At 40.5% G+C, this 72089-nt stretch overlaps 2 protein-coding genes across 2 annotated transcripts; both read right to left on the reverse strand.

The window, feature by feature from the left end:
• Positions 1–1040: 1040 nt before the first annotated feature.
• Positions 1041–50613, reverse strand: ACE2 (angiotensin converting enzyme 2). Its single transcript, XM_039339869.1, has 18 exons — positions 50317–50613; positions 45647–45796; positions 45250–45343; positions 40290–40433; positions 26572–26684; positions 25191–25299; positions 24395–24492; positions 23399–23568; positions 22584–22810; positions 19701–19845; positions 8807–8905; positions 8341–8463; positions 7562–7734; positions 7292–7350; positions 4339–4439; positions 2937–3053; positions 1578–1772; positions 1041–1273 (listed from the first exon to the last, which is right to left on the reverse strand). The coding sequence occupies exons 1-18, from the start codon at positions 50572–50574 to the stop codon at positions 1165–1167; spliced, it is 2484 nt and encodes an 827-aa protein (XP_039195803.1). The 5' UTR covers positions 50575–50613; the 3' UTR covers positions 1041–1164.
• Positions 50614–53370: 2757 nt separating this feature from the next.
• CLTRN (collectrin, amino acid transport regulator) lies at positions 53371–67841 on the reverse strand. The gene is given in 6 exon segments (XM_039339808.1): positions 53371–53892; positions 60107–60301; positions 64066–64075; positions 64437–64521; positions 64523–64544; positions 67831–67841. Coding segments are annotated over 6 exon segments (480 nt in total). The 3' UTR covers positions 53371–53735.
• Positions 67842–72089: the final 4248 nt, after the last annotated feature.

Here is a 72089-nt window from a genome sequence, read left to right on the forward strand (position 1 = left end):
AGAGCCGATTTTACTAGATACATGGGAGGCAATTTGGGTTGGGAATGTGAAGTTTACTCAGGCTCAAAATTTATGAGAAAATTTTTATAAAATGTTTTATAGGTGGCATTTGGATCCACAAAAATTGTCTCGCATGTATCCCAATCTACAGCCTAAGTGTTGGAGATGTGGTTGCTTAGATGCAACCTATTATCATATTTGGTGGACATGTAGAAATATAAAAGCTTTTTGGATTAAGATTTGGTGGAACATTCAGAAGATTTTTAATAGAAAGATAAAGTTTACACCACAATTATTTTTGTTAAGTATTATTGAAGATTGTGATGTTAAAGAAACTATTTTAATGTTGAATCTTATTATGGCAGCAAGGTTATTGGTTGGGCAATATTGGAGGAAAGATTCTTTGCTTACCATAGAAGAATGGTCGATTAAAGTTTCTAATTTCTGCCTATTTGAAGGATCATTCACAAGAAAGATACATCTCGGTATGGAGAAGATGGATAAATTTTGTACAGAATAAATATGGGATTAGAAAGTATCATTTAGTTTTTGATTAACTTATAGTTTAAATTGGGAGTTGTTTGTATTTGAGTTAAAGTATTTTAGGGATTTGGTTATTGGTATAGTTGGATAAGCTTAGTTAGAATTTGTTTGCTTATTTTTAATCCTGTAATCAGCTCTGGGAAGTGAGGGGGGGAGGGTTGGGGTGGGGGGGAGGGAGGGAGGGTTATTGTATTGTAATAATAAAGTTGTATAAAACTTTTCAATAAAAAAAAAGAGTGGCACAAAGAGCCATGGAAAGATATATGCCCAGCATTACAAGAAAAGATAGAAAGACCTGCACATGGATTAGAGAACAAACAAAAGTATACAATATCATCAAGAGAGTAAAAGAATTGAAATGGAAATGGTCACATAGCAAGGAGAACTGATGGCAGGTGGACCAAGGCAGTCATAGAATGGATCCTACTTGATCAAAAGCATCCAAATGGGGGAGAAAATTAACTGAGTTACATGAATTCATCTGTGCTCCACAAATCCATTTCTGGTTTACTGAGCCTTTATTTTTAGCATTATCTATATTAAAATGTCCCTTTGTATGTTAGTGTGTTGGCCACAAACATGTAAAGATACGTAGGGCAAGTCCATTTACTTGGTTGGCTTTTAGAAAGTTGTGGCAGCTTCATCAAGTTGAAAGGCTGAATTGCTTTGTCCACATTCTTCATGAATGGCAGCAGTTTCAATGGCATCAGTTTTTGCTGCCTGTTTTCTCCTGCACATAAAAATAATACATTGACTAGTATTTAATTATTTAAAAAAACTATCAGCATGTGTACAGAAAACACAGTGTTTTTCTAGTAAAATTCTGCTTAATATCAATCTTGAGAAACAATTAAGAGATGGTAAGTATTGGTTAAAAGTACCAGTGAGATACATGAACTGAGAAAGGAGCTAGCTGCGGAATTCTGGCAGTTGAAGTCCACCTATCTTAAAATTCACAAGATTGAGAAACACGATCTTGTATAGTACAAAATGAACCTTGACTTAAGACTACAACATCCATAAATAGCACTTACTTTCTTCGATCTTTCTGTCCAATAATGATCAAGGTAATAATTCCAATCACTACAAGACCAATCACGACTCCAAATACTACAAGCCACACAGTTATGGGTGATTCATACGGTGGCACCAATGTTGGTAAGAGGCCAACAAATTCCAAAGTTTGATCAGTCAGTTTGAAAGCTTCATTGATACGTTCCCGAGATAGACTGTAAATGGAGTGGGAAAATTTCTTTAAACATTTCCAGGCATTCTACTAAAGTGTTTATTGCAATTGTAAAGTGACCCTGCTGTGATAAACGTTACAAGTATTAGGTGCTTGCCTTTCCTTCCTTCCTCCTTCCTTCCTTCCTTCCTTCCTTCCTTCCTCCCTCCCTCTCTCATTTATTTATTTATTTATTTATTTATTTATTTATTTATTTATTTATTTCTTCTCAGAATTTCCGCTATTTAGTTTGGCCTTTTCCATTTTATCAATAAATAAAAAGTTATACATTCAATTAATGGAGGCCTCATTGACAATTCTCATCTTTCCTGACATTATAGTATATTTAAATGCTTTTAGACTTTTAAACTACTCTGAAGTGATAAAAGACATATTCTTATTTTATTTGCCTTGTACTTCAGTTTTTATTTTTCAGTCTTATGTTACATTTGTTATAATTTATTTACCTAAATATATACGTGATTGCAGTCTAACAGTTCAATACATTGTGAACATACTTTGATCTATCTATTTACTCTATTGAATTTGGAGGTGGATGTTGATATATAGTAAGTATATTGTTACCAAATTTCAATATTTAATGAATTACAAGAAGAAAATTGTTAGATCTGATCTTAGTATTAAATTTTAATGTCATTAGACTGAATTGTTCTATGATCACAATAAAGATTTAAGATGATAATTATTACTGTATATACATGATTCAACACTGGAAATGGGCTATTTTTGTTGACTTTCTCATTCTTATTTCATTCTGAAAAAAATGTTGTATATGAACTGATTATCCATACTGCAACGATGTCGCTCAACTTATTAACATCAATATTACATGCTTTTCTCATGTCTAAACTAGATTATACATACAAAACAAGATAATTTAATGTTGCTTGTATGCCATTTTTTTTCAAATTACTCATACAATCTTTACTCTATTTTCCTGCATTAAAAAAGTTGTTTTTTATGACTTCATGAATACATCCATAAGTTTCTTCAAAAACAACACAGAAATAGTTAACTACCATGATTCTTCTGGGATGTTTTTTGACTTATCAATCTTAAATTCATAGCCCTGATATTCCCTAAGGATCTTTTGTCCAAGTACAAATCACTCTGACCCTATTGATTTGTTTACAGTCCAAAGTTTCACCTGATTGCTTCTTCCACTTCAGATTTAGGAACCAATTCTGAAATATTTTTTGGCATGCTGACTGTAAAATAAAAGGAGATCCTCCGTGTCACATCACTCACATAGACATTATCTGTTCTGATGGAGAGAAAATTGTACTGATTAGAAATATTTAGGCTTAGAACCATCTGTGTTAATATTTGATCCAAATTATAGGCCAACAAAGGGATCCCTCCTATTATCATTGGAATATATGCATTGCAAACATTGACTACATAATAGATGTTTATATATACAAAAAAGTGGAAAATGAGCTCAAATCATCCAAAAAATAAATATTTGATCTTTTATGAAATATCCAGTTTGACTCAAAATAAATAGACACCAATAACTAAAATTAGCTTAATATGCTTTACATAGTAAATAAGATTTTTTTTCTTCAGGATCAAATTATTTGAGTCTATACTTCTGGCAGCCTTATACAAATGATTAGAAAGAGTAGAGCAACATCCTGTCCCACTCACACATATTTTTATATTAGATATTTCTCTCTATTATCTTCTGGCCATCTCTATACTTCAGTTTTCTTGACAATATTTTCCATTTTTCTCCTTTTCCTTTTCTCCTTTCTCCTTTCCTCTTTTTCCATTGCTCAAGTGAGCCATATAAAAGATTCTAGGAGTATGGAAAATAAAGCTGAACTGGTATTATGGGCAAAGAAAATTCACTTTTTTCTTTCCTGTTTTCAAAAGGAAATAGAATTTTTATAAATAATAATGTATTTAATTAATTAAGCCTTTATCTTTAAAGCTAATCCTATCTATTACACTATTCCAGAAATTGCTTAAGATAGCACTCTTCTGGAGAGAGAGGGCTCTTCCTATGGTTAATATCACCCTTGTGAGGTATCACCCTTGTGAGGAATGAAGAAATGAACCATTGCCTGGAAGTGGCCAGCACATGGCCCTCGCCTACTTCACATATCCATCTTTATTATTACTAGTTGTTATTATTAGTATTATTGGTAATGGATAATAACTGCTATATCTGTTCTTACAGATATCTGTTAATTTTTACCATGGATATTTTTATTATTAAATATATGTTATGGATGTTTTAATTACTGACTTTTATCATAAACTATTATGTTTCTGCCCTGGATTAATGTAGTCTGGCATGTGTGAGGGTATATACTTATATAGTCACATAAAAAAACATACACACAAATCTAGATGTAATCCAAAATCAATGGTCTCTTCAAGGGAAGAAAGGCAAAATGAAAGTCATGACATTGCAACTGAACGACGCCCAATCATAAATGGAATGTTATTTTTCCTTGTTTGATCCCCACTTGCAGACACGAGTGTCATGAATATAGTATAAAAGCAATCCCTTTTGAAGATAGAAGAAGGAATATACTTACTGAAACAGTACAGTTTTATTCTTGACCTCTAAAAAGTATTTCTGCATGGCATAGGCGATGGTTGATTTGAATAAATACATTTCACTCTCATCCCAGTTGTACTGTAAATTCAAGGTGACAATTACTTGATAGTTGCATCTTTAGATATGACCCCTTGAAAGTACTTTTCAAATTACCTTCACCTTACTGGGACATCTTTGTATACATGATTTCATCTATGTAAATCAGACATGTCAAACACAAGGCCCGCGGGCCAGATGCAGCCTGTGAAGTGGTTTCATGTGGCCCGTGAAGCCATCCTGGAAACAGTGAGGGAATGGCCCCCACTGCCTTGACCCTGGACCAAGCTGGCCGGGAGCCAATGCACAATTTTGTGGTGGCCGTCTATGTTGAAACGCATTCAGTCTTAGCTCCACAAGACCATTTGGAAACAGCAAGGAACCAGACCCTGCTGTGTCGCCCCCACCCCCTGAGTGCATGCTGGAGAGGTATCACCCTTGTGAGGAATGAAGAAATGCACCATCGCCTGGAAGTGGCCAGCACATGGCCCTCACCTACTTCACATATTGAGCTTGATGGGCTCTGGGGGAGGGGTTTCGGCAGGCAGTGGGGCGCTTTCCTCACAGCACTGAGAGGCTGAGGAAGGCAGCACAAATCCAGAAAGAAGTGTGGCGACGTCCAGCCCCCAGTCTGCCTGGTTTCAGCAGGCAGCGGGACACTCTCCTCACAGTGCCAAGAGGCTGAGCCGGACGGTGCAAATCCAAAAACAAGCGTGAAGCCACCCAGCTCCCAGCCTGCCTGGTTTCAGCAGACAGTGGGACGGTCTCCTCATAGCACCAAGAGATGAGCCAGGTGGTGCAAATCTGATGAGAAGTGCAATGCTGCCTAGCCCCCAGCCTGCCCAGTTTGAGCAGGCAGCAAGGTACAAAGCTGGTGAGCTTCGCACCACCTGGCTCAACCTCTCAACACTATGAGGAGAGTGCACCGCTGCCTGCCAAGACCGGGCAGGTAGGGGGCTGAGTGGCATCACACTTCTTTTCAGATTCGCGCTGCCTGGCTATGCCTCTCAGCGCTGTGAGGAGAGCACCTCACTGCCTGCTGAAACTGGGCAGGTTGGGGGCTGGGCGGCATTGTGCAGGTAACGTTGACTCTCACACTGCTCATGGCATCCTCTCCCCCAGAGCCCACCAAGCCAGATATGTGAAGTAGGTGAGGGCCATGTGCTGGCCACTTCCAGGCGATGCTGCATTTCTTCATTCCTCACAAAGGGTGACACCTCCCCAGCTGCATTTCTTGCCTGTTTTTCTCCCTCCCTCATCTCAAATATTTCCCACCACTCTATACTTAGGAAGGAAGGAAAGAAGGAGAGGGAGGGTCTGAGGGAAGTCCTGCCAAATATAGTCAGCCTTCAAACTATTCTCTGGTTACAGGGATTCTCAATTCCCCCCCCCCATGCAAGTGAATGAAGTTTTCAGTGTTAGAGAAAAACTTTTGTCAAAAATTAACAGAAGGAAGACAAAATACATGTCTCAAATAACAGAAAGACTGTGTTGTAAGAAGAACAGAAAGGCCCTGCTGCCCTTTCACCATCCCCTTGCCTTTTCCTCCTGGCCTATCCTGGGGGTCTCCCATCCTATTGATAAGGAAGCTTTGGATACAAAGCCAGGTCTCCTCCCATGGAGAGGGAATGGGCCTCCCTCTGACTTTGCCCTCGTACCCATCATGAGCAACCTGGGTAAGGAGAGCAAGCACAGCAGCAGCAACCTCAAGTGCAGCTGGGCACCCCCTTGGTGAAGTGGGACTGGGCTTGGTGCCGCAGGTGCTCAAGGGCCAGGTTGGGCATTTGACCTCTGCTGTCTAGGGCTCCGGGCAGCCTGCACCACCATCCAGGCCCCCCCATGGCCTGAGAGGAACAGTGAGGCTCCTCCAGCGGACCATGCCTTGGCACTTGCTCTGGTCCCACCCCCTTCTGCCAGAGACCCTCAGATCTGTCCCACTCCTGCCCACATGGACCCTTGATGCGAACGATGTAGAGCTGGCCCTGCCCACCCAGTAGGCCACACCCACTCCATCCACGCCCACCCAGTAGGCCACACCCACCCTGGCCACATCCACCCGGCCCCCCGAGGGCAACCGCAATGCTGATGCGGCCCTCAATGAAATTGGGTTTGACACCCCTGATGTAAATGAATACACAACTGAATTCAAATATAATGTTAGGATCTCTACAAATATAGAGTCAGCCTTCAAACTATTCTCTGGTTACAGGGATTCTCAGTTTCCCTTCTGTCCCCCCATGCAAGTGAATGAAGTTTTCACCATTAGAGAAAAACTTTTGTCAAAAATTAACAGAAGGAAGACAAAATACATGTCTCAAATAACTGAAAGACTGTATTGTAAAAAGAACAGAATTGTTCAGAATTATTCTTTATTGTTTCTGAGAATAGGACCAAAATAATATATCAATGGATGGGTTATTTTTAAGATGGAAACCTACTGTAAGTTGAATGAAGGAGGAATTTCCTGACTGTAAGAACTATTAAACAGTAAAACAGCCTGCCTCTTGGGGCCATGGCTGACTGGAATTTGAATTAAAAACATTTTTTTTTAAAAAAAAGTGATGTTGTCCAGAGCATCAATTTAGATGCCTTTGCCATATTGGCTAGAAAAAGAAAGAATGTCTAAAACATCAGAAAAATAGTGTGTTATATGAAAGGTCAAAATATGGCAAAGGGATTTCCAAATGCATTGATCTTTTACACAATGTTCACTGATATTCAAGATACTCAACACTTTTTCTATTTTCCATGACTCCTCCATTTTTCCCCATCATACCTTTATCGCTTGCCTAAAGATAAGAATTACTTTCTATCTTCCAAGGATTGCATTATGATCTATTTTCATTTTACTTAAAAAAATCCCAAATAATGAAATCGTGACACCATCTACTCACTGCATCATCACCCAGTGCTGTTTTCAAACTGATCCTCACTTTGATGGCATCCTTAGAATCTACATTTAAAAAGAGAGAAAAATAAATAACTTAAAATTAATAATGTATACTTCAAAATATTATTATTTACAATTCAAATTGCTACTGAAATTTTTTGGGTTTTTTTTTAGTTCTTTCTCTGGAATGGTCAAAGAACAGCATCCATAGACCAGGATGCTCCCCCTGCGAAAAAGAGAGAGACATATATTACATTATACAGAAAAATCCTACATGGAGTCCAGTTTACATTCCAAGTAACATTTTCATTGCTGTTGTTTTTCGCCAGCCACTTGAGTAAGGGATCAAAGTAGTGAAGAAACGGTCTTGCATCCATCTTTTGGCTTCCCGTAATACTTTCTAAAGCTTTTGTCCAAGGCTGAGAACTACCCAAAGCAAGCATCTCCCTGTATTAAAAAAGATATAGGAAATTTTGATCACTTATCAGACACACTGTTTTAAGGGAAGATAAGGCGTACTAAATTCAAGGAGAGTTACTCTGTGTGAGTTGTAATCAGCACCAGCAAAGATTGTGGCAAATGTCTCAAATGACTAGGATAACAGAATTCAGCCGTTATTGTTAAACAGGGCCCAGATTTTCAATTGTGCATGCTAGAATGAAGAGCAATCTCCTTGACACCCAGAAAACTAGAACTTCCTCTTGCAATTGCTGTTATAATATCAATTTCCAGGTAATATAACATATCTCTAAAATCAATAAGAACTGTATAAAGTCAGTTGGATTATTGAGAGATTCCTTTAGATTTTGGGTTCATGTGGATATTAGCGTTTGCTTTTCTTCCATCCAGAATCTAAACCTACAATAGCGTGTTTGGAACTTGAACAACTTACAGGAGAAATTGACAGGGAAAAAAGAGAGGCTTGATTTTCATCTTATCATGTTTCTTCTTTTAAAGCAAGTGTAGACTTGCAGTGATATCTGGAGTCCACAGTAAGAATTTATTTCACTACAAATATTCAAATAATACACTGTGAAGCAAGTTTTTGCCTACCTCAAAATGCGTCCAGCAGCTGTAGAGTTAGAAATGTCACATTTATAAAGTTCCCCTGTGTGACCAGCAGCTTTGCAAAGTGCCTCTTGAAATTGGAACTGGTAAATGGTCCTTGTATAATACCTAGAAAAGAGAAGGGGAGAAGATAAAACCAATTTACTGATTACAGTAAGATTATCAACATTTTGTATGAAATTGAGCAGCTATAGAAATTAAATAAATAAAACATTTTATAAAGTTAGTTTTATAGAAGTAATTTTATTATATTAAAATGCTGATCATATTTAGTTATTTCGTTCAGGTTACCACATGTCACCATTATTCTTACCACTGTTTTGTCGAAAGAGATTAGAGGTGTGCAAAGTTTTAAAATGGTGCATCAATTTGAGGAATTCAAAAAGAAATTGAAATTATTTTTAACAAAAATAGTAAAAATAAAAAGGCAAATAAGAGTTAGAAGTTACACCTTATGAAAGAGTAGTCATTGGCAACATGAAATAGAGCAGCAGGGTCACAATATTCCTCGTTGTGAGGCAATGGCTCCACAACCCCAACTATCTCTCGCCTGCACAAAAGAGAAATGGTTCCATTAGAATTTGAGAAGGAAACAAGATTTAAAGTCAGACACTTTGTTGCATTAAGAATTCAACCGCTAAAAAAAAGTCTTAATGTATTTTAGAACATTTGTCCCAGTTTTACACATATATTGACTAAATCCCTCATATGAAAGACCATTCTGCCTTGTTTTGTATAAGCCTCACAAGGGACAAAGGCACGGAACTTGAATTAAGCTTAAATATTGAGGGACTTAGAACAAAGGGCTTTTTCAGTGTTCCTAACTCTGCTTTCCATTCTTTACTTTCACCCTTCTATAAGTTAAAAGTTATTGTGTCTTGGAAGTAGAGTGGAGTAGATAAGGTGATGGCTACCTGTGATGGGAAAATAACTGAGGATGGCATATCCTTGAGTTTTCAAATTGTTGCAGTAATCCTTCTTTCGGAAAGGATACAGCCTCTCATCTAGTAGGGTGGGCTCAGCCACCTATTTGTTGCTAGATGATCCTTCTTTTTAACTCTCCAAGCACAGGAGGAGATATGTCAACATGCCATCACCAAAAACCACAGAATGGTCCTTTTTATATAATACATTATTAAGTAAAGTATTAATAAATACATTTCTATGACTGCACATCTCACTAAATGTGACTCTTGGATGGTGTACCACCAAAAGTTAAAACAATATCACAACAATTAAAACTCTTTAAAAATAAATAAAAATGAAATCAGTACGATAAATAAAAAGATTGTGGGAGAACAACTGTTGTGTCCTGAGCCTGCTGAAGCATTCAGCAGGCTCAGAAATGTTGCAAATGGTCCCAGGCAGACCAAAAGCTGCCAGGGACCAGACTGGCTGTTGCCAGCCTTGCGCGCATGCGCAAGGTGCAAAAACAGCAAGATTCCTATTGGCTGACGCTGTCCGGGTTCAGGACAGTATAAAAGGCCTGCGTGCCTTTTTGGTTGCTGCTGGTTGTAAGAAGAGATCAATAAAGAAGCTTGTTTGTTCACCATGTGCCTCTGTTCAATGCCTCAACTCTGCAAATGTAAAACTGGCAACGAAAGTGGGATCGCTGCAGGCAAGAGGAAGATCTACAACTGAATTTAGGACTCACAGAAAGTCCTGAAGGTTGAGAAGTTGGTGTCCAGTTCTGTGAATCAGCTTGCCAGTACAGCATCGCTGGAGGTGAGCTTGGCAAACGGACTCCTTCCCCAACAAGACAAGCCTTGCAGCGAAAGGCATTAACGAGGGCTGCAAAGACTTAAAATGTCTAAGATTGGCTGCTTATCTGACTTTGATGTTTCCCACCCGGAGCGCTGGAATTCATATGTGGTGCGGGTAGAGAACTATTTTAGGGTCAATCAGATAAAGGAAGATGGCCTTAAAGCGGCAACCCTGCTGTGTGTCTGCGGGCAGGAAATGTTCGACATAGCAGAGAATCTGGTGGCCCCTGCACTTTTAGAGTCAGTAACTTATGTTGACTTGAAGAAAATGCTTAAAGAACATTTCCAGCCTAAACTGTCTGTAATTGCTTGGAGGCACGTGTTCGAGCAGAGGGACCGGAGGCTGGGTGAGTCTGCTGCAGACTTTATTGCTGCCTTAAGACAAGCAGCCAGGCCTTGTGAATTCAAGGACTTGGAAAAGAGGCTGTGAAATTGTTTTGTTTGTGGCCTAAGGAGTAGGGAACTGCAACAGAAGATCTTCGCCAAGGAAGAAGTTTCATTCCAAGATGCACTGAGAGAGGTTGCAGCTGAAGAAGCAGTGGGTGGCTCTGTGAAGGCTTTGCGGCTTGCTAGAAATCCTCCAGCCACTGTGACCGTCCATCAAGAGGTCACTCGAGAAGATCCAGAAATGGATCCTGAAGAGGAGGTGGATAGGCTACACCAGCCAGCTGAGAGAAGACCGAAGGAGAATCCAGACAAGGCTCCAGCATCTCCTCAGTGCTTTGGGTGTGGAGGACGCCACAAGTGCGTGGACTGCAGATTCCGCTCCTCCATTTGCTGGGCATGTGGAAGACAAGGCCACACTGCCTCCATCTGTTTGGGTCGCCAGAAGGTCCAACCTTGGGAAGAATTGCTTTGGAAAGGTACCAGAGTCCCCAGCCAACACAGGGTGGGTTTCTGTGCGTTGCGCAGGAGTATTCTGAGGACAGGGACACACAAGCCCCTTAAGAAAAAGCTTCGCATTGATGTGAAGTTGCAAGGGGTTCCCTTATCAATGGAGTTGGACACAGGATCCGCTCTATCGATCATTTCACATGATACCTTCAAAAGGATTTGCAGCAGTAGTGGCCTTTGAGTCAAACTCAGGTCATCAAACTTAATCCTCACTGACTTCCAGAATTCCAGAGTCAGTGTGAAGGGGGAGGCTATGCTCAAAGTGCAGCATAAGGCTTTTGAAGGCCTACTAGATGTGGTGGTAGTTGGGGGTGATCGTACGAGTCTCATTGGAGTTGATTGGTTCGAGGCCCTTGGAATCCAAGTGACTGGGCTGCACAACCTGCAAACACCCGGCCTTGAAGAAGTCTGCAGGGAGTTTGCTGATGTGTTTAGCTCAGAGCTTGGCTCTTACAAGGGGCCTCCCATGCCCTATGTTTAGACCTAACTATCATGCCCATCAAGATCAAGCCTAGAAGGGTGCTGTTTGCTCTCAAGAGCAAAATTGATGCAGAGCTGGACAAGCTGCTCCAGCAAGGCATCTTAGAACCTGTGAACTCTAGTCCATGGGAAACCCCCATCGTTACACCTTTAAAGGCTAATGGAGAAGTCCGCATATGCGCAGACTATAAGTGTACACTGAATAAAGTGTTGCAACAGCACGCATATCCAGTGCCTGTGGTAAACCACATTCTGGCCTCCCTCAAGGGGGGGGGGCACATTTTTGCAAAACTTGATTTGGCACAGGCCTATCAACAGTTACCTGTTGATGAGGCAACTGCAGAGGCCCAAACAATTGTAACACATAGAGGGGCTTTAAGTTTAAAAGACTGCAGTTTGGGGTGAATGTAGCCCCTGGCATATTTCAAAGTGTTATGGAACGTACACTTCATGGTATTCCTGGGGTCTGTCCCTACTTCGATGATGTTCTCATTGCTGGGGAGTCATCTCAAAATCTAGCAGAAAGATTAAGGGCTGTCTTGTTGCATTTCCGCCAAGCAGGCCTTAAATTAAAACAGGATAAATGCAAAATAGGAGTCGTTTCCACTGACTTCTTAGGCTTCAGGATTGATGCTCAAGGCATCCACCCTGCTGAATCTAAGCTTCAAGTGATTCATCAGGCCCCAAGGCCCACATCCAAGAGTGAGCTGCAAGCCTTCTTGGGGCTCATACATTTTTACCATGCATTTCTCCCACACAAGGCTGCTGTGGCAGAGCCGTTACATCGGCTCTTAGACAAGCAGGCTCCATGGCAGTGGACTAAAGTCCATGACAGGAGTTTCAATGAGGTTAAGGCCTTGCTCTCTTCAAATGCTGTATTAGCGCATTTCAGTGAGCAACTGCTTATGTGCATTACATGCGATGCATCTCCTTATGGGGTGGGATCAGTACTTAGCCACCTGAAGGCTGATGGGACACAAGTCCATGTAGCCTAGTATTCAAGGACTCTGTCATCTGCAGAGTGGAATTACGCTCAGATTGACAGAGAACCCTTGGCCATAGTGGCTGGCATAAAGAAATTCCATGATTTTATATATGGCCACCATTTCACAGTCTACACAGACCATAAACCTCTGCTGGGTTTGTTTACTACCAACAAACAGGCGCTACACATTATTTCTCCACGTATGCTGAGATGGTCAATTTTCCTGTCAGCATATGATTATACCCAAACTGGGAAAAGAGATGGGTCACACAATGGCCTCAGCAGAGTACCTCTCAAACAAATAGAGGCAGATCCTGCTCCTGCTCTTAATATTCTGTCCATTCAGGAGTTGCCTGAATCTCTCCTCAGTGCTAGGGACGTAGCTGCAGAAATTGCCACAGATCACACGCTTTCACGCATGCTGACATGGGTCTTGTCAGGATGGCCTGACACATGTTCAGATTCTGCGTTTCAAGGCTTATGGCAAAGAAGGCATAAACTGTCTACATTTAAGGGGTGCCTGTTGCTGTTATCCCAGCCGCAGTGAGGTCTAGAGTCTTGTCCTCTCTGCATGAGGGACATCCAGGCATTGTGCGCATGAAAGCGTTTGCACGCAGCCATCTTTGGTGGCTAGGGCTTGATAAAGCTATTGAGGCCCAGGTGCACAGGTGTCAGGTGTGCCAACAATCCCGGCCTGAAATGCCTCAGGGTACAGGTCAAGGGTACATTTAGATTACACTGGGCCCTTTCAGGGGCAATTCTTCTTTATCCTGGTTGATAGCCATTCCAAGTGGCTAGAGGTTGTACCTGTCTCTTCCACCACTACTGCTAGGACTATCCAGGTGTTGAAGGAATCTTCGCTACCCATGGCCTTCTGGATGTCCTCGTTTCTGACAATGGTCCTCAATTTACTTCTTTTGAGTTCCAGGCTTTCCTTCAGGCCAACTTGATCCGGCATGCCATGTCAGCTCCTTTCCACCCTTCCACCAACAGGCAAGCTGAATGGATGGTGCGCATCACCAAAGACTCACTCAAAAGAATCATGCACGGTAGCTGGAATCACAGGTTAGCAGATTTTCTTCTTGCACACCTCACTACACCATGCACTGCGACTGGAAAGAGCCCAGCTGAACTCCGCTGGGGTCGCTGCCTCATCACGAAGTTGGACAGACTGCACCCAGACCGGGTGGCTTCACAAGTGTCACAGCCGCAGGCACCTAGGAGACTTCAGGTGGGCGATCCAGTCTGGGCAAAGAACTATGGTCCTGGACATCTCTGGGTCCCTGCTGTCATCTGCAAGATCTTGGTGCCGCTATCATACAAAGTGACCTTGGGAGATGGCCGCATCCTTCGGCGTCCCATCGACCAACTGCACTGGTGGCTGTCCCCCTATTTTTCTGCTCCGGACTCTGCTCTTGGAGGGGAGGGGACCCAGGAACATAGTCACACTTCAGGTCAAAATCCTGGGAACCAGTCTTACTGTTCTTGGCGATTGCCACAAGTTGCTATTGATTCCCCAGTGGAGGAGCAAGGGCATCCTCACGATTCAGCTATTGCTCCAAACAGGGAGTCCTGCGCATCAGCAAGTTCTCCGAAAGGAAGTCATCCCGGGGGATGGCCTGCGCATCCGCAAGAGCGCCAAACAGGAATTCTCCTGAGAGGGGGTTTGCCATAGAGGCAGCTCCTGACTCTGGCACCTCGGCCACCTACACGGGGGACTGGAACTATTGGGGCACAGCTGCAATGCAGGTCATGTCCGAGATTGGTTGCGGGCTCGAGGGACTAAGTTCCCAGGAGCAGTCTATGGTGGATGGGGAGACCTCTGCTCCACCATTGGGCTTGGGGATTTTCTCCTCTCCAAGGGAACCTGGATGGAGTCCAGAAGACTCAGCCAGCCCAGCACAACGGGGGTCACCTGTACATTATGAGCATCAAAGTCCTGGTCTATCAAGCCCAACAGATGGGCTGGTAGGCCAGGCACCATTAAATAAAAGTCCTGGTCTGCCTAGCCAGGCAGATGAGCTGACAGGCCAGGCACCCTCCCTGACCTTGCGTAGGTCGCAAAGGACTAAGGCCCCTCCCAAGCATCTGGGAGACTATGTGAGGTTTCTGTCATCACAAAAGAACCTTGCTGGTCTATAACTGGGTGATGGGAATCTACACTTGGTCTAGCATAACACACTAATTACAATTTGGGAGAGCGGTTTGTTTAAGTTAACTTATTATTATATAAAGATATTCTGCAGTGAACAATTGTGTGTGTGTCATCTAGGGGGGAGGGGTGTTGTGTCCTGGACCTGATGAGGCAGCTCAGAAGGCCCAGAAATGTTGCAAATAGTCCCGGGAAACCCAAAAGCTGCCCGGGACCAGACTGGTTGGTGCCGGCGCACATGTGCACATGCGCAAGGCACGAACAAAGGAGATTTATGATAGGCTATTTGGAAAACTATAAATGATCAGCGAGCCTGTTGGGTTAATGAGTAGTAACATGGAATAAATAAAGAAGAACTTGGTTACAATGTGAGTCTGTGTTGCTTCAATGCTACAAACCCCAAGATATAAAAGCAGCCATCTCTGGTGACCTGGGCTCAATAAAACCATCGAGGCCCAGGTGCACAGGTGCCAAGTATGCCAGCAGTCAAGGCCTGAAATGCCTCAGGCCCCAGTACATAGGTGGGAGGAAACACAAACCTCATGATCACGGGTACATATAGATTACGCTGGGCCCTTTCAGGGGCAATTCTTCCTTATCCTCATTGACAGCCATTCCAAATGGCTAGAGGTTGTTCCTGTTTCTTTCACTACTACTGCCAGGACCATCCAGGTGTTGAGAGGGATCTTCACCTCACATGGACTTCCAGATGTCCTGGTTTCAGGCAATGGCCCCCAATGTACCTCTTTTGAGTTCCAGGATTTTCTTCAGGCCAACTTGATCCGGCATGCGACTTCTGCTCTCTTCCACCCATCTTCCAACGGCCAGGCAGAGAGGATGGTGCGCACTACCAAAGATGCTCTAAAGAGACTCCCTTATGGCAGCTGGCATCACAGGTTACATGATTTCCTTCTTGCACATCGCACCACACCTTGCACAGCCACAGGGAAGAGCCCAGCAGAACACTGCTGGGGTCGCTGCCTCATCATGAAGCCAGATCGGGTGGCTTCACAGGTATCACAGCCGCGGGCACCTAGGAAACTACAGGTGGGCGATCCAGTCTGGGCAAGGAACTATGGACCTGGACATCTCTGGGTCACAGCAGTGGTATGCAAGGTCTCTGGGCTGCTGTCATACGAAGTGGCCTTGGACAATGGGCGCGTCATCAGATGACACATTGACCAACTGCGTTGGAGGCTCTCCAGCAATGTTTCCGCACATGGTTCTGCTCTCAGGGGGGGGAGGAGGACCATAATTTGCATTCTGGGCCACAGTCTCCCAGCTCCAGTGGGTTCTCATATGCTAATGCATATGTTCCAGTGACAGAATGGGGGCATTCTCATAATTCAGCTATTGCTCCAAACAGGGAAACTCTGGAAAGGGGGTCATCCTGCACATCAGTTATTACTCCAAACAGGGAGTATCAAGAAAGGGGGTTTGCCACGGAGGCAGCTCCTGACTCTGGCACTTCCGACTCATACATGGGGCCATGGGTTAATGGGGCACATCAGCCACTCAGGCCACTCAGCTGTTGGTCTTGGACTCGAGGGACAGTGCTTCCATGAGGAGTCCATTGTGGACTTGGGGAATACCACCCCACCATGGGACTTGGGGAATTCCACCCCCCTAAGGAACTCTAGCTTGGGCTTAGAGGGTCCAGCCAGTCAGTAGGTGGGTGGGTCACCTGGGTCTTTGGGGAATCAAAGTCCTGGTCTGCCTAACCTGGCAGGTGAGCTGGCAGGCCAGGCACACTCACTGGCCATCAGAAGGTCGCAACGGGCTAAGGGCTCACTCAAACATCTTGAGGACTATGTGAGCTTTCTGTCAAGTCAAGGGAACCTTACTAGTCCTTAAACAAGATGCAGAGCAAACACTCAGTGAAGCGGTGTTATCTTCAGCTTGTTATTTGTTCTATTTTCTTTCTGAATGATTGTATGTGTAAGAGTGCTTGCCTGTGTGCAGGCAATTGTGATTTCCATTAACCCCCAGTCCCTTGAACACATGTACCTGTGCTATTACATCATAAGGTATATTGTTTTATCTAGGGGGGAGGGGTGTTGTTTTCCTGAGCCTGCTGAAGCATTCAGCAGGCTCAGAAATGTTGCAAATGGTCCCGGGCAGACCAAAAGCTGTCGCCAGTCTTGTGCACATGCGCAAGGCGCAAAAAACAGCCAGATTCCTATTGACTGACGCTGTCCAGGTTCAGACAGTATAAAAGGCCTGTGTGCCTTTTTGGTTGCTGCTGATTGTAAGAAGAGATCAATAAAGAAGCTTGTTTGTTCACTATGTGCCTCCGTTCAATGCCTCAACCCTGCAAACATAAAAACAACCATCTAAACCAGGGGTGTCAAACTAAATTTCACTGAGGGCCGCATCAGCATTGTGGTTGCCCTCAGGGGGCCAGGTGGGTATGGCCAGGGTGGGTGTGGCCTACTGGGTGGGTGTGGATGGAGTGGGTGTGGCCTACTGGGTGGGTGTGGCCAGCTCTACATCCTTCGTGTCAAGGGTGCCTGTGGGGGGCTGGGCAGAAGTGTGATCTGAGGATCACTGGCAGAAGGGGATGGGACCACGACAAGAACCAAAGCATGGTCCATTGGAGGAGCCTCGCTGTTCCTCTCAGGCCATGCAGGGGGGGGGGCTTATGAAGCTAAGATTGAATGTGTTTCAGCATAGATAGCCACCACAAAATTGTAAATTGGCTCCCAGCTGGCCTGGGCCAGGGCCAAGGCAGAGTGGGCTGTTCCCTCACTGTTTCCAGGATGGCTTCACTGGCCACATGAAACCACTTCGAGGGCTGCATCCAGCCCCAGGGCCTTGTGTTTGACATGTCTGATCTAAACATAATACAACTATTGCACAGGCTCCCTGTGAGATCCCCAATGTGCTAGAAGAACCAGATTTTCAGGCCTTTCAAAATGCTAACAGAGATGGAGTTAACCTAACATGGGGAGGGGGGAGGGGAATATGTTCCAGAGGGTGGGAGTCACAACAGAAAAGGCACAATATTTGGGCCTTGCCAGATGGAACTGTTTAGCAGATGGAACCTGTAGCATATACCTCCTCCTGGCCTCGACGGGATGGATAGATATGATCAGATGAGGCAGTCCATCAAATAACTATGTCATGCAGAACTTTAAAGGTCAAAACTAGCATACAGGCTGGCAGCTAGTACAACTTATGAAACAGAAGTATAACATGTGTCAACCAATAGGCACATATAACTGTCCATACTGTCACATTCTGCACCAGTTGAAATTTTCAGATAATCCTCAAGGGCAGCTCCATGTAGGGTGTATTGCAATTGTGGGAAGTCAGCCCCCATGCAGAGAAAGAAATATTTTTGGGAATATTAAAAGGCAGAATATTATATTTCCCCAAAGGATCTTAAAGGCAGAACCCTCCCCCAAGTCTTTCTGTCCCAAACCAGGTCTGCAGAAATGCAGCTATGATAATCTTGTCAGAAAGGTTGGAGTCAGGAAGCTGGGATTAAAAAGATAAAGATCCCTAGAATCAACAATCCCCCTCACCAAAAAAATCCAACACTCATCAGCCACAGCCCCAGGGAACCAGGATATGAACCTTGGGACATAATAGGATTAGCCCACCACTATCAGAATACCAGAAAGGCAGAGTCAGGTCAAAGTTCATGCCACAGGAACAACTCCAGACAAAAGCCCAAGAAGGTATAAAAAATCCACTTGCTACTACATGTGGTCAGTTTTTCCCCCAGAGCCATCTTTCTGTCTGGCTCTCCTCTTCAATAAACTGCAACTCTCTTTCTAAAGCTGTCTCCATCTTGTTTATTCTCAGCTTGGACTGGACCCTGATGAAGATTTTTCTTTCAACACAATAATTCATTCTGGAAGTGATCAGGGCATGAATGACTTTAAGTAGAGCCTCCTGGTCCAGAAAAGGGCACAACTGGTTCAGAACACGAAGTTGTAGAAAGGCCTCTGTATGAGCAACTAGAAAGCTGAGCAGGAATCATGAGTCTAGAATGACCCCGATTGTGCACAAGGCCTGTCTGATGTCTTGTCCCCACCTGGAGTAAGACCCCCATATCCAGAGTGAAAGATGCTAAAATCCCAGTTCCAGAAAACCCCCAAACCCAGACCACTTTCATTCTTGCCAGGGTTCAGTTAAAGTCTGTTGTTTCCCATTCAGACCCCTACAGTTTCCAAACTTTGGGAATGGCATGGGTTTTTTGGAGTGGAGATGTATATTTTAATATTATCAACATAATGATGATAATGATGACCCCCCCACCCAATGGTGACAGCTTATGTTAAATGAGAGTAGAAAGAGTACCAAGCCTTGTGACATAGTAGAGTTTCTGACTCTTAATTAACATTAACATTCGTTGGCACCATCCTCATAGAAAGGAAAACAACCACTTGTTATATGGTATCAAAGGCAGCCAAGAAGTTGAGAGCAAGGACAGATGAATTACCCAAGTCCCACTCCTGCCAGAAATCATCCAAAAGCATGACCAATGCTGTTTTCACTCCATTTCTAGGCCTGAATCCTGACTGAAATGGGTTCAAATAATCCAATTCATCCAGGGTCTCTTGAAGCTGCTATGCAACCACCTTCTCCACAATCTTCCCTAAGAAAGGGAAGTTAAATACTGGATGAAAATTGTTCACTGTTGTGGGATCAGCAATAGCTTCTTGAGGAGGCAGTAGACCAAAGCCTCAAGGAGTGCCAGAACAACCAGAATTTCTTTCTGGTTGCCAGAATTAACAGAGTCAAACAAAGACCCAGTATATCTACTTTATACCTAAAACAGTGCTAAATTTCAGAGCTATCCTCATAAAATATTTGAGACTTCAAGTCATATCTTATTGGTTTTCTATCTCCTTTTTTATTGTTCCCTATAATAAGAGCATTCTATCAGGAAAACATGTTTTGGCAAATGTACCATAAACCTGATAATGAAATAGAGAATAAATGAACTTTCAATAAACTCTCTTTTCATCACTCTTTACTAATAATAAATATTTACCGAGCTAAAACATTTCAGCATTCCAGATATTTTTCATACTTTCCTCTAGTTGTGTCTTTTACTTACTTCATTTCCCACCATTTCTTCATCCATTGTTCTTTGGGGATTTGTCCAGCAAATACCATCCATCGCCATTTCTCTAACATGTAAGTGAAAGGCATTGTTCCAACAATAGTGAGGGCCTGTTTGAACAGAAAATTGATATCCGTTTCTGGAAAAGAACAAAATTGATTGTAAGGTTTAAATAGAAATTCTGTGTTGTTGAAATTACAATCCTAAAAATAAAAATTGGCATCATACAAATAATTGTTCACAAAGTTCATACCGTCTCTTATAATTACAAATAGGAGTTTTACGTGTAAAGCAATCTTTAATATATTCTTAAAATCCTACATTAAAAAGGTTTTGTTAAAGACGACCCAAAAAAGTAATAATTTGGTAGAAACTAGCTATTTTTTTTCAAATAACTTCCCAAAAAAATAAGGTGACCAACCGTCCTCCTTTAGGGAGGACAGTCCTCCTTTTGTAGATTCTGTCCTCCCTCGAAAAGTGTCTTCCTACATGTCCTCCTTTTTGATATTTGAAGACTAATCTGCAGGGCTTTTTTTTTTCTCATAGAACGCTCAGAACAACATTCTGGCACCTTTTTTTGATGGTTTGTTTTCAACTTTTGCATGAGCTGTGCTACTCCCCCTATTGGCTTTCAAAAGCCAATAGGAATTGCTGCTGAGCACGCCAAAATACCCGGCCGGCAAACTTTGCACATGCAAGTTGTCTGCAGCGAAAGCAAATTGGCAGGAACTTTGCACCCCTCTCTGCTACCCAACTACACTATCTCCTAGTTAGTCCCAAAGATACCTGGAGGAGACTAACTTCCATTTAGGAATGGAAAAATAAAAAAAGAGGAAATGCCATTTCAACAATAAATTGAATAAGGAATTTCCATTAATCACATCAAAGAAGGATAACATTGTTTTCTGCAATATTTGCAGCGGAGAATTTTGTATTGCAGTTTGGGGCAGAGCAACTATTACGAAACACTTGACCACCAAGAAACATAAGCAATCATCAGATGCATCTGCTTCCAGTTGTAAAGTAACAAGTTTTTTTAAAACTTCAAAGTATTCTGAAGATGAAAAACAGTTAGCTGCAATGGAGGGAACATTTGCATTCCTTACCATACCATACCATAATTCACAAAAGTATGGATTGTACAACTAAATTATTGAAAAAGTTTCATGATGCTAAATTTTCATGCGCCAGGACAAAATGTGAGGCTATTATTAAATCAGTATTTAAAAATTACTGTAACAAAATACTTACAGAAGACTTGGAAACTGCAGCATTTGTAATGGTTTTATCTGATGCATCCAATCATAATGAAACTAAATTGTATTCAATACTAATAAGATATTTTAATGTTACCAAGGGCATTCAAGTAAAAATTTTAAATTTAGAATCCATTGAGGGTGAAACTGCTGAAATACTAGGAATAGGTTGTAATGCACATATTTTGTCAAATGCAATCAACATGGCATCATGTGCCATGCCAATTGATGTAGAAGTAATAATAACTACAATGTATTTGTATTTTAGTCGTTTTACCGTTCGTGTGGCTACTTTAAAACAATTTTGTGAAGAAGCGAATGTTCAATACAAAAAACTTTAGGATATTCAAAAGTTAGATGGCTTGCTCTAACACCTGCTACAGAGCGTGTTCTACAATTATTTGAGCCTCTCCGTTCATATTTTTTAAGTTTAGACAAATGTCCTAAAATCCTGGAATCGTTTTTCAATAATGAAATATCTGAGATATTAATGTATTTTGTACATAATCAAGCATCTATTTTTCACAAAATGATTCAAAAGATTGAAGGTGAACACATTTCAGCTACAAAAGTTAGTCTTATTTTGAATGACTTTATCCTTCAATATAAAACTCAATTTAAAGAAAAATTTATTCCTTTAGTTATAAAAAGAAAATTGTCAGACTTAGAAGAATCAAATCCAGGCATAACGGAAAAGTTTATCAAAGAAGTGCAGAATTTTTACCAAACATGTTTTCAATATATCGAAGAATGGTCTGAAACAAACATCACAGGAAATAACAGTTTTCAATGGTGTTTTTTGACTTCATCGCAAGTATATTGGACAGATATTGAATCTTGTGTTGAGTTTTTATCTAAAGAAATGCCAGACATTAAAATAGATGACAATTGTCTCTTTGAAGAAATTAGAAGACTGAATGTATTTTTAAATTCTGAAAAATTAATACAATGGGAAAATAAACACGTTGAAATTGATAAAAGATGGGTGGAAATATTCAGCCATTTCAAAAATGAACATATTCCATGTGAAAATTTATTTATTCTTGTTCAATTTACGTTGTGCTGTCCTGGAACTAATGCAGCAGCTGAAAGGGTTTTTTCAATTGCTAATGATTTTTGGAAAAGCGAGAAATCGAGATGGAATGTTGATACTCCAGCTGCAGCACTTGCTGTAAAATTCAATATGAAGGATATTTCTTGTTCAGATATTTCCAATATATTATTAGAAGATGATACATTGACAAAAAATATTCATTCAATAGAAAAGTACTCATTTAAATAATAATTAATAGGCATGTAAGCATAATTACAATATAAAATGTTATTGTTACAAATGTTTTTATTATGCATTTATCATATTGTAGTGTATTCTATATTATTGTTGCAATGAATAAAATGATTCTTTTATTTACGATATTTTTTTCTTCAATTTATTTGTGTCCTCCTTTTCATTGTAAAAAAGTTGGTCACCTTAAAAAAAAGGATTGCTAACTACATAATTTCTCTAGGAACCTACTGTCAAATCTTCACCAATTTCTATCAGTGCTCTGTACAATAATAACATTTTTACAATGATAGTTCTTAAGCTGGTAATACCTGGCAGAATGCTTTGCCATCTCACCTGTATCTCCTTGAAAGGTAGGTTCTAGTAAGCCAAGGGATTTCAGATACTTTGGAGTAGCTGCAGAAAGTGACATGATCTCCCCAACAGCTTCATGGAATCCTTCATTGGCCCCATTTCTTAGCAGAAAAGGTTGATCAGAATAGGCCATGTCATATTCAATATGGCCCATCTCATGGTGTGCTGTCAGGAAGTCTTCCATGTTTATTTTTGTGCACATCTTAATCCTGCCAATGAATACAATTCAGGTAGAGATTATAACACGATAGATTGAATGGCACTTTGACATGGTTGCTAAAAATAGTATGGTCTTTCATGCACTTAGCTTACATTTCTAAATTGACCCTATACCCAACTTATGAGGAAGGTGGAGTTCTGGTTTAACAGAGGTAGTATCCTATCATGTTAATTCCCGTGATAAAGGTAAAAGATCATTCCTTCAGTCTTATTATAATAGCAACCCAGAAAAGATAACAGAGAGCCAATCATTAATTATAGGGATTCACCCTCTTATTTGCAACTTTATTGAGTTCAGATCATCATTCAAATGTAATTAGATATATAAATTTACAAACTGGAGTGAACATATTGTAGATTATAAAATATTTACCTCATCCATACTCCCAGTAGTGTTCTGGTATATATGGCTCTGATACATTGATTTTATCATGCAATAGATTTTATTGCTAAATATATCCAGATTATGAAATTGGACAACTTTGCTGCTTGCTGTTATATCTGGAATTACCACTTTGTTCTTTTACTTACAGAATGGATGTAAACTCTGTGACTGAGCAGAAATAAGCTTTTGGTACCTGTAGTCTTTTTTCCCCATATCCCAAGCTGTGGGGTGGCAAACAACTTTCCTTCCATCTTTAGGTTCCTCAAGCATTGAATTTTTCCAGAAATTCTCAGTCATATTGAAGAGACCGATTGAGATGAAAAAATGTTCAGCAGCTTTAAATATTGAGTTTACAGTCCATTTCTGAAACGATTGATTTTTACATGAACTAACAGTTGTTGCCCAACAAACCCCACACCCAAGTTACTGTGGGTCCCTTATGTTTAGCTATAGAGGTAGTCATGAAGGAAGTAAGACACCAAGATGACTTCTGCCATTGTTGGGTGATCCAGGAGGTCAATCAACTTCCAAAGAAACTTGGATTAGACATAGGCAAGCCTCAACTCAGCAGCCTGTCCTGTAGTCTGTTCTTAAAAATATATAATTCATTCAATCGATACTGTACTTCTCTATCCATCTGTTCTTTATCATTCATTTAGATTTCTTAGTTCACATTAAGATAGAACAAAGTCCAACAATTTCCCCTTTTCCCTCCCAGAAAATGACAGGGAAGGGTTATTCAATTAAATAACCCTTCTGGAAATAACAATCTGGAAATACTGATACTTATTTGGGAAATCCATGTCTTTTCTAGAAATCAGTCAAAGTGGTAAGCCCACAATTGCAGAGCATAAAGAAACCAAAATATAAGGAAACGGAGATTCAGAGGCCCTCAATAATATCTTATTCTATCAGTTCTTAAAATGTAAAGGTCTATTACTCTTCTATAAATCTTGAAGTCCTCCAAGCCTGCTGATACTGCTATCTTAAGTGGTGATATTTTGGTGGTATGTGCAATAGTACAGCATTAAGAGATTTAAGTGTTAGATTTATTTAGTCTTGTCTGGTTTTTATAATTAAACAGTTTGGAGAGGACAGGGTTAAAAAACTCAGTATAAAATAATGTGTACAAATTATACCAAAAGAGTTATTGCTCATTTAGTCAACTGACTATATTTGTGTGCCTTACCTTCTCCTCCATAGCAGAAGACACTTCAATGCTTGTTTTATTTGGATAGGGCACCATTAAAGGATATAAATTTGTCCAAAATCTTCCCCACATGTCACCTTTAACAGAAAAAAAAATTAGAATTACATATAAAAGCAAAATGCAGTAGTTTCTGAAAGCAAAACATGCTAGATTTTGTTATTTTAATGCACCAAGTGCAGATTCTTTTACTGTACTGAATTTTCACACTAAAAAAAATTGTAGACAATGCAGATCAGGATTAAAGAACTAAAACCTTTCTATTCTTAATACTAAAATACTAATCTGGATCAGATCCTTATTTAAGAGAAGAACTCTATATGGCATTTATTAACATTTGGTTTGATGATCAGGAACATCAAACAAATAGACCAAAAGCTGAAGATGTACACTGGTTAAGGAACTAAGCTATGACTGTTTTTCATACTTACGACCACTGCAGCATCCCTATGGTCATGTGATTAAAATTCAGACGCTTGGCAACTGACTCATATTTATGACAGTTGCAGTGTCCTGGGATTAAATGATCATCTTTTGTGACCTTTGCACAAAGAAGTCAATGAGGAAACCAAATTCACTTAACAATTGTGTTCCTAACTTAATATTTGCAATGATTCAATTAACAACTGTTGCAAGAAAGGTCGTAAAGTGGGGCAAAGCTCACTTAACAACTTAGCAACTGAAATTTTGGGCTCAATTGTCATTGTAAGTCGAGGACTACTTGTATATAAAGTATCTTGGTCCAATAAATGTAGTTATTAAAGTGGTATTTTCATACCAAGTAAATGAGCAGGAATAGCTCCTTTGGGATTAATGAGCTCTGGGCCGTAGCGTTTGTACAGATGGCGCCGTACATAAGCATGTAGATGCTTATACAAAGGCTTTATCTGGAAAAGAAAAACAGAAAGTCATTTAATTAAGGGAAAACCATGATTGTTTTATTAATTCTTCCATTCTGATAATCTTGAAAAAAATATTTTGCTCCTGAATAAATAAAGAAGTTTCTTATTGGGAAATATGGTGACTCGCTCACAATCTTTCAGTACGCGAACTTGTCCCTCTTTGAACTAAATTCTGCTATTATTGTTATTCCTACTGGTATTATCAGTTACAAACTCTATTATACTGTTAATAAAACCATGGGAAATATGTACTGTAAAAAAAAAACAAACTCTGGTATATCTACAATCTACAAAGGTAATGATAATGGATTTTTTTCCCCAATGGGTGACACCAATGTTAAAATGTCATTTCAGAGTAGTCTGCATCTGTCAGGTTGCCTCATTTTCTTATCTCAGCCCATGCTAAAGAGAGTGATAAGTACCGTGTTTCTGTGAAAATAAGACCAGGTCTTTTTTTTTTTTTTTTTTTGCCTCCAAAAGAAGCACCAGATCTTATTTTGGGGGGAATGTCTTTTATACTCACCTCTGGCACTGACAGCCCCACCAAGCTGGTCCACTTCTTCTGAAGGAGCAGCTTCATTCTGCAGCTGCATTCCGGCTTGCATTTTACAGTCAGTCAATTCATAGTTCAGTTCTCAGCATGATGAGGTCTTGCAGAACTGAGCTCGGTTCTCAGCTGCAGTGGTCTTCCGGAAAGGCCCGTGACTGAAGATGTGGCAGAAGAAGTGGGCCAGCAAGGAGAGGCCTGGCTGCAAGGTAAGTGGGTGTGGGGCATGTGGGGCAGCTCCACCCTCCCACCCCCACCCTAGCTTGATTTTTAGGTATGTGCCTCACTTCAAAACTAGGGCTTATTTTTGGGGTAGGGCTTATATTTGGGCCACCTCCAAAAATCAAGCTAGGGCTTATTTTCAGGGTAGACCTTACTTTCGGGAAAACACGGTAGATGTTTTGTTGCTGGCTGGTAAGATGTTATGAAAAGTGATTCAAACAAAGGCTGGGAAATCTACAATCTATGCTCTTAATGTATTGTGGACATTTTAAATAAGGACTGCACCAATAGCCAATTGTTACCATTTTGACAATCACAGCAAATTTTATGCTGGTAGTCTGTTTTCCCAGCTCAAGGACTGGTGAATTTATTTATCAATTATTTATTTATTCATCAACTATCACACCCATATGAGCAGTTTTGTGTATTGCCATAAAAATTGTTTTGCCTCAGTACAGTAAAACAAAACATTTGAAGTCAAATCTTACTTGCTTAAATGTGTTTTCCACATCAGTAATCAACTTTGCACGTTGATATTGATACTCTTGTGGAAAGTCTACTTCATAATTTGCTCTCCAATAATCTCCATAGTCAGCATAGCCTGAAAAACAAATATGTGTCACTCATCATGACATTAAATTTACATCTCACAGATTCTAGAACAATGCAGTTTCAAATTAACATTAGCCATGCTAAAGTCCTCTGATGAATAATGGTAACTGGCTTTTGTAGAACTTCTAGTCCAATTTCTAGTCCAACATCTGAAAGGGGAAGGCTGACGTCATAAAGAATAATCTACTTTAATATGGATCCTGACTAGACATCCTTAAAATTCTCCAGCTACTATGCCCAATGCTGACAATTCTAGGAGTTTAAATCCACACAACTGCATCCAGGTTGGGCAATTGAATAATGATTATTTTACCATTTCATTTTTTAATATTATGGGCAGGGGGAACAAATACAGAGAATGAAGCTTTGTTGCTACTAATAATTCATACTTAATGTTATACATCAGTGAAGAATTAAAGAGTAATGGTGGATGGTTAATACCATTATCTTAGAAGCATTTTACCACGTACAAATTCAACAAGCTACAAAAAGGAAAGATTTTCTTCTTCTCTATCAACCTCAGAAAGGGAATATTTTGAATCCTTTGGACTTCTAGAGACAGTTTCAGAAAACTCAGTGGCAGACTATGAATTTGTCAGAATAATGAAATGTGTAAAACTGTATTCTTTATGTATTTGCATGTAACTTCACACATATATAATGTCATAGTTCTGGAAGATTAGAATAGAATAGAATAGAATAGAATAGAATAGAATAGAATAGAATAGAATAGAATAGAATAGAAGTTGGAAGGGAACTTGGAGGTCTTCTAGTCCAGCCCCCTGCTCGAGCAGGAGATCCTATACCATTTCAGACAAGTGACTGTCAAGTCTCTTCTTAAAAACCTCCAGTGACAGAGCGCCCATGATTTCTGAAGGCAAGCTGTTCCACTGGTTAATTGTCTTCATTGTCCAGGTTGCTTCTCTCTTTGGTCACTTTTCAACCATTGTTTCTTGTCCTGCCCTCTGGTGCTTTGGAGAATAATTGACCCCCTCTTCTTTGTGTCAGTCCCTCAAATACTGGAAATTTGCTATCATGTTGCCCCTATTTCTTCTTTTCGTTAGATTAGCCAAACCCAAGTCCTGCAGCCATTCTTCATATGTTTTAGTCTCCAGGCCTTTGATCATTTTAGTTGCTCTTCTCTGAACTTTTTCCAAAGTCTCAACATCTTTTCCATAGTATGGTGACCAAAATTGGTTGCAGCATTCCAGGTATGGTATTACTAGGGTTTTATAAAGTGGTACTAATAGTTCACATAATCTTGATTCTATGCCTCTGTTTATACAACCCAGGATTGTATTAGCTTTTTTGGCTGCTGCTGCACACTTCTGGCTTATAGTCAAATGATTATCCACTAGGAATCCAAGGTCCCTCTCAAAATTCATTTTGTTGGGTAGGCCCATTGTTCAGGTTTGTCAAGATCTTTTTGGATCCTGAGCTTATCTTCTGAAGTGTTGGCAATTCCTGCCATTTTAGTGTCATCTGCAAATTTGATGAGTTCTTCTATTCCCTCATCTAAGTCATTTATAAAGATATTAAAGAGTACTGGGCCTAAGACGGAGCCTTGTGGTACCCCACTGCTTACTTCTCTGCATGTTGATGTAGTACCATTGAGGACTACTCGCTGAGTACGGTTTGTCAGCCAGCTACAGATCCATCTGGTGGTGATGTTGTCTATCCCACCTTTTTTTAGCTTACTAAGCAGCAGGTTGTGGTCTACTTTGTCAAATGCCTTACTGAAATCTAAGTATACTACAGATAGAACCAAATAAATCAGAACTTTGAGGCTAGAGGCTTCCTCAAAGAACATGTTTATTGGATACAAAATATTGGCACAGTCAAAAGTGAAACCAAGTCTAAAAGTCCCTCCAAAGAGTTACACTATTACAAAGTTAAACTTCCCACCCCAGTGCTATGCAATCAGATATGTTCCCAATAGAATAGTTTGACGGGCTCTCTACACACCACCCAACCCCCTAGCATAACCGATAGAATGACCTTGGCTCCCATGGGACACAGAATTGTTTAGACTAGCAAAGATCCTCCACACCCCCTGTCATGCCTCTGTCGGAGCCTGAATCTGCGGAGGAAAATGAGCTGGAATGGGACCCTATGGAGGTTGAGAGAGAGAGGTGTCTGTGGCTTCAGAGGAATGTGGGGAAGAGCAGGCAGAGGCAGGCCAGGGCCCTTCAGGAGTGGGACAGGAGGAACAGGAGAGACAGAGTTCAGATGATGAGCAAGGGCCACCCCCCCACCTAATTCTAGAGCACGGAGAGTGGAGAGAAGGAGAGAACAATGCAGACAGGCTCAACTACTCGGGAGGAGAGCATCCCGCCCCTCTCCACAAGGCACACCTGGAGAATGAGATTTAAGGAGACGCTGTGGGGAGAGGCTTTTGTCGGGAACAAACGCTTATTCCTTGGAGTTTTGTGTGTGTTGTTGCTGATCTTTTGTTCTGTAACTTCTGCTTGGAAACCCAGAAACTCTGACCCTTGGACTGGCTGACAACATTACTTGGATGTTTATAGATTTCGGACTGTATTTTGGCTTCCTTTTTGAAACTGTTCAGGCAAGTGTGTATTCCCACAGATCTTTTAGGTTTATGCTCAATGTGTCATTCTTTCTTATCTCCATGACCTTGAGTAAATTCCTCTCCTAAATCAGACTGTATGTGAAACTACTTCCAGCCAGAGGTGTGTGTTTGAGGCTTGCCAGAAACGAGGGAGCATTTGGGGAAAATTTGGAGCAATTAAAGGCGGTTTGAATTGCCAGCTGACTGCATTGCCTCTGTGCTGTGCCCTGCGTCATCACACCCCCTTCCCATTCACATGCAACCTAGAGTGAGAAATATGGCTGAGCCAGGTTCATTGTAGAGTTGACAGTTGGACCCCCCTAAGGAGAAAGGTTAAGGAACCATTGTTCTCCAATGCTTGTCTAAACTTGGCCCTGATTCGCTGCCCAGGGGTGTTTTTTCTTAGGGTTTTCTTTTGTGGTGGTCGGGGCCTCCACATTACTGCTTGCCAGCATTAGTTTCTTCACCTGAGCTCTCGTGATTACAGGGGCCACTAATTGTTTTGGAGTCATCAAGAGTTTGATCATGTCAGATTTTATGCTATTATATTGCGGCATATTTGACAAGGCATCAGCCAAAAAGTCACACACACACACACCCGGGATGTATTTAATTGAAAAATCAAACTGATGGAAATGCTGGGAACACCAAGCTTGTTTGGGGGATAATTTTCTTGGAGTTTTTAGCGCTTCAAGATTCTTGTGTTCGGTCCACACCTGAAAGGGGATTTTACTCCCCTCCAGGAAATGTCTCCAAGTGAGCAGAGCCCATTGTACCACATATGCCTCCTTTTCCCACACTGCCCACCTCTCTTCAGTTTCAGTGAACTATTTGGATGTGTACGCGCAGGGTTGCAATTTCCCCTCCTGATTCTCTTGGAGCAGCACTGCCCCCACTGCCACATCACTAGCGTCTGCCTGAATGACAAATGGTTCCCCCAGGTCCATGTGTTTTAACACTGGCTCGGCAGAAAAAAGTCTTTTTAATTTCTCAAAAGCTGCTTGACACTCCATAGTCCATTTCAATGGCTGGCTGGGTTTCGGTTGACTCACCCCTTTTGTTTTTAGTAGTTTTGTGATGGAGAGAACAATTTACATGAAAAAGGGAATAAACTGTCTATAAAAGTTCACGAATCCAAGGAAGTCTTGCAGCTGTTTCCTTTTGCGAGGTGATGACCATTCCAGCACCGCCCGTACCTTCTCTGGATCCATTTCTATTCTCTGGTGGGAAATCCTGTAACTCAAATAGTCAATTTTTTCTTTATGGAACTTGCACTTTGAGAGTTTAGCATAGAGGTGTGCTGCACGTAGCTTGTTGAAAACTGCCCTGACTAATTTGACATGCTCCTCCTTCCTCTCTGTGAATATTAGGATGTCATCCAAATACACCAAAAACTCCTTGTACAAGTGCTCTTGGAGAACCTCATTTATCAGCTGCATGAACACTGTGGGCACCCCTTGTAGCCTGAAAGGCAGGACTTGGAACTGGAAACACCCTAAGGGGCAATTAAACACCGTTTCCCACTCATCCCCTTCCTTTATCCTAATTTGGTAGTAGTTTTCTCTTAAATTCAGTTTGGAGAATATTTTCCCCTTGGAAAGATGGGCCATCATGTCCTTCATTAATGGTAGGGGATAGACATTGTTCTTGAAAACAGCATTTAGAGACCTATAATCCACACACAGGTGTAGAGACCCATCTTTCTTTTCCCAGAATAACATAGGGGTGGCCATTTTCAGCCATGCCGGCTAAATAAACCCCCACATTAAACTCTTTTCAATGAACTTCTGCAGCGCCTTGAGCTCTCCAGGAGTCATCAAATAAAGCTTGGGTTTGGATAGTTTAGCTCCCAGCAGGATTTCAATGGCACAGTCAGTGGGACGGTAGAGGTGGGGTAGTTCATCGGACCTTTCCTCACTGAAAAACTCAGCCAGATCTCAGTACTCTTTAAGTATGCCTTTTGATGGCCTGTCACCTGCCACCACCTGGACTGTTCTCTCCTCTCTCCTTTTCAGTACCCTGTCCTGTGTCACAGCCTTCCTTTTCGAGAACCTAAATTCTCCTGTTCTCCAATTTACTATCGTATTCCAAGTTTTCAGCACATCACCCCCAAAATCAGAGTCCATTCCATGCCAGGGGCTACAATAAATGTTATAGTCTCTGTGTGATCCCCCATTGTGAGTTCAATCGGCCGGGTGGCTAAGATAATTGGAACTCCCCAAGATGGACCCATCTAATTGACCAAAGGAAATGGGTTTCTTCAGCCTCCTCACCAGAATTCCCAAATTTTCTACTAGGGTTGGGCTGATTAGGCAGCAGATGCAACCCAAGTCTATTAATGCTTTTAGGGCTACTTTCTCTTCCATCTCTGGGCTGAACAGTTCAATGGGTCTGGTGAGGGGCACGAGGGTCCACTTACCAGGGGCTTGTCATCTGAATCACTGTCAGAGGTTTCTGGCAATTGCTCCGGTGAGGTCAGAGTTCCCCCTCCCTGTGGTTTGGAGGACTGGACCTCTATGACTTCAGCACCTCTCATGGAGGTCTCTTGGGTTAAAGGTGGTGGCTTTTGAGTTTTCCCCCCACAACCTGGTCTGCCCTTAAAATTGGCACTTTTGAATGGCACTCGGCTACTCAGTGGCCTTCTTTGCCACATCTGAAACAGGCAGTTGAACACAAGTTTGCGGTCAGGGTCTTTGCTGTCTCCCTTTTCCCTTCTGAGCGGGAGTGTCTCCAGGTTCACCCCAGACACTGCTGGCTGTGTGCCAGGTCGATTTCTGCCTCTTCCCCTGGGCGATGGAAGCCTGGTAGAGGTCATCGTTCAACCTGTCCTTGAATAGGCCAATCAAGATTTCCTCTGGCCAGTTAAGGAGGCCCACCAAGTCTTTAAACTCCTCGGTGTACTCTGCTACTTGTTGCCTGCCCTGCTTTATAGTCTTGATGTGCTCCCTGGCTTTCTGATCATCTAGGGATCCTCGAACCTCTGTCTCAGGGCTGCCATGAACAGGTTAAAATTCCAGAGCTCGGGTACATTAATGTTATGCAGGGACACCATCCACCAGGCAGCTGCACCTTCCAGGGCAAGGGTCATGATCCTGACATGCCTGTGGTCACCAGAGATGTCTCGACCATATTTGTGCATGTAGCTCAGGAAGTGGGCTAGGAAAAAAACCAATTGCTGGGGTGATCCATCATACTTTACCCTCAAGACTAGTACTTTGCAGTCACTTGGGTGAGTTCCCCCTCCTTCTGACTCAGCATACATCTCCTCCAGCTGGGGTGGTATGGGCTGGGGTGGTGGCCTCAGCTGTCACTCCAGCGGCCTCTGAGGTGCTCATAGAAGAGCCAGGATTTACGAACACACTCTCCCAGATCTCTTCATCCTCATCCTGACTCATGGCTACCAAACCCCGGCAGGGATCTGTCTCTTTTTCCTGGAGGTTTTTGAATGCCTCCACTTAAGGAAGCAGTAATACCATGCTGGCCTCTCACCCTCCTCTTTACTGACATTGAGCGATCTCTCCATCTCACTCTTCCAGGCAGGTTGATGACTGCCACACTTGAGGGTCACTTTTCTGGCTTTCGTATCCCAGTTGTCCTTCTTCCCCACTCCGATCGACCATCTTGGTTTCTCGCAAATGTCCACCTCATTAGACGAGCTGGCAGAGTCTGAGCTGCTGCTGCTTGGGCAAGCCTTCGGGGGGGGGCCTCCAAATGCTCACTTTCTCTCTTCTCACCTCCATGGTTAGATATTATTTTGTTGACCATTTTGCAAATCCTGCCTAATGTAAGGACCTGCCTCCCTTTCTCTACCAAGAAAGCAGAACTCTTGAAACTGGCATAATTTCAAAAGAAACTTTTATTGGCAGGTACAGAAAGCAGGAAAGCTAGGCAGGATCTAAGGGCTTCCTATCCAAATGAATAGATTAAACCCGTAAAGTTATAACCGCACCCCAACAGTCCATCCGGTCGGTTCAAACAGGCTAATCCACAGGTCATATCGAGCTATGGGAAACAACCCAATAAAGTGCCTCTGTCAAGGTTTTTAGGTCTTTCCCGGTTCCTCCCTTCACACTGAGATAAGGCAGATGGCCCTGAGGCATTCTATTCACACCCCATAGAGAATAAATCAAAGCAAATAGAGGAAATGTTCTATGTGCACTACAAGCCCCTTACCTCCCCCATAGGAAAATGGCAGAACCCAAATAACCTAAACCCAGAGAATATGTATGATTAATAATTGAGGGTTCTGACAAGCTATTTTAAATGGAGTAAATCCAGAGCTACTGTGTACTGTATGTTGTATGCCACTTTGGCGAAAGGTAGGAGATCTGTCCAGTTAGTCTGTTGGTAATTAACATAACATCTGAGGTATTGTTGTATCATTGCATTCATACATTCTGCCAATTTATTTGTACTTGGATGAAAAGTAGATGAAAGTCCCTGGGTAGACCCAATCAGTTTTACAAACTCCCTCTGGAATTTTGCAGTAAATTGAACCTCCCTGCCTGATATAATTCTTTTCAGGGCTCCATGGAGTCAATAGATGTGCTTCAAAAATAGCCTGGCTAGTTTTTGGGCAGACCTAAGCCACGAACAAGCAATGAAATGGGCTTGCTTTGAAAAAGGGTCAACGACAGTCCAGTTTACTGTGTTTTCCCTGCTCTCAGGCAATTCCACAATAAAATCCATGGCTATCTCCTCCCAGGGTTGGGAAAGATCTGCTTGCTACCTGCTGCACAGACCAGGAGGTTTACCAGGGCATTTTTTCATAGCTGCATAGGTAGCACAGATTTTTACTTTTAACTTTCAATGTCTTTTTTCATTCCTGGACACCAAAACTGCCACGCACCAAATGCAAAGTTTTTAGAAAACCAAAATGACTTGCTTATTTGGCATTATGACTACATCAAAGGGCTTGAATTCTGAGGGAAATTGGAAGGTACAGCTTAGCTCCCTTCCAGGCTAGCCCATCTTGATAGGTTAATAGTGATCTATTGTCCCTGAACCAGGGGTCTGTTTTTAGTTCTTCCTTGAGCTTCTGCATTAAATGACTATCAGGCGTATCGGATTTCCTCTGTGTTTCACCTCTTGTGGTTACATGAGAGGCTGACTGTGGTACAGGAATGATGGAATTAATAACTTCCTCCCAGTGATTCTTATATTGGGACATTCTAGATAAGGCATCTAGCAGAAAGTTTTTTCCCACCAGGGAAAAATTCCACCAGTAAAATTAAAATGATTGAAATACTGCGCCCACCAAACTTGGTTAGGGGATAACTTTTGAGGGGTGTTTAGTGTCTCTAAATTCTTATGATCAGTCCATACTTCGAAAGACACCTTGCTCCCCTCCAGGAAATGGCACCAAGTTAGTATTGCCTATCTGTCTGCAAAAGCCTCCTTCTCCCAAACAGCCTACCTCCTTTCCATGTCTGTGAGCTTTCTTGAAGTATAGCTGCAAGGTTGTAGGTCCCCCCTATTATCCCTTTGTAGAAGGACAGTGCCCACTGTGACATCACTTGCATCAGCTTGGATGATGAATTGTTCCTCAGGATCAGGGTGTTTTAGAATTGGTTCTGTGGTGAATAGTCATTTTAATTGCTCAAATGCCACCTGGCTTTCCATGGTCCATTGTAAAGGTTGGCAAGGTCATTGCTTCACCCCCCCCTTTTCCAGTTTTCAATAGCTCAGTAATTGGCATAGCTATTTTCATGAAGTAGGTGATGAACTGCCGGTAAAAGTTTGCGAACCCCCCCCAAAAAAATTTTGAAGCTGCTTATGGGTCCATGGAGGCTGCCATTCTAGTGCTGCCTTGACTTTGACAGGGTCCATTTCCACCCCCTCACTAGACATTTGGTATCTCAGGTAGTCAAAGCACATCTGATGGAATTCACATTTAGAAAACTTAACATAGAGTTTAGCATGTTGCAGCTTTTTGAGCATTTTGTGAACTAACTTAACATGCTCATCCATGGTCTCAGTGTAGATGAGGATATCATCAAGGTAAACCAAAACTCCCTTATATAGGTGATCATGCAGCAGTAATAGTTTCATGAAGATCTTCCCTTTAGCTAGATGGACTAGCATGTCTTTCTTCAGAGGAAGGGGGTACATGTTTTCTACACTGACAGCATTTAACTCTTTAAAGTCCATGCACAATCTCCAAGACCCATCTTTCTTTTCTCTGAATAACACTGGGGTAGCCATGCATGACTTAGCGGGCTGGATGAACCCTCAGGCCAGGTTCTTGTCGATGTATTATCTCAGTTCATTCATCTCCCTGGATATCATAGAGGACATTTTGGGCTTTGGGAGTTTGGCATCTGGTAGGATCACAATTGTGCATTCGGTGGTTTGGTGAGGTGGAAGCATGTCACATTCTTTTTCCCTAAAGGTTCCTGACAAATCATGGTCATGGCCCAACCCTTCCTTGAAGTAGTGGATCAATGATCACTCTGGTCACTGTCCTAACCAACCAACAACCCTCCAGAACTCCCAAACATATTCTTTTGCCAAATGGCCCTTCTGCTTCAAACAGTGGATCTCTTTTTTTTGCCTGCAGGGCTTGGAATTCATCTTCAAATTGTGCTCTCAATTGCTCCATGAATAAGTTTGCATCCAGCAATTCAGGGGCCCCCTCGTCATGAAGGTTGGTCACCCACTCAGCCACATCTCCCTCTAAGTTGGCCTCCACTGTGTTCACCATCGTGGCATCATTGAGGTACACATAAGTGTATCGGTCGAAGTGGGCCCACACTTGATTCAAGAAGAAAGGTAGCTTCTTGAGATCCCCATTGAATATGGGCTTGATAGGAGATGGCTCCATATGCTGTGGGGCCAAGTATACTGGTTTCTGGGCAGCTTGTCGATCCTAGAGCCATGGCCATACCACTCTCCGGAATCCTCTCTGCTGGACCCCTGGGCACGTGGGCCAATGCTGCCACTGTGAGCTTGATTGGGACCCAGGGCTTGACATCTCTGGCAACTGGGGAGTAGGAGATGCAATGTGAGCTTCAGCAGCAGGACTAAGGCTCCAGCGAGAGGGTGGAAGTGACAGGTAAGGTTTTGCTTCCCCCCCCCACCAAACAGGTAAGGTTTTGCCTCCCCCTCCATAGAATGCATGCACTGTGTGGTACTAGCCACTTCTTTGACTTCCAGTTGTCAAATTTCTCCTTCAGCTGTTGAACTGAGGGGCTGTGGACTGCCATCAGGTACTTCCACTCCGCAGACTCATTCGATCCAGTCGACCCCTTCCCCTTCTTAGGTGCTGCGGATGAAGGACAGAATCAGTAAGAGCTCCTCTTCAGCAGTCTTAGGATGCTTCTGCACTGAAGAGCCGCCTCTGCCTGTGAAAAGTCTTCCAGGAGCATAGTCTCCTCCTGCAGTACCAACTTTCCAAATTGGATTACCTGGGGCTTAGGTTGAACCCCCACCAGTAGCACTTCTTTGGTAGCCAAAGCAGCCGCCTGCACTTCAACAGCCAAAACCCCACTGCAATCAGCGATCCATTCATCTTTCTTCTCCATCTCAAAATCTTCAAAAGACTTTGTTGTCCTCCCAAAGGCAGTGAGTAGATAGCTGGAGCTCAGCAGTCCAGGGAAAACAAAGGTTTTGGGGAGATTTGTTTCAATGTCATGGTTCTGATAGATAGAGCCAAATAAATCAGAAGTTTGAGGCTAGAGGCTTCCTCAAAGAACATGTTCATTGGATACAAAATATCAGCGTGGTCAAAAGTGAAACCAAGTCTAAAAGTCCCTCCAAAGAGTTACACTATTACACTATTGCAAAGTTAAACTTCCCACCTAGTGCTGTGCAATCAGCTATGTTCCCCAATAGAATAGTTTGGCAGGCTCTCTAATACACAGCCCAAACCGCTAGTATAACCAATAGAATGACTTTGGTTCCCACAGGACACACAATTGTTTAGATAGCAAAGATCCTCCACACCCCCTCCCATTCATGTAGCAATCTAGAATGAGCAAGATGGCTGCAGCCAGGTTCATTGTAGAGTTGATATGTAACTTAACATATGTGTAATATTTACACATATTAATTGGACTTTGAGATTTAATATTTCTGGATTTCCATATAATTTTTGAATGGTATTACATAGAATTGATGACTGGACAACACAAATGGATTCTCCATGACCTTGTTGAAAGGAAAGAGAACAACTGTTCTTCAATATTAAGAAGATGTATGTTTTTACCATTTTTTTTAACTCAGTGTATTTTCTATGTAATGTTACTTATAAATTATGAATAGGTTGTTCAGAGATGTAGATTATGTATGAGCTAATATAATGAAATATTGTATTTATTTACTGAAACTGTTTTATATATATTTGTATACACATATACATGCATAAAAAGCTTTATATACATATTTTGTTTTTTTCTTCCTTTTCCTATTGTTTTTTTCTTTTTTTCTGATCTGTTTAATTAACACCCATTGCTTTAGCATTTTATTTATTTAAATTTATACTTCCTTTCTACAAGAGCTCCAGTGGTTTAGAAAGTGCTTCCTCCTTTTATTTTCTTCCTCAAGAATAGCTCTATAAAGTGGCTTACACTGAGTGTAATTGGGATAAAGTCAATCAGTGAACTATAGCGCTATAGGCTAGAAGCTGAGTTTCCCTGCTTCTAGGACACACCACACAGTTTTCAATTTTTTAAGGAAACTGATATAAAAATTAGCTATGAATTATTAATGCAAACAATAAATCCCTTTCCCCACTTTCTCTATTACCATCATAAGATGGATTGTAAGATATTCATTGACCTATTTCCGGTTTGCTCAGACAGTCACCATGGACATCTGGGAGGCAAGCTCCATCTTCTACGTCCAGTTTTGCTTCACTGGGGGACCCTGGAAAGGGTCAAAACTCGCCCTGCAGGGGCGACCAGCAAGGAGGGGATCCCTGTGATTGCGGAAGGGTGGCAGCTCTTCCGTTTGATCCGGGGCAACCCTCCAAACCGGCGGACAAAAGACCGGCCATAGAAATATGGCTTGTCACTAGGCTGCAGACAGCCGAAGTCACACTTACTATCAGGCAACTTTAAAGCAGCATGGAAGAGACTGGGTGAGATCTACCTCTCTTAAATCCTAGCTACCTTTGTTTCCTGCATAAGCTGTTTAAGTACTTTCCCCCCTGTGGAGAGGGAAGGGAGATTTTACCCTCCCTCTAAAAATAGCTGCGACTGACTATCCAGGGGATAACTTGATCCTAATTGGAATTTTACTTCTTAAAGTTTGTGGATTAAAAGACTTTCTACTCTTACTGAAGATCTGGGTTTTTACTTATAAAAAAAGAAGTAGAACCAAAAGGAATTTAAAAACTTGGGAAAATTTTAAATATAGGGGCACCATCTTGTGGCTAAACCTGATATTACAATTTTGTCTATGCTGAAAGCAATTTACCAAACTATTCTTACAGCTACTGATGAAATAAGAGGTTGCAGAAAAGAATGGGTGTCAGCCCAGATATACGAACTCAAAATTTGATTACAACTGAAAAATCAACTACACAGAATATAACAGAAAAAGTGGACCAATTAAATACTATGACAGGATTCAACTGATCAACAAATACAGTCAATGGAAAACCCAGAAAAGGGATTGACAAAGAAGAAGAAACCTGAGGACCAAGAAGAACAACAGACTGAAGAGAAGATAAACAGTTTAAGACAACTACATCAAGATGGAAAAACAGAGAGACAATTTGTTAGTTCTCTCAAAAAAATGGCGATCAGATGGTTTTTTTCTACGTCAAACAATATACATAATAACACAGGGAGATCTATTTGATGACTCAAAAGCACAGACATGGAAGACGACTTGGCAAAAAAAGAAAGCTAGACTACGACTGAAGACAATTGGGATTTTGACTTACTAGTGAGAATTAAAACAGAATATTCTCAAATAGATAAGATGTGTACTTTGAATATTAGAAATTGTTATGAGTTGAGTTAAAGGATACTTTGGTCATTTAAGATTTTGAAATATAAACATTAATAGTTAAATTTTGAATATTGAATATTGAATATAGGTAATTAAAATATATATAAACTAAAAACTTACTGATGAATGTAACAAATATGTTTTTTTATTTAATGGTAATAATAAAAAATATTAGCTTAAATATGAAATAGTAGATATGGAGAGAAAAATAGGAAATATTAAATGTTGAAATAAGAGAAATTTTGGTTATTAAATTTAGATATTTGGAAATTATTAGAAAATAAGAATATTATATTGTATTATTAAACAGTTGATATAAGATCTTGGGATGAATTGTGATAAAGGGAATTGGGGTTATTTAAGACTTGGAAACTATAAATATTAAACATTAAATTTAAATATTAATGAGAAGTTAAAAATTGGGGAAAACTTACCAGGATATTGATTGTCTAAAAGATTGAATGACAAAATGATTAAGATCTGTATAAACTAAAAATTATTGATAAATGTTAAAAAGTTATTTCTATTAAATTGATATAATAAGAATTGCATTAATTTAAATGTGAGACAGTAAATACCAAGGGAAAAAGAGAGGAAATACTTAATGTACTAGTTTATGATCCGTACTAAAGAAATTTGTATGTTATTGAATTATGAACCAACCCAGCTGCCACTTTGCTTTTCAAATATTTAAATGTAAAATTGGAAAATCAATAAAAATTTATATTAAAAAAAGATATCATTGACCAATTTTTCACAAACTAGGTATGCTTATGTTAATTATTAGTGCAGAAATTATGCTATTTCAGTGAATTAATATTCCTGAATCCTGCTCCACCATAACATTGACTGTGGACAATGAGGGTTGAGATGCAGAATAAATTGAGGGTGCTGGTTTGGTTTCATAATATTCCATTTTAGCAGCATTTTGCCCAATTAGCCATGTATATTAAAAAAGCAATGCTCATGAAAAAATAGCTGAATAAAATATAGAAGTCTCAAAAATATCATCTTCAAAAGGTGAAAAAAATATTCATGCTGGTAGTCTTTGATACTGTAACTTACCCCTCAGTCTTGCATATTTATTTTTCAGTTCAACATAACTTTCGTATAAAGGCCTCATCTTCTTGCCAACATCAGCTCTCCAGCCTTCCCAGGCCCACAACCTCTCTGAGTAATCCCAGTTATTTTCCATTATGTGATCCAAACCTATCACCATAAAATCAGGTTAGTTCCCTTTATTTGTTTGTTTGTTTCCTCATAACCAGCACCAGTCTTATGCAAAGTAAAACAAACCAGAAATAATACAAAAAAAAAGTTAGAAATACAAAATAGATGTATACAAATAGAGGCACATCTGTGTGTCAATCATTGGAACTGAAAGCTCATTAAAAAGGGAAAGTTTTCACAATCTTTCTGAATACAAGAAGGGAAGATGCCATTTGACCCACCAGATTAACATATTTCATAAAACGGGCTACCACAAACAATTCTGACTCTTATGACGTTTGGATGGAGAAGGGATTCTTAACAAGCCTGCCTGAGAGGTCTGACTCAGATGGGCAGGAATTGGCCAAGGAGGTGCCTGATATAACTTCTTTAGTCCATGCAAGCTCAAAAGAATATCAGATCATTTTATAGATCATGTTACCTTGCACATGCTGTGGATTCTATTCAATTGACATGTATCTCATCACTAATACAGACAATTTTACACACACACAGATCCAGTACATGATCAGCCATGTATCTTTGGGCTGTAATTACTTCATGGTCATGAATTTACAAGCTGTACTAAACTCTCCCCTGGGATATGGATATTGAAGTCACTTAAGATTTTGGGAACTCCTATCCCAGCCTGAGATGCACCCAAGATCTCATGATGAGCCATACTGGATAGCTAAGAAGAATGTACAGGAACAACAACCTGAATTTATATAGTTCCCTGCATTCCCCCCCCCCCCCGTTGGAATTAGTCACTCTTAGGGCAGTACTTCTCCCAATTGGTAGCATCCCAAGAATTACCAGTTACCCACTTCCTAAACTTTGGTGTTAACACCTGATCCTGGCCCTGAAATCTGAGAGGACAGACCTGTAATTAGCCTAACCAGATCCCACTGAAACTTGCTAAGTCTGCACATTTGTTCACCAGCATATTATAAATGGATGCTGTCTTATTTCATACAGATCTGACATTTGCTAGTAGCAACTGAAAAGCAAGGATCTCTGGCAGTTTGGCTACATGTCACCAGGTTGGAGCCACTGATTTAGAAGAGGGGCTCTGCACTAGATCCTCTTTGTCCTGTAGGAAGTCATCACTCTCCCCCAGAGAATGAAATATTTTGGGGAATATTAAAAGAGGCAGAATAGAATATTTCCCCAGAAGGAGAAATGGAGAAAAAAAATCTTAACAAAGGCAGAAACCTGAGGAGGCCAATCTTTAGAAATGGAGATTTTGTAATCCAGTCTGAATAACTGGGGCTACACTATTTATAAGCAAAACGCCTTCAGCCACAGCTCCCACAGAAGGCTGGAGCTGATGGGATTAGAAAAACAAAGACTCCTAAAATCTACATTCCCGACCCAGTTCCAAGGACAGGATATGACCTCCAAGCCACAATGGGAGTCAGGCAACAATAATTTGAATACCAAAAGGGCACACTCAAGCACAGGTCAAAGTACATTTCACAACAGGTATCTCAAACACAAAGCCCCAAAGTATGTATAAAAACCCACCTACTCTCAAATCCATTTTGTCAGGTATCCCAGAACTGCATGCTGTTGTTGGTTCTGCTCATCAATAAACAAGAACCTTCTTTCTTAAGCAGTCAGCCTCCATTTTTTTCTCCCAGCTTGGAACTGGACCTGATTTTCCTATCAACAGTCCTATAATCATACCCCATCCTCTTTTTATAATTCTAGTGTGAGCATTCTTCAGCCTTTCCAACAATCACCCAGAGTGTGATTTAAAATGTGAATTTGCATATAGTATTAGTGGTGGAATCTCAATTGTACAAATACTTCAAAAAAATAAGCCTCAAATGATGTTTTCATGCTTGTAACATGTGCAATGCTGGTTTAGACAGATCATTGATGAAATGCACAGTTCCTTTCCCTGCATTTGACCCAAAATTGAATATATAAGATACAGCTGATAATCTCTTACTGTATGCATGAGTTCTGATCAAATAAATAAATTAGAGGAAAAGACTTCTTAGATTTTCTTTTTCTATTTTCTCTTAAAATTTCTACATTTAATTTGTTCTGCTTACTATTTATTCTTTCTGCACAATTTGAAAAACACTACTTATCTAAAAGGGATTAATATAAATGTAATGTGTAAGTCTAGATGTATACATACATACATACATACATACATACATACATACATGTATATATATGAAAAATGCAATTGAATTCTTCTAGTTTAGCATGAAACATAATGCCAATAGTGCCATTAAGAAACAGAGGCTATAATAAACCAAAATATCCAAACAAACCCATTTTGGAATGTTAAGAAAGATGCAGTTAATTTTACTTCCAGGAGGAGATTCCACATGGCAGAAACCACGGCAGAGTAGGCCAATGGTAGGATTCAGCCAGTTCGTATAGGTTCAGCAGAACCTATACCTAATGTAGCTTAGTTCGGAGAACCGGCTATTAAAATGGCACTTGAAAAAAGTGGAGTCCATGTGCATAGCTGCCTCATGCTTGCCCTGTGTCCACCATGCTCTTCATGGCACATTGCAGCTGATCTGGGATGGCTGGCCAGGCACAGAAGCACAGCCAAAAACAGCAGTGTCTGTGTGTGTGCCTGCTACATGCTCACCTATAATACTGTGAGAATTGTTGTGCCAATTGCACCAGTTCCACCACTTGCAGCAGGAGGCCGCAAGGCTCGTCGCGTCGATTGCACACCGAGCCTCGTGGCCTCCTGCACCAAGTGGTGGTATTGCTGCAATGAGCCTCGTGGCATCCTGCGAGCAGCAGCAGCCGCTTGATCAGTGCAATGAGCCTTGAGGCCTGCAGCGATGAGCAGTGGCATCAGCATGATCAGTGCAATGAGCCTTGTGGAGTCCTGCCATGGGCAATGGCATCAGTGCGATCAGTGCAATGAGCCTCAAGGCCTGCAGCCATTAGTGGTGGCACCAGCACGATCAGCGCACTGAGCCTCTCGGCCTCCTGCAGCAAGTGGCAGCACCAGTGCAATCAGCATGATTAACCTCGTGGTGTCTTGTCATGAGCAGTGGCAGTGGTGCAATTGGTGCAATGAGCCTTGAGACCTGCAGACGTGAGTGGTGGTACCGGAGCAATCAGCACACTGCAGCTGATCCAAGGCGTGGAGAGCACAGCTGATAGGTGAGCACATAGCAGGAAGGTGAGCAGCAGCCCCTGCAGCAGCCCCCCAGCATCAAGAAGGGTGGCTGAAAACAGCAGAGTCTGTGTGTGTGCCTGCTATGCGTGCTCTCTATGCCTCAGATCAGCTGCAGTGTGCCGTGGAGAGCATGGTTGAGTCAGGCAAGGCAAGCATACACACAGACTCTGCTGTTTTTGGCAGCCCTTCTTACCTCTGGGGCTACCACTCATCTTTCTCCTCTGCCAACTCTCTCCACACCTCGGATCAGCTGCAGCGTGCCATAGAGAGCATGGCTGACTGCTGCTGTGACACTTGTGGCTCAGCTTCTTGCTGACTGGCAGAGGCCTCAAGGTGCCCCAGCTCCAAGCCCTCTGGGCAAGGAATGCATGGGCAAGCTGCTGCTGGGCTCCTGGGTTTCCAAAGGTCCTGGATTCAGGCTGCTGTAGGGTGGGTGAAGGCACCTCCTGTTGGGTGCCGATCACATTGGTGCCACCGCTCGCAGCAGACCACATGGTGAGTCAGGCCAATCATGCCGCTGCCACCACTCACAGCTGCAGGCCTCAAGGCTCATTGCACCGATTGCATCGCTGCCGCTGCTCATGGCAGGATGCCATGAGGCTCATTGCACCTTTTACACTGGTGCCGTTGCTTGCTGCAGGAAACTCATGAAAGTCAGGCACACACACAGGCTTCACTGTTTTTGGTGGCCCTTCTTGCTGCTGGGGCTGCCGCTCGCATTCTTCTGCTGCCAACTCCTCATTCACAGGGAGTCTGCATCGCCTGCCTCCCCCCCCGTCCCTTTGCCAAATTGATCATCTGGCTAGAAATGAGGTTTAGTAGGCCGAGCGCACAGGCAGAGGCACCAGAATAGGTGGATAGTGCAAATTCCCCATGCATGAGACCAGGGTTTTTTTGCCCATTGCCGGATTTTTGCTGCCATACTGTTTAACTTTTTTTACTTGATGCACAACGGGAAAGATCTGGATTCTGCATCAAGTAATCTTTAAAGAAAGTTAAACAGTATGGCAATGAAAATCTGGCAGCGGGGAAAAAAAAACCCTGTTTTTTTGAGATGCCAGACTGGAGTGCATTCACGTGCCTCCAATCCCTTTGCTTGCTGCAAAGCCAGATTGGAGTCCTCGGACTGCTCCTTCCAGCCCATTTCGGAGCCGGTCCAAAAGCAAAGGGAATGGTTCCCACTTCACCCCGTCGCTGCGGGGCTTCGTTTCCAAAGATCCCTCTGCACAGGCTACAGACAAATCGAGATCAATGGGGGTGAAGGGTTGTTTAAAGGAGGAGGAAGAAGGAGAAAGTGGGAGAAGTCACTACCGAATAGGTGAGGTGCAACAGGTGTCAGGGTGTGGTAGGCCTGGCTGCAGGTGACCTTTGGCATGGTAAGCAGGGAGCATGGGGTAGCTACCCCCCTCCCCCACCTGCCTCATGGCAACCCACACACACCCGCTTTCCCCCCTGCAGAGAATGGTTGTTAAATTATTTGAATCCCACCACTGAAGTAGGCTCATCTCTTGGGACATGCCAGATATAATCCTCCGGTAGATGGGACCTCCAACATGTTTTCTCTGCCAGACCTGATGAGATAGTCTGATGTAATCAGAGACAGGTGGCCCTCAGATAATCTGACCCAAGATACTTTTTTTTAGATCTTACCTGGTTCTAAGGGCAAACAATTATAATGATCATCTTGCTTGCACACAGTCCCAGTGCTGTACATGGTACTCATTTTACGTAAAACAGTATCCAGCTGTAAATTAAATGAGAACAAGCTTTGTTTAAAAGTAGCATAAAACAGTACTTCTTTTATTCAAAAATCAGCAAGGGAAGCAAAGACAGATATGATAATTTGTAGCTTAGTAGAGTGATAGGGTCCGTAACCTTCAAGAAGAGCCTTCATCCTGCATTGATTAATTTGGGGTGATGCTGCTGCTGATATTATTACTACTACTATATATGCCTTACTGGAATGAAGGAAGAACAGAAATCATTTGGTACATAACACCTGGGCTGAATGTAGCATAGAGGTGGTCTATGATATTTGGTAACATACTTGGTCTTTTGTAAATGAATCTGTTGACCCACTCTGGAGCAAATTAATCTGGAGCCTGATGGTTTCATTAGTAATCTGATTCACATCGAACATGCTAGCATTCCTGGAGGCTTCTTCATAAAATTTGGAGAATATGTTGTCTTTTTCATGCTGGAAAAAAAAAATAGAATTTTGAGTTTTTCTATCAGGCTCATTCAGAACTGAACTGAGGATTTAGATTTTTTCCCCCCACTCTTCCTGTCTCTTTTTAATTACATGCAGTGCATTAAGGATTTGAAAGTTGATGCAAATCTGTTTCATGGCCAGGTTTGCAGAGTAGATATCTGTCCTGCCAGTTGTATGTCTAGATTTGCAATTTAAAAACATTCCCATAAATGTGCTGGTACTAAGAGGAGGAATTTGCTTGTTTTTGAAAATGTACCAGGTGTATGGCACTCTTTTTTTTTCAATAAAAATCATAATCAGTCTATGCTTCTTCTGTAACACTTCCTATACAACCAACTAAATTCTAGAGAGCATCTAGGAAAACAATACAGAAATGGAAAAGAAATGGAAAGCTCTCCAATCATTTTTCAAAAGTAAGTCTGATTTCTTTTTAAAGGAAAACACTAAGATTAATGAAACTTCTCTCTCCTAGCCACCAGGATGACCCTGTTCCCTGTTCCCGGGACTAAGGCTCTTAGTGCATCAAAGGCCCCATTTCTTCGCTGTATTACCAACAATGGCAATAGTTCTATTTATTTTATATTATTTTAATTGTTTTTAATTTATTTTTATGTTTTATATATCCTGCCCATAGTCACTTGTTGTGATGGGCAGCTAGATAAAGCATATAAATAAATAAGCAAACAAGTAAGAATGTATAGGTAGAAAATCAGCAGTGATTTCATGTTTGGAAGTCCTTGGGAGCTTAGCCATGATGTTGATGGGTTAGAGAATAATATATACAGTGCATTCAGAAAGTATTCAGACCCCTTTCACTTTTGTCAATTTTGTTATGCTGCAGTCTGATTCTACAGTTGTTGAAATTCATTTTTTTCTCATTAATCTACACTTAGTATCCCATAATAACAAAGTAAAAACAGAATTTTAGAAATGTCTGTTAATTTATTAAAAAGAAAAAACTGAAATATCACATCTGCATAAGTATTCAGACCCTTCAACTCAGTACTTTGTTGAAGAACCTTCGACAGCAATTACAGTCTCGAGTCTTTTTGGGTACGATGCAACAAGCTTTGAACACCTGGATTGGGGGATTTTCTGCCATTCTTCTTTGCCAATCCTCTCAAGCTCAATCAGGTTGGATGGCAACCATCAGTGGACAGCCATTTTCAGATCCCTCCAGAGATGTTCAATAGCGTTCAAGTCAGGGCTCTGACTGGGCCACTCTAGGACATTCATAGAGTTGTCCCTAAGCCACTCCTGTGTTGTCTTGGCTGTGTGCTTAGAATCATTGTCATTTTGGACAATTCCTTTGGCCCAGTCTGAGGTCCTGAGCACTGTGGAACAGGTTTTCATTGAGGATATCCTTGTATTTTGCTCCATTCAGCTTGCCCCCAACCCTGACCAGTCTCCCAGTCCTTGCTGCTGAAAAACACTCCCACAGCATGATGCTGCCACCACCATGCTTCATTGTTCAGATCATATTAGACAGGTGATGAGTGGTGCCTGGTTTCCTCCAGATATAACATTTAGAATTGAGGCCAAACAGTTCAATCTTGGTTTCATCAGACCAGAGAATCTTGTTCCACATAGTCTAAGAACCTTTCAGATGTTTTTTTGCAAACTCCAAGCAGGTTTTCATGTGTTTTGCACTTAGGAGAGGCTTCCATCTAGCCACTCTGTCATAAAGCCCAGATCAATGGAGGGCTGTGTCCTTCTGGAACTTTATCCCATCTCCACACAGGATTTCTGGAGCTCAGTCAGAGTGAACATCAGGTTCTTGGTCGTCTCTCTTACTAAGGCCCTTCTCCCCCGATTGCTCAGTTTGACCTGGTGACCAGCTCTTGGAAGAGTCCTGGTTGTGCCAAACTTCTTCCATTTGAGAATTATGGAGGCCATTGTGCTCTTAGAAACCTTCAGTGCAGCAGAAATATTATTGTAGCTTTCCCCAGATCTGTGCCTTGTAATAATCCTGTCTTTGAGCTCTGCAGGCAGCTTTTGCTCTGCTACAGTATGCATTGTCAGCTGTGAGGTGTACTATAGAGCAGGGCTTTTCAACCTTTTCACCCACTGTACCGTTTTTAGGATATGGCAACATCCGAGTACCACCAGTCGCCTAGCAAGGTGTCAAAAACTTGATGAACCCCCCCAAAAGGAAAAAAAATGATGAAGTAGGTAGTCCTCAACTTACAACAGTTCTCTTAGTGACTGTTCGAAGTTACAATGGCATTGAAAAAAGTGCCCCCCAAGCCATAGCTGAGCAAGACACCTGCCTGCCCGCCCGGCAGCGCTCTTCCTCCTGTCCGAGGTTTTCATTGTTGTGAGCATTTCTGTTAAGGATTGGCAGCGGGGGTGGGGTGGGGGGCTATTTGGTTTTTATTCCCCCCATCTTCTGGGTGGTTGCAGCAGGTTTTGGTCACTTCACATGACCCTGGGACACTATGACCGTCATAAATATGGATCAGTTGCCAAGCATCTGAATGTAAATCACAAGACCTTGGAGATGCTGCAACATTCCAGCTGATCGGCGCTTCTTCTGGGCTCAGCAGAAGCGCCAGGATCAGTGCTCCTTTCCAGCTGATTGGTACTTCTTCAGGGCTCAGCAGAGCTCCAGCTGGAGCCTGGTGCTGATCCTGGCGCTTCCGCTGAGCCCTGACAGCCCTGAAGAAGCACCAATCAGGCTTGTGCGGTGCTGCCACCGGTTCAGCTCATTCCCCTCCCCCGCTACCACTTTTCTAGGATGGTTGTATACCACCTGCCAGGTGCCAATGTACCACAGGTGGTACCCGTGCCACTAGTTGAAAAGCCCTGCTATAGAGAACTGTATGCCTTTCCAAATCATGTATGATCAATTTAATTTACCACAGGTCAACTCCAATCAAGATGTAGAAAAATGTCAGCAGTGATCAAGAGAAATGGGAGGTATCTGAGCTAAATTTGAAATATTGTTGCAAAAGGTCTGAATATTTATGCCAATGTGATATTTAAGTTTTTTCTTTTTAATAAATTTACAGACATTTCTAAAATTTTGCTTTCCCTTTTCATTATGCGGTTCTGAGAAAAAAAAAATGAATTTCCACAACTGTAGAATTAGGCTGCAGCATAACAAAATTGACAAAAGTGAAGAGGGTCTGAATACTTTCTGAATGCCCTGTATATTTGCCGACTTCGGCCACCTGCTTGGTGTATCACTTTGATTAGAATCAATGGAAATGGGATTTTTAATCCCTGCACAGAAAAAAAAAGAAGGTTGATTTTAAACCAGGAGTTAGGCTCAAAGTTAAGCATCCATCTATATATACATTCGTTCCAATCTGTATCTGGGCTACCATTGCTGTTTTATCGTAATAATCAAAACAAAGAAGTGGGACAACATATGAGATGTTGCACATGTCTCCTAGTTAGGCCTCATAGTTCCAATAAAAATAAAATAAATTAGCTTAAATGGACTGGAAATCTGCTTACTCAAATTTCAATTTTGTGATGGATATTATAAAATTCTCAAAGTACAAAATTTAAGGCACAAGTTAGCAAAACTCATCTTTCTTCATTAGATGACTTTCCGAGGTATGAACAACCTGTTTTTCTTCCAGCTAGTTATTAGAAAACAATTTGCAACATTAAATGACTTTCTGAGGTATGAACAACCTGTTTTTCTTCCAGCTAGTTATTAGAAAACAATTTGCAACATTAAGAAGCATTGCCCACCTTTGTTCCTTCATTTGATAAGCCTGAACTGGACTGTAACCCTGAAAGGTGTTTCCACTCCCCTCTCCCATTTGATCTGTATGCTGTCCTCAAAAAGTACTGGCAGAGCACAGCAATAAAATTATATGCTACCAGTAGGAGGAAATCAGAACAGGGCAAAGCTGAATGTCTTAAAGCTCATATCTTAACTTGTCTTTACATATTTTAGCTGAAGCAAAACCAGTGACCCAATTGAAGAAAAACTGAGAAGAAAAACAGATGCTTCCCCAATCTGACTGCCATATATTCCAACAGCAGAAAGGAAAATCTCCCTTCCATCACACATATGATTTCTGTGTAAATTTTACTGAAAAGAGTAGAATAAAACAAAATATTCTTAAATATTTTAGGGGAAATATCAAGACTAACATTTCTAGATTGTCTCTGATTACAGCCATGAGGGGGCAGTCAAAGGCATAACAGTGCTTTATAATTGAAATCCTTCTATCTGTTTTACAAAATCTGGTCTAGAAAATCATGCAGTTCTATCTGAAGTAATTAATGCCTTAGTTGTTCGTTTTTAGCAAACCCACTGTTTTTCCACATTTGTTGTTAGACTGGAATTAGCCTTCAATTGTATTTCAGGTAAACCTCAGGTAGGTTTTATGATGCTGTTAAGTTCAGCATATGCCATTTTACTCTATTGCTTAATGATACTTAGCTTTTCATTTCATTCACCATTCCATATCATTTTCAATATCCTCTTTTACATTCCCATTTATTTATTAAATAAACAACAAATAGTTGTCATAGGTACGCACCATTATTTTGGCATTTTCTTCTGTGATGTTGGTATTATAATTCCATGAAGCGATGGATGCATTATAATACAGATCATCTGCACGGGCATCAAATTGCTTTAAAAACTCTGCAGCCTGCTGGGTCACATTTTGGGCCACAGCCAGAACAACAAGGCTACAAGTAAGGCAGAGCCAGGATAACATATTTCCTTTTAAGTCAAAAAATGTTGGATGGGTGAAGCTCCTTGAAGAAGGCTTCCTGATCAGTGCTTGTTTCATTAGTGTTTATCCAGTGCTTGGCTATAGAAAAAGAGGAAGAAACCTATTCACAGGGCATTTTATAGTTTTAATCCAGCAAAGGGACAGAATCTAGAAGGGGGGGAGTTAAAGCCAAGTAAGCAAAAGTGAATAATTAACTTCTGGAGAAAGATAATTATCTGTAAGCATTTTATGGTTTTCTTTTGAAAGCCTTTTACATAAAGTTAATATTTCCCCAGCATCCTGTCAATGATAGAGCTAGTTATCATCTTTTCTGTCACATTTTCTGAGATGAGAACTTGGTGGTTTTAAAAACCTCCTTAGACAATATGATACAACTAGAAGGCCTGATTCCATTCTGATTAGCTGCATCAAATGAATATGTGAACTTCAGCATTCCTCACCTTAGAAGAGTCAGCCGAGTGACTTTCCTCCAACTTTTTTTTCTCAGCTTTTTCTGTGTTTTCCTTTAATAGTTCCACTTCTGGACACAGTCCCTTGGACCTCCTCAGACCCATACCTCCTTTATGAGGTCACTTTTCTGCTTTCCTTTATGAGGAAAATGAGCTGAGCTAACATTTGGCCCTGCCTGTAAGTGGTGTAGCTAATCACTGTCTATGCATCATTACTATGATTGCAAAAAACCCTTGGGTTAGTACCTTATAGATATATAATTGCTGTTTTTGCCCAGAAAAAGTTGCTGGCTGAACCCAACTCACCTTTGCCTTCAGCCTTCATGGCCTTCTGCAAGCTGATAATAATCTTCCTTTTCTGGAAGGCATTTCATCTATGCATTGTTGCCTTTCTAAATGTGATTTTTTTTTACTATCTATCTTACAGAATAAATGTTATTTTGTCCGTGTGTGTGTGTGTGTGTGTGTGTGTGTGTGTGTGTGTGTGTTTTAAGTGTTTTTTATGAAGCACCCAGTCAGCCCAAATATGAGAAGAAGAAACCTTTTGCCCGTATCAGCCCCAATCTAGGGCTATCCAAAGGCAACAGTCGCTACTGCGACAATCATTTTTGTGTTAAATTTGGGTTGCTAATATGCAAGCAGCCCATGTTTGAATCTCAGAAGGGTGAAGCTGGCTGATGAGAGCTAAGGAGCTTGAAATAGCTATACCAGCTTCCCTTTAACTTTTTGTTAGCAAGCCAAATTTAACACACACACACAAACACACACACACATAATTTGTAAAGACTAATTTACATTAGCTGTTGATTGTTGGCCATTGTAAACTCTTCAGAAAAGAAGAAATACTATTTTAAATGAAATGATTTTCTGATCACGACAGACAGCAATCTTCATTGTATAGTCATCTCTCCGCTGCAGTAACTCCAGTTTCCATTAGTGCCCAATTTATGTCATAAGTAACTTCTAAATTGGCCTATTTCAGGATAGAAAGCAAAAGGCTCTGCCTTCTTAGTAGTGGAATAATTTGTAATATGAAAAAAACAGAAGTCTCTTTCATGTGGGAATTAAAAATATTAGTAAGCTAGAGGTTAAATTTTGGCACAAATGTACCATTTACAGTTATATCCAGTTGTTTTGCCCAGCATAATACAGCATATTAACAAGAATAAACAAATAAAAAATAAAATTAGAACATTAAAATTTAAAGAAGAAAAGTGAAATAATTGAAAATGGTATTGGTACCAGAGGCAGCTTTCTCCAGCTTGGTACCCTTGAAACTGGACTACAATTCCCAGAATTCCATAAAAGCATCATTCTGATTCTGATGATATTGAGACTTGTTAGGATTTGGTTCATTGGTGTTGACTATGACGTTATCTGACTTCAGAATAACAAAAGTTAGTGGCTGGGAATTCTGGGAATTATGTCAAAATATAGAATGTAAAATGCAACAATTTTGGGAAGCTGTTAACATAACTTGTATAGTATATTGCAGATTTTATAATTCAGAAATGTTAATTGTTGTATACTTCGTTCACGTGCGATGCTGAACAAACACTTTATTCTCCTTCTACAACAACCAAGCAAAAGCAAAAGGCACGCAAGCCTTTTTATATGGCCAACCAATAAGAACAGAGCATTTTCGTGCCTTGCACATGCGCACAAGGCCGGCACCTCTCTGTCTGGTCCCGGGCATCTTTTGGAATGCCCGGGACCAATGCAACGTTCCGAGCCTGCTTTTGCAGAATCAGGACATAACATTAATGATGTAAGTAAACTGAGAAGATTAGAGTATGATCTCTGCTGCCATAACTCCCTGAAAATATCTAATTTAATTAACAGACTAGCAAACAACCGAATACTATAGTGTTGTTAGTTTTGGAAAGATTTTTTTTTTTTGCACTATCCTTAGCATTAAAAGAGTTGTTACTAATTCATAACAGATTCTGACCTCTTCCCTACTTATTTCATAGTTTTTGAACTTTAAGAGATTTAGATTCTTAATTCTGTTATAATCCACTGTTCAAAAATCCAAAATATATTATATTCTCCACTCAATATTGAACTTTGATGCATGTCCTATTATTCTATCTATATTCTATCTATTCTATATTCTACTTATCATCCAGCTGGTACCCCTGATAAAATATGCCAAAATAAACACACTTATTATATCACTGCAGGAGAAAAACCTTAATTATTGAAGCATTATAAAACTTTCCACAGTAGGTTTGTACAAAGATCCTAGTGGGAGAATACATTTTATAATAACATCTATAATAGTCTAGCCATACAGATATCCAAGAAGACTTTGTAAATACAACCTTAAGTATACCATTTGTTATTTTTTATCAGTTTTAATAATTATATTTTGTTGTTGCTTTGGTGCCCATTGAAGTGAATGGTAGCAGTAGTTGGCTTGTATGTTAGACTAAAGCAGCTCACATTTTTCCTGCCATGAAATAATAGAAAAGGTGAAGATATGAATAAATCATGATAAGGATTTATTGGTACCCTTGCATCACTGATTCATCCAAAGAACGTTTAACAGTGGAAGTTTTATTAAACATTTATATGTTTTCATAAAGAACACTGCCTTGAATGATAAATTCCGGTGTATCCCATATGATTATGCTTATCAAAAGAAATGCTTCCAAGGGCAAAAATGAGGCAAAGTACATAATTTTCTTGTTTATAATCAGCAGTAAGAACCAGATAAAAGGAGGGCAGAGTTTCAAAAAGAGACTGAGAAACAGCATCCATTTATGTTCATATGGGCGTAAACCAATCGTCATCTGCTGCTGCATAGAAACCATTAATTTGTCCAGCTTTTAAATCTAAAGTATGACAGGGAATTCTGTTTTCCATTGTTATGGCTGCTTCATATTTATCATCTAAATTGTCTGTTTCTTCAGCATTCTTATGTCTGGAAAAGAGAGAGAATAAAATTGCTGCTGTCAGTAAAATATGAAAAGCATACATCATTTCAGCCTTAACTTTGCAGATAAATTACTCTTCTAGAAATATTACAATACAGTACAGTTTTGGTATAGTGGTTAAAGGGCTCAGGCTAGAAACTGTGAAATTGTGAGTTCAAGTAATTCCTTAGGCACAAAGTCAGCTCTTGGGCCAGTCATTCTCTTTCAGCTCTAGGGAAGACGCAATGGCAAATCACTTTGAAAAAATGTTTCCCAAAAAACTGCACAGCTGTGTCCACCGACTGCCTGGAATCAATACCAATCTGAAAGCACCAGAAATACCTCCACTAAATATTCATAATTTAAACAAATTTCAATTAACAAGTCCTATCTCAGAAATATTAAACATTTTGTGCCCCCACCCAAGCCTGTCTCTTTCAAGATGCCTCCATTTATTTGAGGAACATTTGAGACTGAGGAGAAAATACACTTTCCTTGTTCCAATACTATTACTATTATAAGATTCAATAATTTAATTATTTAGAACACACATGTTAACTCTTATATTTATTGTAATAAACTCACCTGGGGCTAAACTAGAGGAGTCTCCTTTGGTCTGCCCTGGGATTCTGCCTTAGGAAAAGATTTAGAGCTCCATAGACAACAACCCAAGAGACAGCTCTACACATGGACATCACCAGACGGTCAACATAGAAATCAGATTGACTATGTACTCTGCAGCCAAAGATGGAGAAGCTCTATACAGTCAGTAAAAACAAGACCAGGAGCTGACTGTGGCTCAGATCATGAGCTTTTCGTTGCAAAATTTAGGCTTAAATTGAAAAAAGTAGGGAAAAGCACTAGGCCACTCAGGTATGAACTAAATCAGTGGTTCTTAACCTTTTTGACCAAATCGCCCCCTTGAGCCAGTGAGGAAGTTGTCATCGCCCCCCTCCCCCAACATAACCTCTCAATCACAACATAGGAAATAATTCTTCAATTTATGCAAACACTTTTTTTTGTTTTCTTCAAAATTGTCATCAGGACATATCGATACAAATACTTTATTTCCAGTCTTTTCCCCATATCTCAACTGTGTGAAAAATTTTGGTGCCACTCGGCACTTTATTCCAAACTTCGTGATACATGTATTTCATTATTATCTTATGTATTCAAGACACTTAAATGTAATGACCACTAAAAACAAAATTCAATTGCAAGAAAGTGATATGTCCGAAAAGAAAAACAGTAACATTTAATGATTGAATTACAAGTGAAATTTAAGATGCAGAAAGAAATATAAAAAGGGCATAAGAACAAACCGCAATGCAGGAACTAAGAATTTCAAGATGAAAACTCTGAAACTAAATTAAGATTTGAGGAAAGTATATATAGTCACACACACTGTAAAAAGGATTAAAAAGACAGAAAGAAAATATAATATCAAACTGGAGTGCATGCTAAAAAAGTACAATACAAAGAGACACACAAAATGTTTTACAGAGCACAACAAAAATTAGAAAACGAAGCTGAAAACTCAAACTGTGACATCAACATTACAGCTGATGTCACAGGGGACAGCCACTCAGCACGTGATGTTTCAAAAGAAGCGCTCCCCCCTCCATCACTGCCCATTCTGGCCAATGGCGCGCCACTGTATGGGTAGAGGCTGCTGCACAATGCGTATGAATATAAGTGATGCGTATTCACATATGTACTGAAGCTAGCTGGAGGAACATTTGAAAACACAATTCAATCCACTAATAGCGAGCGATCTGATGTTTTTGTACAACAGATATACAGCAATTCACTGTACAAAAAGGTCCCAAAACTTCTTGCTCCATCGCCCCCATATTGCCCCCTTTTCATTCCTTCGCCCCCCCATCGCCCCTTTTTGTTCCATCGCTCCCCTGAAAAATGAAATCGCCCCCTGGGGGGCAATATCGCCTAGGTTAAGAACCACTGAACTAAATCATATTCTTGATGAATATACAGTAGAGGTGACAAATAGATTTAAGGAATTAACTCTGATAGACAGAGTGCCTGAAGAACTATGGATGGAAGTTCACAACATTGTACAAGAGGTAGCAACTAAAACCATCCCAAAGAAAAAGAAATGCAAGAAAGCAAAATGGCTGTCTGAGGAAGCTTTGCAAATAGCTGAGGAAAGAAGGGAAATGAAAGGCAAAGGAGAAAGAGAAAGATAAACCCAATTGAATGCAAAATTCCAGAGAATAGCTAGAAGAGATAAGAATGCTTTCTTAAATGAACAATGCAAAGAAATAGAAGAAAACAACAGAATAGGGAGGACCAGAGATCTCTTCAAGAAAATTGGAGATATGAAGGGAACGTTTCATGCAAAGATGGGCATGATAAAGGACCAAAATGGCAGGGACCTAACAGAGGCAGAAGAGATTAAGAAGAGATGGCAAAACTACACAGAAGAACTATACAAGAATGAGCTTAATGTCCCAGATAACCACAATGAGATGGTCACTGACCTCGAACCAGACATCCTAGAATGTGAAGTGAAATGGGCCTTAGAAAATCTGAGCAACAACAAAGCTAGTGGAGGTGACAGTATTCCAGCTGAGCTATTCAAAATCTTAAAAGACGATGCAGTAAAAGTGCTACACTCAATTTGCCAGCAAATTTGGAAAACTCAACAGTGGCCACAGGATTGGAAAAGGTCAGTTTACATTCCAATTCCAAAGAAAGGCAATGCCAAAGAATATTCAAACTATCGCACCATTGCACTCATTTCACATGCTAGTAAAGTTATGCTTAAAATCCTACAAGCTAGACTCCAGCAGTATGTGGATCAAGAACTACCAGAAGTACAGGAAGGATTTCGAAGAGACAGAGGAACTAGAGATCAAATTGCCAACATACGCTGGATCATGGAGAAAGCTAGGGAGTTCCAGAAAAACATCTACTTCTGCTTCATTGACTATGCAAAAGCCTTTGATTGTGTGGATCACAACAAATTGTGGCAAGTTCTTAAAGAGATGGGAGTACCAGACCATCTCATTTGTCTCTTGAGAAACCTATATGCGGGTCAAGAAGCAACAGTGAGAACTGGACACGGAACCACTGATTGGTTCAAAATTGGAAAAGGAGTCCGGCAAGGCTGTATACTGTCGCCTGCCTATTTAACTTATATGCAGAGCACATCATGAGAAAGGCAGGGCTAGATGAATCAAAAGTTGGAATTAAGATTGCCGGGAGAAATATCAACAACCTAAGATATGCAAATGATACCACTCTAATGGCAGAAAGTGAAGAGGAACTAAAGAGCCTCTTGATGCGGGTGAAGAAGGAGAGTGCAAAAGTTGGCTTGAAACTCAACATTAAGAAAACCAAAATCATGGCATCCGGCCCTCTCAATTCCTGGCAAATAGATGGGGAAGAAATGGAGGTAGTGACAGATTTTATTTTTCTGGGCTCAAAGATCACCTCAGATGGGGACTGCAGCCAAGAAATTAAAAGACGCTTGCTCCTTGGGAGGAAAGCTATGGCAAATCTAGACAGCATTCTAAAAAGCAGAGACATCACCCTGCCAACAAAAGTGCGTATAGTCCAGGCCATGGTTTTCCCAGTTGCAATGTATGGCTGTGAAAGTTGGACCATAAGAAAGGCTGAGCGCCAAAGAATTGAGGCCTTTGAACTATGGTGCTGGAGAAGACTCCTGCGAGTCCCTTGGACTGCAAGGCGTTCAAACCGGTCAGTCCTAGAAGAGATCAACCCTGACTGCTCTTTAGAAGGCCAGATCTTGAAGTTGAAACTCAAAATACTTTGGCCACCTAATGAGAAGGAAGGACTCACTGGAGAAGGGCCTAATGCTGGGAAAGATTGAGGGCAATAGAAGAAGGGGACGACAGAGAATGAGATGGCTGGATGGAGTCACTGAAGCAGTAGGTGTGAAGTTAAATGGACTCCAGAAGATGGTAGAGGACAGGAAGACCTGGAGGAACGTTGTCCATGGGATCGCAATGGGTCGGACACGACTTCGCAATTAACAACAACAACAACAATCCTCAGACAATGGGCAGGTTGGCTGGCTAAACTCTCACTATCCATGTAAAATGCCCAAATCCCTCATCCTCCTGCTAACTTTACAAGAGACCCCAAACCACTACCTGACAAACATAAACTGCCTGACAAACCTGGCTAACTTAGGGAAAACTGCATTGGACACAAATGGCAACACATTTTTACACTACATAGCTATATAAAGGAATCAGATTAGTTTAGCTAATCTTAACTAAATGGTGCCTCCATTTAGTATCTCTTTGAATATCAGAAAATTGGGGGGAAAGTGTCAGAAAATAGCTGTTACTTTCATAATCTGTCTGGAAATGTTTCATGTAATCAGATTATCACTAAGATCAAAACCTTGGGTAAGTCCAACAGGGCACCTTCTGCATTTAAGTGGCTGAGAATGTACCATTTTTATTTTTTCCAATACAATTCAATATAATTCCAATGTTTGCAACTATTAGATACTTCTTCCTAAAATACAGTTATGTTAGTGAATCTAATCGGAAGGAGCAAATTAACAATTTCTACTCTATTTCAGTTTTTGACCTTGAGCACCACTGATTCATTGACAGACCATCCCATATGATTTATGATACAACATCAGCAATTTACAAGAGATAATGAACTCAAAGGTCAAGTACAACACATTTTCAACCCATAATACATAATGTAACAATCTCAGGATTTACATATCAGTAATATTAGCAGCCATAAAAGTATATTGTAAATATCCTGCAAACCCTTGAATAAAGACATTTGCTAAAAGTAAATTACCTTTATTGCAAGATAGGTTTTATAGAGTCTCACTGCTGGAAGCCTTTCTTGCATGTCTCTCAAATGGATGGAAAGCCACACACTCATATATTATTTCCTGATCCACTATAATTAACAGTCTGAATAAATTCCTGTGTTTGTTTCTTTGTTTACTTATTTATGCAATTTCTATAACCACCCATCGCAGTCAATGATTCTGGGCGGTTTACAGCTAAAAAATACATTACGGTTAAAAATACTAAAAACATCTTAAAACACTAAAACACCCAGCTCAATTAAACACAGGAGCAAAGTACTTGGCCAGTTAGCAACACAACCGGGAATCAGGCCCTTGACACATTCAGCATCCTAGGAACAGAGCCAGGTTTTTTAAGGGCCTTACAAAAGGCTAACAGGCTTGGTGGCATTCTAACTTCTGAAGGGAGGATGTTCCATAGAGCAGGGGACACTGCTGAAAAAATCCATCTTCTGATCACTGGCAGCCAACACTCTTTGATGGCATCTGCAGCATGCCCATTTTGCTCAATCTGGCTGGACTGGTAGAGACTCTTGGAAAAAGTCAATCCCTCAGGTTACCAATTTCAGTAGTCAGTTATCTAACACAGTAAATAATGTATTTCTGATATGCCCCAATGTCACAAAAACAAAGGTGCCTCTTGAGGGAGAGGTTGCAACAAATAGCTCCATTACATGATAGACAACAATTATGCATCCCAACTCTTTTAGCCTTCCAGAAGGTTGTGGAGACCTGACTGTTATCCTAAGTTTGGGTTTGATGGGACTGTTGATCTAGGAGGCTATTTGGTCTGGCACCTAGTGGAAAGGGTAGTTTGTAATGATTATTGTGAGCTGCCTAAGTCATTATATGAGATATTCAGTAAATAAATAAATATGTAAATAAATGTATTGTGAGTGCCCATTCTCTAATGTAGCATCTACTCATTTACCTTCAGAACATCTGAGTAAAGAGGCTTCACTATATGCTCAGAGTTGCCTGAACCATGAGACAGGTGGCAAATAAATCTGATGAATAAATAAATAAGAATGATTTATATGCATTGCTTCTCCTGACCCCTTCATGCATACCAGCAGTGTTGCTGCGTGTGTTTCCCTTTCTCCCATTCCGCCTGGCTTCTGATTAGACGTTTGTGTTTCCCCATAATGATACTACAAGCACCACCTTTCTCTCTTACTTATACGCTTGCCTTCCCTTGATGCCTACTTGGAGCAAAAGATGATAATATACCATGGATCAGTTATCATTTACATAGAGAACAAGCATCTATTAGCCCAGCCCTTCATTTATTAAACAATGAAAAAAAAAACAGGAAGCAATAAGCAAAAATATTATTCAATTCTATTTGTGATTGTGGACTGACTGAAAGCAAGACAATTCAAAATACTCACCTCTTGCAGTGATAAATCCCAGAAGATACGACTAAAATAATTCCAATCACAATGATGCCAAGAATAACCTCAAATACAAATAGCCAAGTGGGCAGAGGTTATTCAGCTGGTGGAGCTAAAGTTGATGAGACTTCCAAGAACTGCAGAGTCTTGTCAGTTAATAAAAAGGCATTGTTGATCTGGTTTCTATTCATTCTTTAAAAAGAATTAGTTTGGCATGTTTATAATCAATCAAATCAAATGTGGTCAGGAAAAATAACAACTTGTTATGTTCAGCATGTAAAATGGCTGAGGAAGAAAATGATTTAACACCAGTTATCATTAATTTCATTTCCAAATTTCATTATCATTATAAATGTTGTGTAATATTGCCTTAATGTTGGTCCCAAAACATAAACTGATGTAATAGATAACTGTAAGTGTTCTGGCAGAAATTATTAATTTCCATATTAAAATTAATATTCTATTTTTTCTGGCTATCAGTTATTTTTTTCTGGGGTCAGTTCAAATTGCTGGTTCTGAGTTTAAATCTTGAAAGGTCAGAATATTTTTCCAGCCATAAAGAAACTACTCTACATTCATTCCACTGTTTTAGATCTCATAAACATTTAAAATCAGAAAGGCAGGAGTTCAAAAAGAGTTTTTCATTTATGGCATCAGGATTTGAACTACTTTAATAAGACAAATATTCATAAAATCCTGCTTTAAAATAAAATATTTAAGAGTGATTTTGTAGGATTGTGCTTAAGAGCCGTGGGAGCGCAGTGGTTAGAATGCAGTATTGCGGCCTAATTCTGCTGACTGCCATGGGTTTGATTCTGACTGGCTCAAAGTTGACTCAGCCTTCCATTCTTCCAAGGTCGGTAAAATAAGGACCAAGATTATTGGGGGCAATATGCTGACTCTGTAAACCGCTTAGAGAGGGCTGTAAAGCACTATGAAGCAGTATATAACTAAGTGCTATTGCTATTTTGTGCTATTAATTGCACAAAAATGGAGAAAAATATGTAATTTTGGAAGGAAAGTCAATTTTTAGAGTTTGTAAAAAAGGAAATGATGCCTTCTGCCGTTGTATATATTCCTGTAATTTAGTAAAAAAAAAATTGAACTTGGAAAGAAGTTAGAAATTTCAGCATGGCAGTAATCTCACACATACTTCCAAATTAATCATAAATATTTACAGAACAGAAAGATAAAGGTTTTGAAAAGGCTTCATAATTTCCAGACTTTAAAATTATTGATAATCTGTGGGAGCTTCTCAAATGTGTACAAGGAGATCTAAAAATATTTCCAGTCCAGAAAAGTTCTACAAGAAATGGTGGAGGGAGAATTCAAAAGCAAAAATAGAAGGTCTAAGTGTAGCTAGCTATAGTAAACATTCGAAAGCTGTTACTTCTGCCAAGAAAAGTGTTAGAGAATATTGATTGAAACTTTTGCACCTGTTTTGTTCACTGTTTTCTTATTCTGTTTTTGTAAGCAACTGCCAATATTACATATACATTCAATTTTAATATGAAAAATTTGAATGCATATTTAATATTTATTGGCAGTTGCTTTAAATTTATACCAGGTAGAATTTGTATCAGTTTCTATTTACATAGGAATTCCCTAAAGCATAAAATATGACAAAGAGTGCCTAAAAGTTTGCAAACAATTGTATTTTGCATTCATTACCAATCTGGAATAAAAGCAATTCCCCTCATTAATTCTTTATAAATTAGTTATTTCCAATGTATAAATTTGCATACACAGTATCCTGTCTTTTCCAGGAAAGAATTTAGATTTTAGGAATAGTGCAATGGAGCATAGTATTGGAATATTATGTCACACATTAACTATGCTCAAAAAATTTCATATCTAACTTTCCAGTACAACAGATCTAATAGAAAATTAAGTTGCCTACTTTAATATTAGCTAATTTTATTTATAGAGCCTTCCGTTAAGCACAATTGCTCACTCAGAACTTCTGAATCTTGTATTCTATTCACAATTGTAACGTTTCATGGGTTTCAGCCTTAAGGCTGTATACAAATTAGTTTCACACAATGTATTTTTCCTACAATGAATTGAAATGACAAATACACCTGCTTTAGATACAGCAGTCATAAACTCCCACACCAAGCACTGCAACTGTTCCTGTAGTTCAGCTGAGTTGTGGCAGAAAGAAGTCTCTATACTAGATTAACAGAGCAATATGCTAATTATGTAAGATCTTATTGTTTAATTTTTTATGATGGAGATGGGATAATAAGCTTTGATTTCAGAATTTTTTCTGGATCAAGATGAGCCAAATTGGAGGAAGGTATATTTTGGAATTTTATTAATTTCACTTTCCTTTCTCTCCATAACTGAAACACTGCTTTTAATAAGTTATTATTCACTTCATAGGTACAGGTAGTCCTCGACTTACAAAAGTTCATTTAGTGACCATTCAAAGTTACAACAGCACTGAAAAAAGTGACTTATGACTGTTTTTCACACTTAAGACAGTTGTAGCATATCTGTGGTCATGTGATCAAAATTCAGATGCTTGGCAACTGGCTCATATTTATGATGGTGGCAGTGTCCTGGGGTGATGTGATTCCCTTTTGTGACTTCCGAAAAGCAAAGTCAATGGGGAAGCCAGACTCACCTGACAACTGTGTTACTAACTTAACAGCTGCAATGATTCATTTAACAACTATGCCAAGAAAGGTCCTAAAATGGTGCAAAATTCACTTAACAACTGTCTCACTTAGCAACAGAAATTTTGGACTCAGTTATGGTCATAAGTCGAGGACTATCTGTATACAGTTTTAAGTGCAGTAATAGGTATTTCAATAGAAGTGATGGACAAAAGTTAAATCCAGGCTGTTAGAACAGTGTGCCACTGATGCTGAAAGAGATTTGTATTAAATCTGCTTACATAGAATGAATGCTTCAAACCACAGCCAAAAAAGTAAAACTGCATTCCATTATTCTTACCATGGACCAACAGGTCACTAATCTCTTCCCCCATCCCAGTGCACTACAATTGCTTCTGAATTTTTCTGTTGAAAACAGTTTAATCTTCTCATAAGCTTAAAAGTTAATCTTTCCCAAACAATACATTCTCTTTCATTCCCACATTCATGTTTATTAAAAAAAAAATAGCACTGTATTTCTAAAAGATAAGCTTTCTGTAAAAAACTAAATTCAACATGTTAAAACATGTAAAATTATAGTGATTTTCTTGTAAAGAAAACCACCAGTACATTGTTGCATCGTCTTTGAGTTTATCTGGACTCAGAAGTTAAGTAGTGCTAGGCTGGGTTAAAATGGGGATTGGTGGGAGGCCTCCAATAAATATTGGATATTTGAAATAGATAGAAGCCTCCAAATATCCCAAAGGAAGGCAATGACAAGCTGCTTTTGTTTTGTGGCCAAGAAGATAGCAGGGGCACATCTGCAAAATCATATCCAGCTCATCCTGAAGGAGATTTTATTTTTTAAGGAGTGTGACCATTAATAGACTGCCTATATAAAGTTCATGGTATATACTGTAATAATAGACTATTTTCCTTCCTCCAACAGAAAAAATCCAAAACATGATTCTTTAAACATGAGGTGTGATCAAAGGATATGCATATAATCAGGGAGCGGTTTGGCAGTACAGGTAATTCTTGATTTATGACCACAACTGGGAATGGAACTTCTGTTGCTAAGTTATGTAGTTGTTAAATAAGTTGACTACTTTTGTTATATACTGTCACAATATATGCCAAGCACCCGAATTTTGATCACATGATCCCAGGGATGCAGGACTGGTTATAAATCACTAGCACTATTATAATATTCTGTAGTTATTAAATTAATGGTTTTATGTTAAGGACTATCCATAGTAGGTTTGGTTTTTTTATTTACCTTAAAGTGAGTAAAATATGGATGCCTTAAAATAAAAACCTATGAAATAAATGCTTCCAGATGGAGGATAATACCGCCTAACTGCTGCTAATCAAAAATGGTCCTCTACTCTGCCTTTTTCTCTTTACTGCATTTTTCAATAAAATGATACAAGGAGCAGTGGGAAAAGTGGGAAGTTACAATAGGATGATCCAATTATCTGCACTTTTCATAAAATGTTGCATTTAATGCCTTATCTGAAAATTGGACATGGACATGGATCTGGATTCTAATCCTGTTCAACCATAATGTGTACTGATTGGAATCTGGGTAGATTTGGCAACATGACTTAGTATAATCCAGGACCAGTATAATGCAGCTCTGAGCATTTTCAGACTGAAGAAAATATGCCAATGCTCCTAACAAAAATAAATATATTTGTTTGGATAAAGTTGTGCAAATATATAACATATATGTGGCTTCCTGGGAATAGTTGTTATATTTGTGAATGAATTTATAACTACAAACCAAAATGATATCCGACTGGTAACATTTGCACAGCAATACATTAGAAATTCTGAGAATTAAAAAAATAGAACATTTATATAGTAAGTCTTAGTAAGTCTTTATTTTTTACTGCCTGCACCAGCTTTTACACCCTCCTTAGCATTGGCCATTCTGGGTAGGGAATTTTGGGAACTGAAGTCCATATAACTACAAAGCGCACCAAGACTGAAAAAGACTGAGCTATTCTAAGGAGAAGTGATCAGTCACTCAGCCAGAAGGTTCAGTTCTTCCCCAGGTGAATTATCTGAAGTTTCTTTTCCCTTCTGTTGCTAAAATTCTTCTTTTTCTTCCATGAGGCATATGGTCAAGGCTAGAACATGTCAAGATTTACATTAGTTACAGATTCACTTAACAACCGTGTGACTAACTTAACAACTGCAGTGATTCACATAATAACTGTTGCAAGAAAGGTCGTAAAATGGGGCAAAACTCACTTAACAACTGTCTTGCTTAGCAACAGAATTTTTGGGCTCATTGTGGTCATAAGTTGAGGACTATCTGTAATTACCTCAAGTATACAAGAGTATATGCTGCTCCCTAGTGACATCTTCTGGCTGATTATCAGCAAAACAAATGGTTCAATCACAGTTTTCCATTTTTTAAAAAATGTGTGCCCGTGTATATACACAAATACACAGACTACACACACACATACATATATAGATGAACACACACATGATCTTCATAAAGGTCATAGTACTAGGCTAAAGTCAGATACATTCATATTTAATAATAAAGTCTTCAGTAATGATGGTACTTGTCTGAGGTCTAAATATATACTATAAATTCATGAGGTTACATCTCTAAGCCATGTACTCTATTGTCAGCTGTCACTCTGATAGTTTGTTAATGGAAATTTAATTAACACAAGCCATAAGAATGTACTAATGTTCTAGATTAAGAATTTATCATGTAGATGAAAAAGATTGCTTTGCATTTGCAATATAATCCAGACTCAGCTTTATCTTCAAATCTATAGCAATAATTTGCTGTGCTACATTGGAGTTTAATTTTAAGATCACATATTATGAAATCATTGCTAATTTGGGAAATTTGTGGCATTTCTTTGGAAAAAGTTGATTACAATCAATAGTAACAGAGTTATTCTGCATATTAACTATGAGACATATTTGCTTTTAGGAATTTAGTATGACACGGCCATGGTGAATGAAAATAGATACATATTATGTATACCTACACACACACACATACTTATGCAAAAACTATTGCACAAGAACAGTATCAAATCAAATAATGTTGCATAGGTGCAGGATGGAAACAGTTGCAAAAAATAAATAAAATTGAAAAATATATTGTCTCTAAGCTACTCCAATCCTTGGTGACCTCCAGAACTTACAGCCATAATCCTGGCACATGATTGCCTACTCTGCCCTCTGTTCAAATAATAGAACACCATCACTTTCTATGGCAACCAGGAATTATCATTAGGTGTGTTGGGTTCATGCCTTCATAAAATCTCTTTCTCACTAGCCTGTCTTCCAGAAATGTAGTTGCCACCAAAAATATGGTGCCACCTGAATAGAAATAGGATAGGCCAAGCTCTTTAAGTATAAAATGGCCAAGAGCCTGCAATGCAATTGTGGTGCATAGGAATAAACCAAAGCACATACAGTTCAAGAATGTTTCCTTGGAAAATTTCAAGGCACCTGGGATGATCTCATTGCAGCCACACCAGGAGCAGTTAGATGGTTAACTTTCTCAGATATCGAATTATTATATCTATCCTATTGCAATTCTATGGTGCCATATTATGGGGATTTTATCATGGTTTTACTTTAATTTAATATTTTATCTTGTATATTGTATTGCACGTGATACGGTGGCTCAGTAGTTAAGACACTGGGTTTGTCAGCTGGAAATCCAGCAGCCCAGGTTCGAGACCAAAGCGCCACACAATGGGGTTGAGCTCAGTAGTGGGATTCAACCAGTTTGCACCAGTTCAGCAGAACCGGTAGCTAATTTTTTGTTGCCCAAGCCCAGAATGGACTTCCAGAAGCGGCATCCACACAGAGAACCAGTTGTTCACATATTTGAATCCCACCACTGGGTGAGCTCCCATTCTCACGCCAGCTCCTGCTAATCTAGCAGTTTGAAAACATGCAAATGTAGGTAGATAAATAGATACCACTTCAGTGGTAACAGCAGTCCATGATGTCATGCTGGCCACATGACTGTGGAAATGACTTGACAGTTGTTTCTTTGCTAGGTTTCTGCATGTTTTATTTGAGGGGGAGGTTGTGGGCCTGTGTGTTTGCATCTAAGGGAAGAAATCCATTGATCAGTTTTAGTGGGGCTGTTTCTGGTTGGGTTTAATTGGACAGAAGGGGTTTGTTAGTTGTATGCTGCTTCTTTCTTTGAGTATTGTGTTTCCTTCTATGTGTGACATACCTCAACTTGTCTTCCTCCAAGGGTTTATCAGTAGGGTCAAATCCTCTGGGAGTTATTTGTTCATTAATTGGTTCGGTTTGGGTATAGATTTCTTTTATAGATTGGGGTTTGGCTAGATTTGCCTCTAAGTTCCTTACTTTTTCCTCCAGTAGTATAGCATATAGCAGGGCTTTTCAACTTTTTTACCAATTGTACCACTTTTAGGATATGGCAATATTCGATAACCACCTAGCAAGGTGTCAAAAACTTGATGACCAAAAAAAAAAAAAAACTTGTTCAAAGTTGCAATTGTACTGAAATGACTTATGACCATTTTTCACACTTATGACCATTGAAGTATGCCCAGGGTCATGTGATTTATATTTGGATGCTTGGCAACTGATTCATATTTATAATGGTCACAGTGTTATGTGATCCTCTTCTGCAATCTTTTGACAAGCAAAGTCAATGGCAGAGCTGCTGGTGGCCAAGTGCTAAGGCGGGACTTCCTCCCTCCCTTCCCTGCCTCCCTTTTTCTCATTCCCATCTCCTTCTGAAGGAGGAATTTGAACCCCCCCCCAAATTTTCCCTCTTCCATATATTGATCAAACAAGGAAAAGCCTCCAGAGACAGAAAAGACAAGCTGCTGAGTGAACTAGCTTAAAAGGGCACATTCCCCTTTAAGAATTAGCTACTGGCTAGAAAGGAAAGTAAGATGTCATCCCTCTGGGCAAGAGGAATGCAATCTGAAAACATCTGCCTTATCTTCAGACAACGGAGCCTGGAACGTTGGGAAACGAAACAGAGACTTTGAGAAGCGTCATGGAGCTCCCCCAGGCTCACTGGACAAGTGGGGGACATCAGAGAACGATTATGATGATGATCCATTGGTAAGTGGCCTGACTGACCCCATAACCATGCCCATAGAATTGATAATCCCGGGCACAGGCAGGAAAATGGCTCTAACTGCTCTGTTAGACTTGGGCTGCACACGGTGCCTGATAAGTCCCAACTTAGTTGGAAAATGAGCCTCCCCTAAGAAAACTCAAGGACCCCATCACTTTTTGCCAAATTGATGGGTCCGTAGCAGGGGGCATCCTGGTGAGTTTTGTCGTTGAACCCCTGGGACTGACCATGGGAAGCCACTCAGAACTTAATGTTCATCATGGCTCCTGGCATGGAATGGCCCCTGGTCCTTGGGCTAACTTGGTTAAAGAAATGGATCCCCCTAATTGACTGGAGAGAGGGGCGGCTAAGGTTCCCAAGGAAGAAAGCACCTCCAGAGTGGTTCCCTGGAAATAGAATGGAGGGTATGAAGCAGGAAATAGCCTCTGCACTGAGTGAGCAAGAGCTTCAGAGCATTCCAAAAGAGTACCAAGATCTAGCCAAGGTTTTCAGTGAGAAGAGGTTGGATGAACTTCCCCCACACCAACCTACGGACTGTGCTATTAAGATCATCCTGGGAGCTAAGTTGCCTAAGCCAAAGCTATATTTGAAGACCCCTAGAGAATTAGATGAGCTCTGCAGGTTCATTGACAAAAATTTAGCTTGGGGATTCATCCAGCCTGCCAGACCTCGGGTAGCAGCCCCTGTTCTATTCAGAGAGAAGGTTGGATCTCTTTGCCTCTGTGTGGATTATAGGTGCGTAAACACAGTATCTGTAGAAAATGTGTATCCCCTGCCCCTCATGAGGGATGTGTTAGCCCACCTGGTGAAAGGGAAAATATTTTCTAATCTAGACCTGTGAGAAACATATTATCACATCAGGATTAAGGAGAGAGATGAATGGAAGACTGCTTTCAATTGCCCCTTAGGTTGCTTCCAGTTCAGGTGTTCCCTTTTGGGTTACAGGGAGACCCTGCAGTGTTCATGCAACTGATCAATGAGGTTCTCCATGAACACCTGTATAAGAGGGTCCTGGTGCATTTGGATGATATCCTGATTTACACCGAAAGTAAAGCTGAGCATGTGAAATTAGTCAGGGCAGTCTTAAAGAAGCTCCGTGCTGCTAAATTGTACGCCAAGCTCTTGAAATGTGAATTCCATAAGGATAGAATTGACTATCAAGGCTACTGTATTTCTCGTGAGGGAGTGGAGATGAACCCAAATAAGGTGTGGACTGTCATGGAATGGACTCCTCCCTGCAACAGGAAGCAACTGCAGAGCTTTCTGGGGTTTACCAACTTTTACAGGCAATATATCCCCTTGTTTGCTCAGATCGCATTCCCTATCACAAATTTACTGAAAACTAAGGGAAGGAGTAAGCCAAAGCCTGGCCAGCCACTAACGTGGACATCTGAATGGCAAGCCGCATTTAGGAAACTTAAGAGACTTTTTTCTGCGGAACCAGTACTGAAACACCCAGACCCGGACAAGTCATTTATAATTCAGCACACACTAGCGATGTGGCAGGGGTGGTGTTACTACAGAAAAACCATCAGGGTGAGTTACAACCCTGTGCCTACACATCAAAAAAATTATTGAAGACTGAACAACAGTGGGTTGCTTGGGAAAAGGAAGCCTATGCAATAAGATGGGTCCTCTTAACCTGGAGATATTTCCTAGAAGGGAGTAAAATCCCTTTCCAGATTTGAATCTTGAAGCTTTGAAAAAACCCAGGAGATTGTCTCTGAAACAGGCATGCTGGGCCCAGTACTTCCATTGTTTTAATTTCTCCCTCCACTATCTGCCGGGGGGGGGGACTTCCTGGCAGATGCTTTGTCATGAATGCCACAATATAATGTAGTGATTGGGGAGTTCAAAAAAGTGTTGGAGAAGGACGAATGGTTCAGCAGCCGTACAAATCTCCGCTCATTGCAAGATGGGTTAGCTTGGGTTGGAGGAAAGCTATATATGCCTGTAAATCAGAGACTGAGAATCATGCAGGCCTGTCACAATTCAAAAATGGCAGGGCACTTTGGGTTTGTAAAGACCCTTCACCTATTTAAGAGGCAATTTTGGTGGCCTTCCTTAAAGAAGGACATTGAAAGTTATGTGGCCAGATGCCTGCTTATGCTGCTGCTAAACATAGGCAAGGGAAAACGCCTGGTCTCCTGCAGTCAGTAGTGAGCAGCACCTTGGAGAGAAATCTCCATGGATTTTATTGTGGAGCTACCCGAAAGTGCGGGAAACACTGTCATTTGGGTTGTCACCAATTTGTTTACTAAACAAGCCCATTTTATCTCGTATCAGAAGATCCCAACCGCAAAGACTTTGGCTAAGTTGTTTGTGCAGCGTATTTATCACCTTCATGGTACCTCAAAGCACATAATATCCGATAAGGGTGTTTAATTCTCTAAGTTCTGGAAAGCCTTTTTAGACCTTTTAGGTTCAGATCAGGGGCTGTCATCTAGTCATCATCCTAAAACAAGTGGGGGGACAGAATGAATGAACTCAGTTCTAGAAGAATACCTCCATTGTTTTATTAATTATCAGCCAGGATAATTAATGTTGCCATTTGCTGAGGTGGCTTACAACAATGCAGTACACTCCAACACTGGATTCACTCCTTTCCAAGTGGCTAATGGCCAGAGTTTCCTTCCTATGTCTGAATTGCTTGCCAATGAACCTGTGATTCCTTCCCTTAAGGAGTGGGTTACTCAATTGCAGAACATCTGGCCAGTAGTTAGAAAAGCCTTGGATGAGGCTAAGGCTAACAAAAAAAGAATGAAGCCTAAGTCTTTCCATGTTGGAGTGAGAGTTTATCTTTCCACTAAATTTTTACAGTCATTGCAGCAATCAAAGCTGGGTCCAAAGTTTATGGGTCTGTTTCCTGTTAAATGCATTATCAATCCTGTTACAGTGGAGCTGGAATTCCCTAAGAGTTTGAGACAAATCTACCCAGTTTTCCATTGTAGCTTATTGAAACCTAAGGTCACCTCTAAACTGCTATTACTATTACTGCTCCAGCCCCTCAACCTATTACAGCTGAGGATAAGCAACACTTTGAAATTAAAGATATTTTAGATTCTCACAAACACCATGGGTCCACTCAGTATTTAGTAGCCTGGAAAGACTTGCCTGCTTCACAGAATGAGTGAGTTTATAAAAAACATGTCAGGGCCCCTACATTGCTCAAATGCTTCCATACGTGCTATCCAGATAAACCTGATTAATATGTTTATTTTTTTTCCTTTTCCCCTTCCTGTTTTATTTTGCAGCTGGATTTGTCTTTCTATTAGGGGGACAATGTCAGAGTCTCTGAAATGTATTTGCCTTTAATCCTTCCATTTTTCCTTTTCTTGCTTTTACCTATGTATTTTTGGGGCTTGCCATACTGTTGGGGATTATTATTTGTTTTGCTCTGCTCTGTATGAGATGCCCTCTCTCTGGGCAAGAGGAATGCAACCTGAAAACATCTGCCTTATCTCCAGACAACGGAGTCTGGAACTGTTGGGAAACAAAACTGAGAGACCTTGAGAAGCCCTCTGAATCTCCAGCTTCTCATAATATGGTGGCACCTGGATTGGCTGGATTGGCTGGATTTCAGCCGGACGGTTGGACATTGGGGGGAGGAGTTTTGAATAGCCTTTCTGATGTAATCCTTTATGCACCAAATCTTTAGACCTTGCTTTGCTCTCTTGCCATCACTAACTCTCAATAAAAGTTTATTTTGAAACAATGCCTGTTTCAAGAGTTCTGCTTTCTTGGGAGATCTAGTTGAGGCAGGTCCTTACAGATATTCTGTAGCTAGTGAATAGCAAAATTTCAGACATTTGATACAGATAAGTATGTTCTTTATTGCTGAAAAAAAATACATGCACACACATACATTGCATACTGTATAATACCAAAATCAAGTTTTATAATAGGTCAGTCCCAGAGTTTAAATCCTAAGTTATTTCTTCCTGGTTTTGAGTCTTGGCAATTCTTTTCCCTGTCTTGAGCAGTGATGACATTTTGTGCAAGGTGGTACTCTCTTGGCTGGGAAACACACAGTTTCTGCCTTGCCAGTTTTATTATTCTCTAACTTCTTACAACTTCTTCTCTAACTTCTTCTTGCATCTTCCCTCTTTTCCTCCAGTCACAAGGGTGGATAGATTTGTGCCAGTCCTTCTCTTTTAATTACTTTATCTCAGAAATGAATGTAATTTTATCCTGGAAGAAGAACTTTGGCATGGAACTTACATATTGTTGCCAAGATCACTACATAGATGACACTTTACCC

The sequence above is a fragment of the Crotalus tigris genome, unplaced genomic scaffold (assembly GCF_016545835.1).
Source record: "Crotalus tigris isolate CLP2741 ecotype Arizona unplaced genomic scaffold, ASM1654583v1 scf7180000017740.2609645, whole genome shotgun sequence".
NCBI classification, from domain to species: Eukaryota; Metazoa; Chordata; class Lepidosauria; order Squamata; family Viperidae; genus Crotalus; species Crotalus tigris.

Coding starts and splice junctions, on each gene's coding strand:
- ACE2 (XM_039339869.1), bottom strand. CDS start 50,574: ATGAAACAAGCACTGATCAGGAAGCCTTCTTCAAGGAGCTTCACCCAT. Junction 8,464..8,806: donor AATGACTACTCTTTCATAAG/GTGTAACTTCTA, acceptor TCTCTTTTCTAG/GTATTATACAAGGACCATTT. Junction 1,773..2,936: donor GAAGTGGAAGAAGCAATCAG/GTGAAACTTTGG, acceptor CTCCATTTACAG/TCTATCTCGGGAACGTATCA.